Source organism: Vigna umbellata, chromosome 4, assembly GCF_029865625.1.
Source record: "Vigna umbellata cultivar VRB3 chromosome 4, Vumbellata_1.0, whole genome shotgun sequence".
Taxonomy (NCBI): domain Eukaryota; kingdom Viridiplantae; phylum Streptophyta; class Magnoliopsida; order Fabales; family Fabaceae; genus Vigna; species Vigna umbellata.
The window spans coordinates 31,713,403-31,782,705 of record NC_142168.1 but is presented as its reverse complement, the minus strand read 5'-3'; the positions used below and the strand labels follow the sequence as shown (position 1 = coordinate 31,782,705).

General features: G+C 30.5%; 7 protein-coding genes across 7 annotated transcripts; 5 read left to right on the top strand and 2 right to left on the bottom strand.

The window, feature by feature from the left end:
* Positions 1-8,839: 8,839 nt before the first annotated feature.
* Positions 8,840-13,712, top strand: LOC124841591 (aldehyde dehydrogenase family 2 member C4-like). Its single transcript, XM_047317887.2, has 9 exons — positions 8,840-9,023; positions 9,873-10,015; positions 11,548-11,931; positions 12,014-12,103; positions 12,339-12,512; positions 12,595-12,732; positions 12,815-12,952; positions 13,048-13,109; positions 13,227-13,712. Exons 1-9 carry the CDS (start codon positions 8,921-8,923, stop codon positions 13,498-13,500), a joined length of 1,506 nt encoding a protein of 501 aa, XP_047173843.2. The 5' UTR covers positions 8,840-8,920; the 3' UTR covers positions 13,501-13,712.
* Positions 13,713-16,876: 3,164 nt separating this feature from the next.
* Positions 16,877-17,643, bottom strand: MBF1C (multiprotein bridging factor 1C). The gene has a single exon (XM_047317886.2). It carries the CDS (start codon positions 17,492-17,494, stop codon positions 17,057-17,059), a length of 438 nt encoding a protein of 145 aa, XP_047173842.1. The 5' UTR covers positions 17,495-17,643; the 3' UTR covers positions 16,877-17,056.
* Positions 17,644-19,238: 1,595 nt separating this feature from the next.
* Positions 19,239-28,009, top strand: MSH7 (MUTS homolog 7). Its single transcript, XM_088111397.1, has 17 exons — positions 19,239-19,541; positions 20,085-20,622; positions 20,744-20,839; positions 20,928-20,983; positions 21,169-21,235; positions 21,637-21,732; positions 21,815-21,946; positions 22,065-22,098; positions 22,383-22,430; positions 23,519-23,715; positions 23,820-23,946; positions 24,043-24,320; positions 24,804-24,998; positions 25,981-26,385; positions 26,643-26,739; positions 26,955-27,082; positions 27,440-28,009. Exons 1-17 carry the CDS (start codon positions 19,276-19,278, stop codon positions 27,920-27,922), a joined length of 3,243 nt encoding a protein of 1,080 aa, XP_087967523.1. The 5' UTR covers positions 19,239-19,275; the 3' UTR covers positions 27,923-28,009.
* A 1,875-nt stretch (positions 28,010-29,884) lies between these two features.
* Positions 29,885-34,864, top strand: GNL2 (GNOM-like 2). Its single transcript, XM_047305368.2, has 3 exons — positions 29,885-30,460; positions 30,958-31,439; positions 31,798-34,864. Exons 1-3 carry the CDS (start codon positions 29,885-29,887, stop codon positions 34,862-34,864), a joined length of 4,125 nt encoding a protein of 1,374 aa, XP_047161324.2.
* Positions 34,865-37,437: 2,573 nt separating this feature from the next.
* LOC124831397 (Alcohol dehydrogenase transcription factor Myb/SANT-like family protein) lies at positions 37,438-40,630 on the bottom strand. Its single transcript, XM_047305398.2, is given in 3 exon segments — positions 37,438-37,702; positions 39,398-40,167; positions 40,169-40,630. Coding segments are annotated over 2 exon segments (1,050 nt in total). The 5' UTR covers positions 40,450-40,630; the 3' UTR covers positions 37,438-37,702; position 39,398.
* A 6,721-nt stretch (positions 40,631-47,351) lies between these two features.
* On the top strand, positions 47,352-48,228 carry LOC124822220 (uncharacterized). The gene has a single exon (XM_088112025.1). The coding sequence runs from the start codon at positions 47,411-47,413 to the stop codon at positions 47,903-47,905; it is 495 nt and encodes a 164-aa protein (XP_087968151.1). The 5' UTR covers positions 47,352-47,410; the 3' UTR covers positions 47,906-48,228.
* Positions 48,229-62,386: 14,158 nt separating this feature from the next.
* Positions 62,387-67,599, top strand: SULTR3;5 (sulfate transporter 3;5). Its single transcript, XM_047315360.2, has 12 exons — positions 62,387-63,155; positions 63,803-64,010; positions 64,091-64,262; positions 64,651-64,716; positions 64,999-65,112; positions 65,221-65,337; positions 65,427-65,553; positions 65,773-66,059; positions 66,197-66,384; positions 66,467-66,540; positions 66,644-66,720; positions 67,280-67,599. Exons 1-12 carry the CDS (start codon positions 62,795-62,797, stop codon positions 67,448-67,450), a joined length of 1,962 nt encoding a protein of 653 aa, XP_047171316.2. The 5' UTR covers positions 62,387-62,794; the 3' UTR covers positions 67,451-67,599.
* Positions 67,600-69,303: the final 1,704 nt, after the last annotated feature.

Genomic DNA, 69,303 nt, shown 5'->3' with positions numbered 1-69,303 from the left:
ATATTATGCACCATTTGTAACATGAAATTTTTAATCTATCAATAATTTATTTTTTCTTCAAAAATCTTTGAAGGATATGAGTATGAAGAAGACGTTGAAGGAAAGTGACAACTCCAAATAAAAACAAAAGCAATGCCAAATCATGTTTTGTTCCATCTTGCTACTTATTGTATTTGGAACAAACACAATCACTACCTTACATCTCTAACTTTTTTTTTTACTTTATTAGAAATGGACCACTTTGTTGGACTTTTGAATTAAGCAAAGAAAACAGATAAAAACTTTCCTAGCATTCAATTTTTTTTCTGTTTAACTCAATATCTAACATTCGAAAAATGATACTTTAATATACAAATCTTTTACAATTATTTGGTACTATCATTTTTTTTACTCTCTTTTTTCTTAAAAAAATCTAAAAAATTATTTTTTAATAACTATTTTAATTTTATATAGTTTCAAATGAATATAAAAATATATTATCTTATTATTATTCATAATAAAATAATTGGAATGCAATGCACATGTGTAAAAAGAGAGCAACTTTATTCTCTAAAAGTTATATATATTTATATATATATATATATATATATATATATATATATATATATATATATATATATTTTGTTGGGATCGATACCGATAATATCTGAGCCAACTATATAAGAGATCAACATCACTCTTTACTTAAAAATCTTAAGGCAATAAGTTAACGAGTCTTTCATCTTTATATAGTGTATATAGTGTTTTACTTTTTCATTTTTATTCAATGTGAGACTTAGACTCACTTGTATTCCCAACACACACACATATATATATATATATAATTAGAATATAATAATATGAGATCATAAAATATAAAAAAATAACATAATTATTAGACAAATGAGTATTTAGGATTATAGACATTTCTACAAACAAATTTCAGAAATACCAATCTTAAACAATACAAATTGATAAAAGTTCGTGACATGTAGAAAACTTAAAGATGTATTATTTTTATTATCTCTTTCCAACTCTGTTTTTTAAATGAAATTTGGGTTCTTTCTAATTGCTTCCAGCTACTGCTGCGTCTTTTTGTTTATTGTTTTTGAGACAATCCATTATCCTCTTACATTTCGTTTGTCATGTACCTAAGAATAAGACCTATTAATAATTTTTGGAATGTTTTGATGTGAAAAATTAATTAAACATAAACTTGATGATAATCCAAACTCGTGTGAAAATAAAAATGACGTACAGATTAGAATATATAGTTTCTTATTATTGAGATAAAAGGAAGTTTGTATAATTATAAGGACTAAATGAGTAAAGAAAACAAAAAATACTAAAAATAGTTCAAAATTTGTGAAAAACTAAAATTTCAACTGATATTTTAATGCTTTCGTAATTAAATTTTTATTTTATTAATTTTAAATCTTAATAGCACTATATGCTAATCTTCTTGACATTTTATTAACCATTAAATGTAGAAGTGAATGTTTATGAATTTAATTCATACTGGCGATGGATACCATTTTTTGGCGCAATAACTTCAATAAAATGTTATCTTATTATCACAACATATAAATGAATAAAATATTATCTTATTACCACAGCATATAAATGAATAGAACAACATAGAAAAATAATTAAACTTTATAATATATTTGTTTTCAAAAATAAATTAAAACACTTGTAAAATTAATTTAATGGAGTTAAACTTATATTCGTATAACTAGTGAGTTAGCTATACACTAAAAATGATTAAACTCATATGTGATTAATAAAATCATTTAAAAAAACTTAAGAGAAAGATGTAGTTCATATTCGAATGAATCAATATAAAATTGATGTGTTTTATTACTTTTATTATTTAAAGTTTTCCATTAAAGGCTGTCTTATAAAAATTGTTTAACGTAAAACAGTACGACCTTTGTAAAAAGAATTAAACATGAATTTGGAAAATGTTTAAAAGTCTATTCAAACTCTTAGAGTTTTTTGTGTGTGTTTCAGATGCATTGGAGTTGTGATAAGAATAATAACATTTTTAAGTATTTCTTTTAATTCCTTAATTATTATCTTGATTTTTTAAAATATACGGATAAGTTTGGTATGAATAAGACAATATTTATATTGATGTTATATTATTGCTTTAAACAATTATAAATAATTGAAATCAATAATGTTAGAAATTTCATATTACATAAAATGAAACCATGATTCGTGAGATGGATAATCTTTCAATGTCCTTTCGTGTCGGCAACGCTAAAAAAATTGGAATGCAATAATTCTTAAATTTGAATAGTTGTCTTTTACCTTTTTTTTTTAAGAAAAGTTGTCCGTCTTTTAGCTATTTACAACAATTCAATTTGAGTTTTGGTTAATAACTTCTTCAAACTTCTTTAAAAGAGCATTATTTACAATAATTCAATTTGACTTTTGGTTAATTACTTCTTTAAACTTCCTTAAGAAAGGGTTGCCAAACAAATTATTGGAAATCCTCTAAGTTTTATATTCAGTAAAAAGAAATTAGAAAGTTAAACAATCATAACTTTATTTATTTAGCGTTTTAAGTTAATAATGGTGTTAACTTTTTATATATAAATTGTACTCGTGTTTTTATCATTATGGTCTCTTTTCAATGATTCTTTCCAAAAAAATAATAAATAATATTAGAGATGATGATTAATGTTAACGGCTGTATATAAAATCTTCTTGATGGAAGAACAATAAAAAATAATATTTAAAAGAAATTGATAAAAATGAATGAAAATATCACATAGAAATCTTAAACATTATAAAAAATCGAAAAACTAAAATTATTATTTAAACAAAAGTAAATTTTCAAATTCATTTAAATTTTTAATTAAGTTCTTATTAGAAAACTTCTTTTTACTAAGTATTAATTATTTTTTATTTTATTTTTCCATTAATGCCGTTTTTTTATTTTCAATATAAAAATATTAAAACAAAAACAATGCAAATAGCAATCATGTTGGTTCCCTTGGTGGTAAAATCAAATAACAAAATCTCACTTAAAATTATAAAAATTTTAAACCCTCAATAAAATGAACTGTTTAACAGAAACTCAATTAAAAGTATACAAATACAAATCAAAGATTAATTAAAAAAAACAAATCAAAACGAGATCGTTTGATAAAATAAATCGAAAAGAATAATATATAGAAAAATTTAGTCAAAAAGAGAAGGTACGTAATGATGAAAAGCAAAGGACTAAACAATGTTTTAGCATGTTTACCGATTCATTGTATTTCATATTCAAATACTTATAATTATCAGATGTAAAGAGAAACATCTTTCTTGATACATTAATGTTAATGTTAGGTAGGATAATTTTTAAGTAAACTTTGATTTTGTTTCTCCTTTTCGTCTCTCTTCAAAAATTAACCCTAAAGTAATACCTTTGACGCCATTGAAAAGGCTATTAAGCAACTTGAGAAGAACGGCACTCATAGGCTATGTTTTTTTTTTCTTCAAAGGTTATTTTATTTTTCTCAAAAATTATTTATGTTGAATAAAGGATTGGTTGAATCCGATTGAACTTTGGTATGTGAAACTTGTATTAAACAATTCATTCTAAAAAATCTATCAAACTGAAAAAAAAAAGTGTGTTTTTTTTAAGTTATCTAAACTAAAACAACATATAAAAAATTCGAAAGTCAAACATCTCAATAAAAAATTAATGTCATCTACAAAAATATATGGATAATGATAATTTCATAACATTTTAACATCTACGTGTCTTCTATGTTGATCCAAAATTACTCCATAATTAATAATAATAATCATAAACACCAACATGGACCAATTAGAATAACACATATATGACGTTAAAATATTGTTAAAGTCAAAAATATATTTATCTAGTACGGTTCACATATTAAATTTTTTAAGTTATTGTTTTCATCAACCACACTCAATTTTTCTGATAATTATAAACACTTCCTAAAATCAAATTCTGGAAAGTTAATGGATCATCACTTTTTCAAATACGTCCACCCAACCCTAGTCTTGCATTTATTGTGAAGTACTTGAAAGGAAATTGTTATTCAATGGAAACATGCATATACCTGAAAATGTGGGTTGGTTTCTGGGTTATTTTGTTTGTATATAGTTGTCAAAACACTGTATTTTATATTTTTATTTTATAAACAATGAGTCAGAAGAGTTGAAAGATGAAAAAGACTCCCTCTTAATTTTAAAATATTCATTGTATTTTTTTCCCCCTTCTTACTATAATAAAAATAGTAAAACATGTTATAAAAGAAAAAAAAAAAAAGAATAAGAGATAATGGAAACTTATTTTCTGTATATTATTCTTTTGAGAAAAAATTCTATTTGTATAATTCAGATGATACAACTCAATGGTTACACATAGCTAATATAAATAGTTAAGCCAATTATATGAGTTGTTGTAACAAATTAATCATTCATATGAATAATTGTAATTCTAACAAAATACTAGATAATTATTTATTAATAATTTTTCTTTTTGGGTTTCTATTGATAAGAGAATATCTCTCTTTAAAATTTTAATATAAAAAATTCTTTAGGATATATTAGTGAAAAAAAACGAATCGATGACAAATATAATTAATTTGTTATAATAAATTGACGGATGATATTTTTATAATACCAGTTATTATAACATGAATTAAAAAAATACAAACTTAATATGAAAAGCATAATGAATCTATTAGAAGAAGTGAAACACATAATGTAAATATAATTATGGATAATGATACTTTAACAATATTTTTTGACAATATTTTAACATCATTTACGTGTCATTCTGTGATCGGTCCATGTTAGTGTTTATGATTATTATTATTGATTGTGGAGTAATTTTGGACCCATCACAGAATAACACGTAGATGATATTAAAATATTGTCAAAATATCATTATCTTATAATTATAGTAAAAAGTTGTGATGACGGCTAAGGGTGTGTTCACTTGGGGTTGATTGGGGGAGATGTTTTAGGGGAGAGTGATTGAATGGATTTGAGGGTAATTTTTGTGTGTGTTTATTTGAGTGGATTTGAAGGTGATTGAGAGTGAATTTAGGAGTAAAGTTTGTGAGAATTAGTGTAGAATTTGATTGATGTGACAGTTTTAAAAAATTTGTTTAATTGATAAAAATTTAAGATTACCAAAATGCCCCTAGGTATTTAGGTGATATAAAATGATATTTGTTTATGTTATATTAATTTGTAAAAATGTTTATTAATAGAAAAAAATTTAAAATAATTATTAAAAATAATTTATAAAAATTAATTCAATTATAATTTAGTAAAATAAATTATTATTAAAATTAGGCAAATTAGGCCTTTGAGTTTAGTCGCGTGACTGCACAGTGCCTTGCACCTTCCAAATATTATATAAAACATAGGTTACAGTAGCTTCGAACTTGCAAATATTATATTAAACATTACCTTCCCATGCAACAGTTGAGTTGGAAATTTTTTAAATGTGGGGGCAGACGAGTAATTACGCTTAGGATTCCTTCAAATCTTCTCAAGTATGCAGGTGACAAAAAACATCTACATCCCGCAATTCAATCCGATTTCTCACTTGCAAATTCCATGAAGTGAACACAACTTTCTCGGCAATCCATCGCCCGCTAACACACGTAAACAGTGAATTACGTCCAAGTGAACACACCCTAAAAGATCTTCATGTGAATGAAGAGGACAACCTTATTATCACATGTACAGAGGATCTAATAAATTTGAATATTATTTCATTTATTTTTAGTTTTTGTTCCTCTAATATAAGGTACTCGCGTTCTCTCTTCAGCTAATGTCTTTTTGAATTTAGAAGAAAAATTCATCAAAATTATTTTTAATACACTTTAATCCATTACTCTAAAATTTTTTAAAAAGATAATATAAGAGATATTGTGGGTAGCATGCTTCTCTTTAAGGAACCAAGTATCATTTTCAATTTTTTGTACATATGTTAATCTTTTGCATATTTTGTTTTATAGTTCCATTATTTCCCACTGTCTTTTGTTACAGAAAAAAAACAAACAAAACAGAGCACCACTTATTTTAAAGGTCCAAAGCACCCTCGCATTGAGTAGTTGTACGTAGTTCCAAAAACTTATTCTTAAAAAAAGCATACATGATTAAAAACTACACGCTGTGTATAATAAAATTATTTAAATTGACAATAATTTACATAAGTCGTAAAGTAATAAGTAGCGTCTTTGTCTCTCTTTTAAGTCAATATAGATCGAAGTAATATTCTATTGAATAAAGGCTGCTAAAGCTATTATATGGTTATGTTAATTAATAAATTATAATGATATTCATTATACCAGGATTTAATTTACACATAAAATGAAAAATTGTAAATTAATATAATAAGTTATATGGAAGTGAGACGTAAAAAAATGTAAATTGACATAAATGAGTCAATTATACGTTTTATAACAAAAGAATAATTGATAAAATAATTTATATTAATTCATAAATATTCAAAAATATTTATTTATTTATTTATTTAAAAAGGAAAATTATTTAAAAAAAAACAAAATAACCGTTTATTCCAGTTTCTTTTATCTTGAAAAAAATCTGGTTTCGTACAGTGACCGGACAGGTTGCTGTGTCAATTTTTAGTTGGATCATTTTAATTCGCCCATGGTCCACTTTCCAAATGATGAATATAATAATTTTTAGAAAATGTGTTTTTATTATTATCTAATTTCTAGTTACTTAAAAAATTATTACTATTTTTAAATATTTAATGCTATTATTTAAATTTTATTGACGTTAGTCCATTAAATTTTTTGTATATTTATAAATGTACAGTAAAATTGCTTAAAAAACAAATAATACTAACAGTTCATTTTACTTAAAACAAATTAAAATTCATTTATTGGATATTAATGATATTAAATGTGTTTATTTAGCATCGTAAATATTAATAATAATCTAACAAATGTTTAACTCACATAATAAATAGTTTGAATTTCTAACCCCTTCCATATTAATATCAATTAACGAATGTATTTACTAGTATTACATCCATAAAAGCGTCATAAGTTTTATTTTAATAACATTATAATTTTATTTATATTCATATTATTTGCGTTGTCATCTTATTATAATTTTTATTTACTTCTTCCGTTTTGTTCTTCTTATTGTATTCTCATTCTTTTATAATACAAACCTAATACCATCAAACTTATATTTATTTTTTTATTTATTAGCAATCACAATTTCTACTTTTTCTTCTTTATCTTTTTTAAAATTTATTTATCTGTTTTACAGAACTGTCTAGTTATATGATGCATTAATTATTTTTAAAGTGCCCCTGATATTCTTAGTATATTTTATATTAATGTTAGCTTGTTACATATTTTATTGATATTAACAAATAAGGACAATATTAAATTAATAAATATATACTTATAATATTTATTCAACATGATAAGATAAATTAGTATGTAACTACTGGAAATTACTGATATTAAATATATTTATGGAAACCCATAAATACTAATTAATAAGTTCACAAATATTTACTAATTATTGTTAAAAATTATATAATGATATTTAATTCGTAATTGAAACTTAGAAACATAAAAGTTTGTGTCTGTATTAAATAAAATCTTAATTATAAGTGTCACATAAATATCCATCATTAAATAAAATTAACTTTCCTAAAATATACATATCCGGCCATATAAAAACTCTAGAGGATTCCTGGATGGTTTGAATGTGAAATGGAAAAGCAAAAGTTAAACACGTTATGTAAAATAAAATAATAAAATCAAAAGAAAAAGTTATGCAATATAAAACAGTGTCAAACTTGAAAGCCTGACCTGTTGAAGGCTTTCAATAAAATAATTTATTTCATTGATTAATTCAATGATTAGTGTACAGTGAAAATATATAATCCTATTTATATTATTTATTTAGTAACCATTTTTATATAAATAAATAAATAAATTTGTGGCTATAAATAAATAAATAAAGTAGTGGCTGATTCGAATGCGACGTGTCTATAATGGTTATGAAAAACGAGGGTATCTACTTGTAAAATATATGGTGGATATTTCTTAATTTATATGCTGAGGTATAATTTATTTAAATTTTATAGAAATAATAAATTTATTTGATTGAATATTTTATTACGCATATATTTTAAGGTTAAATTTATTGTAAAGAGTTTGAACACTATAATCAAACATCATTTAACCCGTTAACAAAATTTATCCTTGTTAAAAAATATCTTATTTTTAAGTTTAATTTAATTTTACTAAATCGATTTACAAAATAAAATTTATATATACTTAGATATTCTAAAATGATTTTATCTTAACATTTTTCAAATATATATATATATATATATATATATATATATATATATATATATATATATATATATATATATATATATATATATGACAATACATTAATAAAGGGTTTAATAATAGGTGTAGTATTTTCAACCAACAACAAATCTCTTTAATAAATTTTAACAATGATTTTCATAGTTACATAGAAAAATAAACTTTAAATCTAATTCATATTTATCATGAAAAATATTACATTTACTTATATACTTTAAACTAATATTATCTCTTACCATTTATGCTTAGTTAAATTTGGAAGATTATTCATATTCATCTTTTAAATCTAAAGAAAAAACTTTCCAAATTACATTTGGAACATTAATTATATCGATTTCAGATAAATTTTAAAATAGAAATATATTTAATTTATTTTTTAAAATTATACGTAAATAATGTTATTGATAATGAGTTGGAAGTCCTTTTCGCATCCTATAATTGTCATAAAGCCTGCGTTGTGTATAAAATAGGTACCTTTCCGTTCTTTCCTCTTATATTAGATTAGATGCGTAAAAACATTGCCTTGTGATTATCTTCCCTCTGCTTCTGTACACACAAACATGGCTGCTCTCTCTAATGGCAACCAAGCTTCTTCCTTCAAAATTCCTCCCATCAAGTTCACCAAACTCTTCATCAATGGACAATTTGTTGATTCCCTTTCAGGTTCTTTACTTAAATCTCTTTCCTTTCACTTTTCTCTCTGCATTTCTTTCATCTGTGGAAAAGCTCAACCGAAAACCCTATAATGAAAAATGTTTACTGTTACTGGTTTGAGTAATGGAAAATGAAGTGAGAGAAGGCAAAAAGGCATAAATTAAGCGAAACACTGAACTTAGCTTATTGCAAGCAGATTTTAAAGTTATATATCTGCAAGTATTTTTATGAGTTTTCATACAAAATTCTCTGTTTTAATGTATTTCTCTCTGTTTTTTGCTGTGTTTCATGTGAAAACGGAAAGAAATACAGTATACAAATTCCAGAGATAGATGAGATGAAATGAAAACTCTTTGTGTTGACAAGAATTAATATATATTTTTTTTAATTTATAGAACGATTTATTTAATGGTTTGTGTAAAGAAATGAATAAACATAATTGACTTATATCAATTAAATAATAAGAAAAAATTATAAGAAGTATATACTTTATATATGATAAAAGAAAAACCAGAATCAAGGCATGTAGATATAAAAAAACTGATACTGAAAGTAAACCAGAATAAATCTGACTGATTTAATATTGTTTAACTAAAACTTCGAGTTAACTAATTGAATTAGTTTGAAATTGTACATCCTTGTTTGTGAGTGTGTTTTATCGAGTTTTATGTTAAATTGAAATTAATTTAAAAATTATAACAAATTTTCCATCTCTAATTAAACTTAATTTTCTGACTAAAATTCAAAAACATGTATCACAACAACTTCAATGGGTGAGAGAAATTGGAAGAATTTGATGAATGAAGATTCCAGAAAATATTTTTATTTTTATTTATAAAATTGAAAAAATAATTTCAGGAAAAGAGTTTGAGACAATAGACCCAAGGACAGGGGAATTGATTACGAAGATCGCAGAGGGAGGAAAAGAAGACATTGACGTTGCTGTGAAAGCGGCACGTGTCGCTTTCGACCATGGTCCATGGCCTCGTATGCCCGGTGTGGTATGTTATCATTTCTCTTCTTCTTCTTCGTTCTACAAGAAGTGCTACATTATCACCATAGATTTGTGGGTCTCATTTATTTTATCACGTGTGCTGTTTGATATAAGTAAAATATTTAATTTACATTCATAAAAAATATTACAAATTTCCAGTTTATCAATGTAAAAGTCATACAAAAAATATTTAGGTTTTTTTTATTACAAAAAAACCTAAATATTAAAGAATGTCGTCTAATCACTTGATTTAACAGCTTTGGGTGCATTCAAAATGTATTCGATGACCTTATAAATAAAATTTATATACATTAACCTGTTAACTAATAACTAATCATTGACTTTGTTTCATAATTAATTTTCTTGAACTGAGTTCATAGGGTTTGTTTGGCTGATTCTTGCGTGCCTTTAATGTTTTTGACTTTTTTTCTTCTGTGAACTTGTCCGATGCATTAAATATCAGTTTTTGTTTTTGATGTTCATGATCTCACCTTCTGTCACGGGCCATCTCATCTTATATCTTTGTTTGACATATATATAATTAAAGTTTATTACGATTTAACGTGACAATAACACGTCATAATCAGTAAAGTTTGTATAAATTCTGTAAAATTTTATTAATTAACAAGAAACACATTATACGTAAGCGCCTAATTAATTAGTACAAATAATTGACTTCTATTAATTAATTGTTTTGATCCATTTGGTGATAGGGGATGAAACAAAGGAAAAACAATGTAGCAATATTAAAACTATGCTCACTAATGTTAAAATTGAATAACAGGTAACATCTAAATAATTATGTATTTTTTAAGGAATTATTCAATCCTCGAAACATGAATCGATTGGGATTTGGAATTGGATTCTTCTGAATATAATATAAGCTTTGTCTGTACTCGTGAGGTATTCGATTGGACCGATCGATCAAGTCATGTTTTGGTTTTCATATTTTAAATTTTATTTATTTATGTCTTTGTCGTTGAGTTTATTCAAATCATTGAAGTCTCTTCAAGAATTTAGATGCGTAAAAAAATAAAATAAAAAATCAAACATTGTTGATGTTAAGTCTGCATAATTTATCTAAGTATGTAAAGTTTGGCAGAAAGAGAGTAGAAGCATGTGGATTGAAACCGTCCACGACATCAACGTTGAACAAAGACAGTGTTTTTGAGTTCAAGAAACACGAGTCTCCAACGTGTAATGCTTTTTTTTGTTTGACTTCAAACAAATAGTGTAATACTTGTTAAAACACGACACATGATATTCTCTTTTGCAAGTTGATCAGCTCCACCGAGTTATGGGTGTTATCTTGTTAAAAGTAGCTAGCCAATATTGACAAAACTGTATACTGTCTAGATAAATGTTTACTGTAGAAGTGTTTGCCGATGAACTGTTTGTAAAAAGATATTAAGTTATATTCAAATAAGTTGGTAGCTTCTGTAATTAGTAACAAAGTTCTTCACCGGCATGGTTCTTTTACTTTCTGATAGCATTGACATGACATAAGTGTTCATCACTTTGAGATGGTTTTGAAATCAGGAAAGAGCCAGAATTATGATGAAATGGGCAGACTTAATTTTGCAAAACATAGACGAACTAGCAGCATTGGAGGCCATCGATGCTGGGAAGTTGTACCACTTTTGTAAGGTTGCTGACATTCCTGCAGCAGCAGCTACAATACGTTATTATGCTGGTGCAGCAGATAAAATCCACGGGGAGGTCTTGAAAGCTTCCGGGGAGTTTCATGCATATACTTTACTAGAACCAATTGGTGTTGTGGGACACATTATTCCCTGGAACTTCCCTACCACCATGTTTTTTGCCAAGGTTAGTCCTTCCTTGGCTGCCGGTTGCACAATGATCCTCAAGCCTGCTGAACAAACACCTCTCACAGCCTTGTATTATGCTCATCTAGCTAAATTGGTATGCGTCTTTTACAAATGGCATTGACAAGTTGATCACTGAAGGTTGAGTTATTGATTTTCCTTACTTTTATGTTTTGAAGGCTGGAATTCCAGATGGAGTACTTAATGTAGTACCTGGATTTGGTCCAACTGCAGGAGCTGCAATAAGCTCACACATGGACATTGATATGGTAATTACTTAAATCTAAAATATGTGGACATTATGAGTCTCAGGTCAAGTAGAATAAAAAGGTTAGAGTGTTATTGCTTTGGTTGACTGATGAGACTATAAATAGACTAAATTAAGGTGCAATATACAAAATACTAATAGGTGATCACGAATAATAATAACAGAGTAACATAGTTTAAGTACAGTAAAACCAATATGATTGGCTTGATTGTGATTTGTGATTTGTGCATGTGTAGGTAAGCTTCACAGGTTCAACAGAAGTGGGGCGTGAAATAATGCGTGCTGCAGCTAGTAGTAATTTGAAACCAGTTTCACTTGAATTAGGAGGCAAGTCACCCATCATAATTTTTGATGATGCTGATGTAAATAAAGCTGCCGAGCTTGCTCTCTTGGGCATCGTATTCAATAAGGTGGTTTTCCTTCATCAAACTTAATTCCTTTTACAAATATCAGTTTGAAAATATTCTAACTTTTTTTTTACTGGGATTTCAGGGAGAAATCTGTGTTGCAGGTTCTCGTGTGCTCGTTCAAGAAGGAATTTATGATGAATTTGAGAAGAAATTGGTGGAGAAAGCAAAAGCCTGGGTGGTTGGTGATCCTTTTGATCCTAAAGCTCAACAAGGGCCTCAGGTTTATACCGAATATGTCTTCTAGTAACTCTGATCGTTGAAACAAAAATGAGAGTAATTGGCTAATTGTTTTCTTGTTGCAGGTTGACAAGAAGCAATTTGAAAAGATCCTTTCCTATATTGAGATTGGAAAGAAAGAAGGGGCCACCCTTTTGACAGGCGGCAAAAGAGTGGGAAACAAGGGTTACTACATTGAACCTACAATTTTCTCCAATGTTAAGGTGATTTTTAACTTCTCCCAAGTATGAAACGAGGTTGTTTTGGAATAAATAGATAACTAACCATCACAGTGTCTTTCTCATGATATCTTGTTTAGGAGGACATGCGTATAGTACAGGAGGAGATATTTGGTCCTGTGATGGCCTTGAGGAAGTTTAAGTAAGTCAATGTAGTTTTATTTACTTGTTACTATAAATGATTGAATGTATTCATAGTAGTGTCTATGAATTTATTCATGAATACTGAATTCAAAAGTAATACATGAATGAATAACAGGACTATTGAGGATGCAATTAAGATTGCCAACAGTACTAAGTATGGTCTAGCATCAGGCATTGTGACCAAGAGTTTGGACACAGCCAACACTGTGTCAAGGTCCATTCGTGCAGGCATTGTTTGGATCAATTGCTACTTTGCCTTCGGGAATGACATTCCTTACGGAGGGTACAAAATGAGTGGATTTGGAAGAGATTTTGGACTGGATGCCCTACACAAGTATCTACAAGTTAAATCTGTTGTAACTCCCATTTACAACTCTCCTTGGCTTTGAACATCTCCTTTCTGCTTTCAGTTTAAACAGTACAGTAGATTTAATATATGTACTCTATCAGAGTAATAAAATTGGGTCATGTTACTTTACATAATACATGCTTAAGTACGTTTAGTCTAAGTTTTACACATAGTTTGTGTGTTGATAAATTCAAAATTATGTGAAGTATGATTTTTATAATGATTTCTGTGAAAGTAAAACTTTCTTTATTCTATCTGTGCCTCACTTTCTTAAGTTGTCACTGAATGTATACACTGTTAAATTTGAAACAAACTATTATCTATGTATGGCTTTCTTTAGTACTAATGCACATAGCCGATTTCATTTAGTTATAGTAAATTTTACTGTGAGATGAGTTCACTGATAAGGCTCTGTTGATGCTGTTGAAATTCCTGGATAAATTGGCACATAAAAAACAAAGAAAGTCACAAATTTTTCATTATTATTTCCCACAAATGCAAGCAGCTCCATCCTCTGACCTCAAATTCCTTCATCGTTATTCATCATGAAAGAAGAAAGATGGATTATTTATTTACATGCATGCTTATAAACTCTTATCATTAACTACATCCAACTACTTATTAGCCCTACCACGCCATACATACTCCCCGTGATGCAACCGGCACCGGAATGACCCCGGATGCTGCGACGTCGAGCACACGCATCGCTTCGCAGAACCACTCTCGCCGGAGCTGCCACCACCATCATGAGCCTGCCGTGCCACCGCCGACAAAAGCCATCTTCTACGCAGCATGAAGGCTTCTCTGTTGAGAAAAGGAAGTCCAGGGTGACACATTGATTCTTCTTTGTGCTTTCAACCGTTTTGTTAGCAGTGGCTACAACACATTATATATATTATGTGGCTCACTTTTGAAGTTTAGAGTTAAAAAAGAAAAGAATCTGAGAGGGGGAATATGATTGTGGAAGAAGGAAAGAAAGGGGAAGGGAATTGGCATCGTAAGAAGGTGGAAGTTTTAAGGATGTTCGTGTGCGACCAAATTCCATGTTGCGTTGGACAAAGATACCACTACATCAACTTACGTCGGAAACTATGTGGCATCTGTCTTTACTGCTTCCACGTGGCTCTATTTAGTGCCACTGACTCAGTAACAAATCCTGCGTGGCGTCTGCCTCTTGTATGATATCTGATAAATTATTATACGATTTTTACAAGCTTTAATACCTATTTTTATAAGGTTTAATATTTTGCAAAAACGGTTTATTTTAGTTTTTTTCTTACGATATTAAAAAAGTTAATAATAGACTTGTTCCCTAACAAAAACATGATGAATTGTATTGTTATTATTGACGTGATAATGTGAGTTCATTTGTAATATTAATTACATTTAGAGTTAAAATGACGAGAAAAATCTAAAACACCTTTTAGGTCGCCGTGAGACACCATCAACACCATCTTCTTTCTTAAGATTTAGATACAACAAAATTTAAAAAATTTTCAATTTCTGAACTCTCAAATTGCATAACAGAGCAACCCAATCGAGCCGCTGCCATTAACCCTAGTTCGTGAGCGTCGCTGCCATGAACCCTAGCTTACGAGCGCTGCCGTGATAGAACTCCATTGGGAGAGTCAGAAAAATGACTTCAGAAATCCCTGCTCAACGCAAGAAGTCAAAAAATGATTCCTGCCTCAAGCCGCTCGGGGGAAGTCATAAAAATGACTTCAGAAATTTCCGCTCAATGCAGGAAGTCAGAAAAATGACTCCCGCTTCAAGCTGCTCGGGGAAGTCAGAAAAATGACTTCAGAAATTCCCACTCAACGTAGGAAGTCAAAAAAATGACTCCTGCTTCAAGCCGCTCGGGGGAAGTCAGAAAAATGGCTTCAGAAATCCCCGCTCAACGCAGGAAGTCAGAAAAATGACTCCTGCCTCAGGACCGCTCGGGGAAAGTCAAAAAAATGGCTTCAAAAATCCTCGCTCAACGTAGGAAGTCGAAAAAATGACTCCTTCCTCAAGCCGCTCGGCGGAAGTCAGAAAAAGAGCTTCAGAAATCCTTGCTCAACGCAGAAAGGTCAAAAAATGACTCATGCCTCAAGCCGCTCGGGGGAAGTCAGAAAAATGGCTTCAGAAATCCCCACTCAACGTACAGAAAAATGACTTCTGCCTCAAGTCGCTTGAGGGAGGTCTAAAAAATGGCTTCAGAATTCCCGTTCAACGTAGGAAGTCAGAAAAATAACTCCTGCCTCAAGCTACTCGGGGAAAGTCAGAAAAATGACTTCAGAAATCCCTCCTCAACGCAGGAAGTTCGAAAAAGAACTCTTATCAGTCAACTACTCAACAGGTTCAACTTTGTCAGGTTCCAATACCTTCTCATTATAAAAATAAATATTAAAGCTTTTACTTTGTTTAAAAGATATTATTTAGAGTGAAAATCTATTGCAGAGAAAAAAGTTTCAAAAAAAACTCTTAGCATTTTCAGTTTAATGAACAGATCCAAAGAGAACTCCTACCGTTCGCCGCTTGGTACATAGAGCAATAAAAACTTAAAACATCAAAGATAAACTCCCTAAATACAACGTGAACGACCTCTTTCAACTCTTTTAATAAATAGTTTGTTTGGACTTAGAAGACTTATGTACTATATTAAATATACCGATCAAAATTGATTGCATTAAATAGCTGCGACTCTACAAACCTTATAAATAGACAACTGATATGCAAGTTCCATCGTTTTTTTCTTTCTTAATAAAATATAAATCTCTTTCTAAAAATGTTAACGTGATCATAAGAGTGTCTTCTGTAAATGAATAATCCATTCTGCAAATGAATAATCATTAAAGTGATAGCATTCTCAGATAAGATTGAATATAAAAGAAAGCAGAACAAAGAACGACATCCTCGGACCAATTCAATCGCTCGGCTGAAGTCAGAAAAATGACTTCAGAAATCCCCGCTCAACGCAGGAAATAAAAAAAATGACTCATGCCTCAAGCCGATTGGAGAAAGTCAGAAAAATGACTTCAGAAATCCCCACTTAACGTAGGAAGTCAGAAAAATGACTCATGCCTCCCGCCGATTGGAGAAAGTCAGAAAAATGACTTCAGAAATCTTCGCTCAACGCAGGACGTTAGAAAAATGACTTCTGTCTCAAGCCACTCGGGAGAGATCAGAAAAATAGCTTCAGAAATCTCCGGAGCGTAGGGAAGTCAAGAAAATGACTTCTGCCTCAAGTCGCTCGGGGGAAGTCAGAAAAATGGCTTCAGAAATCCCTACTCAACACAGGAAGTTCGAAAAAAAGCTCTTATCAGTCAACTACTCAATAGATTCAACTTTGTTAGGTTCCAATGCCTTTTCATTATAAAAACAAATATTGAAGCGTATAAAAGAACTCCTATAATTCGCTGTTTGATATATGACAATTATACATTTCATTTTTTACACAAATGTTTCATTAGAGTGATCCTATTCCTCTAGTAATTCTTTCACTCCTTAAAATCTTTGAACTCTCACAAAATTCCAATCATGCATATGTTCAAAGAAACGCAGAAATAAATCCTGAATATAGATGATGGTGATGGATAACACGGAGAGTTAAAATCTCACTTTCCGATTTTACCCCTGAGTTTGACACCGAGAACCCTCTCCATCTTGGCCAGCACGGCCTGGTTAGGCACTGCCTTGCCGTTTTCGTACTCCTGCACCACCTGCGTTCGCTCGTTGATCTGCTTCGCCAGCTCCGCCTGGCTCATCCTCTTCTCCAAACGCGCCTTCTGGATCGCGTGCCGGACCTCCCCCGCCACGCGCTCCAACGCTGCTGGCTCCGTCCCCTCCTCCAGCTTCCTCGGGTTCACAGCCGGACCGCCGGCCTTCCGGTTCGAACCGGCGTCGAACTTCTTGACAGTAAGCACCTCCGCGCCGGATCGGAGCGCCTGGTTCACGGCCTTGGGGTTGCGGAGGTCCTGCGCCTTGGGCTTGGCCTTGTGCAGAACGATGGGGTCCCAGTCTTGGGTTATGACTCCCATTGATCGACTCGGCATCGTGCAAGAAACCTGATTCCTGTAATTGATTACTTACTAGTTGAAGAAATGAAGGGCGAGTTATGAAAACAGGGAAGAGTAATGAGAGTTTTATAAGGGTGGCGAAATGAGTCTCTGGAACGTTCCATTATCGTTTGCATGTTCGTGATGGTAGCGTAAATGGAATTTGACCTTCTGCACTTATCTCGAAAGTTCGACGGATATGGACGAATGTATTTAATTTAGTATTTAGTATAAAAAATACAACTCATTACCTCCTTTTATTTTCGTGGTGGATTTTAATACGGTAAATCCTATTGGAGGAAAAAATATATTTACAAGATTTAGTAATTAAAGAACTATTGAGTAGTTTTTCATGCAAATAAAAACAATAAACACTTTTAGTTTTGGATAAAACTTAACTGTCTAAACTGCAATTTTCCAAAATTTGAATGTTATCGTTAAATTTAAGGATGGAACAAATCGTTCACCTATAAAAGATATTTTGATATCAAGATTGGTTTAATGTTGATGATTAATAATTAATAGCATAAGAAATTATTTATCTATTTATTTTAAATTTTTATTTATAAGTTTTAGATTGAATTTTTAATTAATATTAACTTAATTATATATTATCATACTATATTTTTAAGTTGATAAACATTAATATTAATGTGTTTTTGATTTATAATGGACTTATTTGTTTGGTAATTGACCAAGTTTAATAATTTAATATGTTATTTACTAGACCATGATACTGTGATATACTTTTATTTTAAATATGCTTTTATATGATTTTTAATAAGCAAAAATTGGAGTGTTTCTTTTTCACCACCTCACATATCTTCATGTATCTACATTATAAAAATAATTTTCTTTAACATATTTTAAAATTTATTAAAATTATTGAAAAGTTCATATCAAAATTGGTTAAAGTTTTTTCAAAACTTCAACAAATTTTTCAAAATTTATTAAAAGATTTTTTCTTCAACAAATTTTATAATTTGTTGAAAAAGAGAAATGAGACGTAGAATTTTTTAAAATGTAAGGAATAGTTTTAAAATTTAAAAAAACATGAGAATGCATGAAAAAAATGTGAGAAGGTACACGAAGAAACACTTCAAAAACTGTCCAACCCAGTATGTATAGGTTTTGATCCATCTAACAACAGGTCGGTCCATTAAAAAACGGGCTAAAAGATTAATCCATCCTCGCAACAATAACAAAACAAATTATATTACTTTTTAATACATTAAAATCTTTAAAACATTACAAAGTAAAAGACTTCAATATAAATTTTTAATGTGGTTTTTTCTAAACATAAGTATATTATAATTAAAAACTCTTGTTGAATATTTTTATCATATAGTTGTATTTTAATTTGATGATAGACAATTTATACTACGATATAGTATTATTTTTAACTATGAATACTTTTTTTTTAAATTTTAAATTTTATTTAAATAAAAAATATACTAGAAAATAGGAGGAGAAACTTCCCAAAAATCTCGGCAAGTAAAATGTATAAAAAAATGATTAAAAACATTTTTTTACAAAAAAAAAAAATTAGCACATTTTATTGAGTATATTTTATTAAATAGCTATCATAAGTATATTTATTTAAACTTTTTTCTTTCCCTAGAAAATGTAACTAAAGATTTCCCTCCAAAAAGGGCTAGAAAGAAGCGCTCATGTATAAAAGTTCTGGAAACTATAAAAGCCTCTTCCACCATTTCTACTCTGTAGTACTCCAAGGGTTAAGCTCTCAAGAATATTTTGGCGCCAAAAATTTCCACATTATGCATAGATATTTTCAGCGTATTAACGTTGAGCGACCTCCCACCGCTCCGACGGTTGACAAATTCGACCGCCACGGTACTGCTGCCGCTAGTCAACCGCCGCCGACCGACGATGTCAGAGGAACCGATACTCCGCCGGAGAAGGTGCCTCGTCGCGTTTTGCCGGCGAATTTCCCGCCAAAAGAGAACAACTCTGGCTCCTCCTTGTTTGAGAGCATCATGCACAAATTCGTCAAGGTCGACGACAACGAAAGAATCGCTAAGAGGTACGCTTAGTTCTTTTCCTTCTCCGAGTCGTTAGCTTAGAGTTTTATGGAAGCGCGAGAAAGCAGAAATGCGTTTCGATCGTTCTTCGCTATATTTTGATGCCTCCTTTATGCTTTTATGGTATTCGTTTGCGTTAAAGGTGAAGCACTGGTGCATTTTGTTTCATTAGTTTATTTCGTAATGATGTTGGTGGAATGTCGTTGAACTATTCAAGTGAAATTGATAAGACATTGTAAGTTGAATCGTAACACTATTCGGCATTTTGTTAATTTGAAATGCACAAACGTAATTTCAGTTTCCTTAGAAATTTAGAGATTACTGAGCGGAAGACACTGTTGAAATTGAAGCAGTTTCGGCTTCGTAAAGGAAATGGCTGTTTAATGGATGCTACGGATGTTTAAAATCACAATCTCAGTTGCAGTTTCATTGTGGTCGTTGATGTTATTGCAAATCCAGGGCAAGCATGTTGGCACTTGTGGTGGGTCAAATTTTTTTGATGTTGCGACTAAAATCATGGGCAACTTACGTGCATTTTTTTACAGGAGCTGTCCATTGAATGGTAGTTTGTCTAAATCTTCTCAACCAGTGGGAATACGTGCTGATACTGATCGTGAAGGGGTGCACAAGGAAGCAGTTTTTCAACCTCTGGTGAAAGCAAAAGATGATGCTGGGAGTTTCAAGGAAAATGCTAATCAGCAAAACATGACACTGATTGTAACCGATGACGATGTTGCTGGACCAGAAACCCCAGGGATGCAGCCTCTTCCTTCACAGGTAAAGCGTAGTCGTGATGCTGGATCCAAGTTTGGTTCCTTGCTAAATTCTGGCAAACGAGTCAGGTTTCTCGATGATTCAATGGCATTGGACACGACTAAGAAGGAAGTAGAAATGGCCAGCAAGTTTGAGTGGCTTGATCCTTCTCGAATCAGGGATGCTAATGGAAGAAGGCCGAATAATCCTTTGTATGACAGGACGACTCTTTATATTCCACCAGAAGTTTTGTCAAAACTGTCAGCATCACAGAAACAGTATTGGAGTGTCAAATGTAAATATATGGATGTTGTGCTATTTTTTAAAGTGGTTAGTTTATCAAGCTCTTTGAATATTGGTTTCTTAATTCCTCTGGATCCTGTAGTTTATTTGGTATTTTATGCATAACCGTTGGGTAATAATAGTATGCCGCAATTAATGGTCAATGTAGGGAAAATTTTATGAGCTTTATGAAATGGATGCTGACATTGGTCATAAGGAGCTTGATTGGAAAATAACTTTAAGTGGTGTTGGAAAATGTCGACAGGTGATTCCAAATTTATATTTTGGCTGGTGCTTGACATGCTTTTCTGTTAGTTGATGTCTTCCAGTGACTGTTTTACTTATTGGTTCAGGTTGGTATATCTGAAAGTGGAATTGATGATGCCATTCAAAAGCTGGTTGCACGTGGGTAAGGAACCATGAATTTGATGTGATAGTTGATAGGGATACCGTATTTATTATGCTCAATGTGGATTTTGAATTTTGTGCACCTTAAGATCATTATAGCTAATTCTGCTTAGAATGGACGGTGTTAATTCTCAGCAATTCCTAGTTAACTTTTTGTGGACTTAGTATGCTGCTTTCATTGTGAAGGTATAAGGTTGGACGAGTGGAGCAGTTAGAGACATCTGAAGCAGCAAAAGCTAGGGGGGCTAACTCTGTAAGTTTTCCTGTCCTTGCAGTTGTATGGCTATATAGCTTCAGAAGTTTTATGTAAACGTGTTCAATATTTGGCTTTGCGTGATGAGTTACGCTTCAACAAGTCTAATACTCACACACACTCTCACATTCTCTAGGTTACTGTAACTATATGAGGGAGTAGTCCGAATCTCTATTTCTTCAGTTAATGTTCTGAATCTCTCGTGTTTTAGCTTTACTTTATCAAATATAATAACGCAAGAAACTTTTGCGAAGTTTCTAATTGATGTTGGGGACTGTAAACTGGACACGACACAGCTGTCACTTGACTTCATAAGTCTATGTATGATATCATCCAGTATCTGTTATGCTTTTTAATTGACTTTTTTTTTGCATGGTATGACCTTCACTGCTGGATTTCAGGTTATTCGGAGAAAGTTAGTTCAGGTAGTCACTCCATCAACCAATGTTGATGCTAACATTGGTCCTGATGCTGTTCACCTCCTCGCAATAAAAGAGGTTCTTATTTCTCACTGTTAGTTGTTCATTTTTTGTTTGCTATTATTGTTATGTATGATGGTGAATTAAATGTTTTCTATAGGAAAGCAATGACTTGGATAATGGTTCCGTTGTGTATGGATTTGCTTTTGTTGATTGTGCTCGGCTCAGATTTTGGGTTGGCTCCATAGAGGACGATACGTCCTGTTCAGCTTTAGGGGCCTTATTGATTCAAGTATGCTCACAATACCCCCTTTGTTTTTTTTATTCTTGATTTTGTATTTACTTTATGTGAATGATCGTTCCATTTTGCCAAATTGTTAGCTAATTTGATTCTGGGATTTGGGTTGTAGGTATCACCCAAGGAAGTTATATATGACAGCAGAGGTGAATGCCATGAATTATCAGTTTGCCTTTAAATTGAACAAAAATGCTGACACTTATTTTTTCTGACATAAAATTAATGGGTGAATTTTTTGTGAATTCATTTGAATATTTGTGCTGCTCTGCCCACTTTTTATTTAATGGGTCTCTCATAAAATTCACCCAATTATGAAATAAATGTGTTGGAAAGATTTTACTAAGGAGTGCTGGCACGATTCCTTTTGACTTGAATGCACATCACTTCTAATTTTTATATCTTAACGTTAAAATATGATGTTGTTTTGCAGGGTTGTCCAAAGAAGCTCAGAAAGCACTTAGAAAATTCTCATTAATTGGTAAGATGTGATCCTTCCTTGTGGTTTATGAGAAATTATTAGGTAGTCCTGGATCACTTTCTGTTCATGGTTGTAACAAATCTTTATGTGATTTGTAGTTAATATTATTATTTGTTATCTTAAATATAAAAACTAAAATGTATCACTTAAAGATTAATTGGAACCATAGAATGGGCAGTAGTGGAAGACTACCTAATAATTTCTCATGGTTTAGACTGAGAATATTCTAGGCGTTTCTGCCACTTTTTTTTATTATGCTTGGAAGCTGTATGTGAAGAGAAATGTTAACAATGCATTTTCTTACACATTCGTTTTGAACACTTTATATTGGAGTTAAAATTCATTGTAAAAATCACCAGTTTTTGTGTCTCAGTTTCTTTTTATGGATTTTTCATTTCATTTTTGTAGTTTTCAATAAATTTTAACCAATACTTGATATGTATTAGAATGAGTTTGTTGTTAGAACAAATTGTTCGTGAGCTACAAACCCTTGCTGGAAAATAATTATTTTGCACAATAAAAATTTAAAGCAAATATCTGGTGGTGGCAATTATTGTGAACAAAGTTATTCCTCGGGGAATCTAGTTTTTCTTTGACTTAAGGACAAGCGTTGATTTAACATTCACGCTGTCAGTTGTACTTTATAAATGACCTACACAGTCTATACTGTATCTCTATGATATCTATAAATATATATAGATAAATCAAGCTACCTATTCTCTTTTGGAATTAAGTTGGTATGGATATTACCTTTGTGTTACAGCAAGCGGTTCTATTAGGACGTTTCATATCACGTTTTATATGCTGAGTTTCTCATAATTCTTTTGAGGTACCAAAAGATCACGCTCTTAATATACAATCCTGTGTGTTTATGACAGTGTGAATAATTTGATGTATGTTGCATTAGGAATAATTTGGAGTTTGCAAATTTTGCATATTTTTGCAGTTAGATATTTTAGCATAACATCGACCTTTTAAATCATGAACTTTTCAAATAATGTTTTTAGTTGTTCTAAGCTGAATTCATTCATTTTAAAATTTGGAAAGCATCCTGGAATCTCAGTATTGATTTTCTTTCCGTATTGCAGGTTCGGCTGCACTACAGTTCACTTCAGTTCAGTCAATCACTGACTTGGTGAACTCTGAAATTAGGGATTTAATTCACTCAAAGGGATACTTCAAAGGATCATCTCATTCACTGGACCATGTGCTGAACAATGTGATTCATCGTGAAATCACCTTGTCTGCTCTGGGTGGATTGATTGGTCATCTTGATAGATTGATGGTACAATTTTATACAATACAATGATGCCTCTCTTGAGGGGGTTAGCACTAAATGTATGTGTGCTTGTTGTTTAAGTTAATTAATTTGTTACACTTTTTATATAGTTAGATGATGTCCTACAGAGTGGGGATTTGTATCCATACCAAGTTTACAGGGGTTGCGTGAAAATGGATGGTCCAACAATGATGAATCTAGAACTCTTTGTTAATAATGAGGATGGTAGCAAATCAGGCTAGTACTTGTCCTATTTCAGCACTCTCAAAATTTCCAATATAATTTTCATTGGAAATTTCTGTGAAATCATGACATATTCTGCTCGAGTTTCAGGTTCCTTGTATAATTGTCTGGATAAGTGTGTAACTTCATCTGGAAAGCGACTCCTTAGAAACTGGATCTGCTGTCCGTTGGTAGATGCCGAAATAATTAACAACAGGCTTGATGTAGTGGATGATCTAATGGCTAACCCAGAGATTATATCACACATTGCTCAACATCTTCGCAAGCTTCCAGACTTGGAACATTTGCTTGGCCGAATTAAGTCCAGCCTTCAATTATCAGGCCCTCTCTTACTGCCCTTGTTAGGAAAGAAAATATTGAAGCAGAGGGTGAGTTCCTGCTACTGCTTTTATGCCAATTTGTAATGGATATACTTAATGTTTGTTAGTGTGATGTCTGATCAATTTTTCTTCACTCATTTAGGAGCTAAATACTCATTTTAGTGTGCCAAAAGACTTGCTGGCAACATCTCATTTCAATATCAATATACTTGTGTCTGTCATGTCTAAATTACTTAGTCACATATTTCATGCCATGGACATGGGGCGGCTGCACTCCTTAGAAGGAAAACATGTGGCTAATACATAAACAGTGAAATTGGTCCTGGAAAAATTTATCTATACCTATATAAGGAGAAATCTGATCATATTGTTTGTTGTCCAAGCTGGATAACCGATATATACATGTTTTGAGATTTTTGACTAATAGCCATTTTTTATAATATACCCAAGATCTGAACTTAAGGTTATATTGTGATATTTGGTTCACTAATTTTCTGTTATTATGTGCACATAATTTTCAATGTAATACAGGTGAAAGTGTTTGGATCACTAGTGAATGGCCTTCGGACTGCTTTGAGTTTGTTGCTTCTTTTAATGAAAGAGCAGCCTCTAATATCATCTTTGACCAAAGTTTTTAAACTACCAATTCTGACTGGTAGTGAGGGCCTTGATCAATTTCTTATTCAGTTTGAAGCAGCTGTGCACAGTGACTTCCCAAATTACCAGGTACACTTTCTGCCTTACTAGCTTTTCAAATAACGTTAACTTTCCTCCACATTTTCTTCGCTGCCCAGGAACTATGTCTCGGTTCATTTGATTTAAATTGTTATATGGAATACTGAATTTGTTAAAAACTGGGTGTGCTTTTATTTTTATTGTAAATTAGAATATAAATCACACGCTGCTGGTAACAGTTGCTGTTATTTGGAAATTTTAATAGTTGATTAGTTCCTAATGATTTATTTAAAAGTGTTAGATTGAGGTGGATTAATATTCACGGAGAAGCTTTTCTTATTCACCTGTCACTTCTGCTAATGGTAATGGAAGTATTTCTAGTTTGCAAATATTGGATATATGATTGAAATGGAGGTACCTCGCTGTGCATAACAATAAGCAACCAAGTAGGAAATTGTGATTTTGCTCCAGGAAACTTCGAGGCTATAGGCCTAAATGTTGAGGATGCTAAAAATGATAAAGGGAAGTGAATTTAAGTGGAGGCATGACACTTGAATTTGTGGCTTAGGCGTTTGTGTTGGCCTGGCGTTATTCGGGTCATAGTCTAATTTCTGTTAGGGGAGTCAGCCAAACGAAAATTACTAAATCTTTATTTTTCTAAATCAATTAACCCATTTTTTCAGGTTACTTGGACTCATTTATTAAGTTTGAAATTGTTTGATTCATTTGAACACCTTTTGTGATAACACTTTTAGCAATTTTAATATATTATACGGAAGACCTTTCTGAATAAAATTTATATAGTCATCGTAATTATCAAATGCACTTCTGCTAATTTTTTGTTAAGATAAAAACTTAGCAGCACTTTTGATTCTTACTGCATTGCCTTTTACGGTGGACATTTGGTATTTTAGCATTTTTGATGTATGGAAAATGTTTATTTTCACTTTCATCAATTATATGTTAATGTTTGTGAACATATACAGTGACCTATTATCATGGAGTGTATATCTAATGGTATAGTCTGTTCTAGAATCATGACGTCACAGATTCGGATGCTGAAACGCTCACAATTCTTGCTGAATTATTTTTGGAGAAAGCTGTTCAGTGGTTTGAAGTGGTTCATGCCATCAATTGCATTGACGTATTACGATCTTTTGCTGTCACTTCTAGCTTTTCTTGTGGAAATATGTCTCGGCCGGTCATAGTAGCATCAAAAGGAACAAGTGGTGACACCGGAGGAACTGTGCTCAAGATGAAGGGACTATGGCATCCATTTGCCCTTGGAGACAGCGGGTGTTTGCCTGTTCCAAACGACATAATCCTTGGTGAGAGTGAAGATGGATCTCATCCTCGCACTTTGCTGCTTACTGGACCAAACATGGGAGGAAAGTCAACTCTTCTGCGTTCCACCTGCCTGGCTGTTATTATGGCCCAGGTTTTTTCTCTTCACCCCTTTTCACTTGTTTGGTTAAGCTAGAAATGATTGTTACGTAATTACTTCTAAATTAAAATCTCATTGGCTGGCTAAGTATTTAAATGAGGAATGGCTGACTAAGTATTTAAATGAAGAAAAACTACAACACATCCTTTTCCCACTGAAACTTCAAAGAAAGTGCATGTGTTCTACATTGTTTACTCTGTTAGATTGTTCTTCTGATGCGTCTTTTTATAAATATATGATGGTCTTTGCAGTTAGGCTGTTATGTGCCATGTGAAAGTTGTGTTCTCTCGGTTGTGGATATCATCTTCACACGACTTGGAGCCAAAGATAGAATCATGACAGGCGAGAGTAAGTAAACAAAAACAGATGGGCTTTATGGTTTTTTGACATGCTTGAGCATCAAAGAAACTGCATACCTAAGCACTTTGATAACTTCGCTGACATTAGTAGGGTTTTTTCAAAACTTGTAAAATCTAGATTGTGGTCTCAAAATGTCCATGTGTTCAGATACAGTTTAGCTGACTTTATTGATTGCCAATACCAACAAACTTCGTATTTTTTAGGTACCTTCTATATTGAGTGTACAGAAACTGCTTCGGTGCTTCAGAATGCCACTCAAGATTCTCTTGTTATCCTTGATGAATTGGGTCGAGGAACAAGCACTTTTGATGGCTACGCCATTGCATATGCTGTGAGATTCCATCTTTACTATTCTTTGTTGTCTTTTTCTTGGATGAAAACTTTTGGTTTGTAAGTATGGTATTTCTATACTTCACCGACTGGAAGTACTAAAAGATTTAACACTCGAGTGCCATTGGAAAAATGCAAAGAAAGAAAAACAATGATACTATGTTTAGTAGTAACAGGGTTATCCATGAAAGAAAAAGACCTACAACATATGATTCTTAAGATTCTTCTATTATTCTCTAACATTTGGTCCCGAGCATTTTTAAAACCTCTATGTTGGTATTCCTACCACCTTTAGTAATTTATGACTTCGATAATGTTTGGGTATTCTGTCTCTTTAAATAATTGTGGATGTGCACAGGTATTCCGGCATCTGATTGAGAAGGTTAACTGTCGCATGCTATTTGCCACTCATTACCATCCGCTCACGAAAGAGTTTGCCTCTCATCCACGCGTTACAATGCAGCACATGGCTTGTGCTTTCAAGTCAAAATCTGAGACTTATTCCATGCGTGATCAAGAATTAGTTTTCCTATATAAGCTTGCCTCCGGAGCATGTCCAGAGAGCTACGGATTGCAGGTTGCCCTCATGGCTGGAATCCCAGAAAAAACGGTAAACATTGCTTCTAAGGCTAGCCAACGGATGAAAAAATCAATTGGACAAAGTTTTAGGACAAGCGAACAGAGATCAGAGTTCTCAACCCTTCATGAAGAATGGTTGAAAACCTTGGTGTCTATCTCACGAATAGAAGATTGTAACTCGCTGGATGAAGATGTTTTGGATACATTGATCTGTGTGTGGTATGAACTGAAAACTTCATTTTTATCAGGCAAGTGCAGATGATATATGGGGTTCGATAGGTAGGGCAGTAGTCTGTCATGTAAAATTATTCTCATTTTGGAAAATGGAAGGCTTCTTTATTATCGTTCATTGTTTGGGATACATTTGGATAACAGAAAATATGCCACGTAAAAAGTTTTAGATTGAATTTATTATTTTTTGGTACCGATCTTTTTTACATTCACTTAATGGGTATGAAATGTGAGGAAGATTGAGTTAGAAAGACGAAAAAAATGGAGAAACTGAAAAGACAGTATTGAAGTTTTTAACTATAAAAACAAGATAAAAGCTTAGAAGTTATAAGGGCGCCAATTTCGTTTCACTTTAGTTTTATAATTCATTCCTGACAATTTAATTTTACGAAAATATCAAATCTATACCTGAAAAGAATGAGCAATTTAGAATAACCGACTCCTGTGATAACTGAAAAAGTAAAATCGTTATTTATCACTTAATTAACCAAAATAATTGACTTAAAATTTATATATTTAATATTGTCATTAATACAAAATATATAATTTAATAAGTTTTTTTATTTTAAATATTTGATATGAATTTATTTTAAATAAGTTTTTTTAATTTCATCTTTTTTATTAATTGAATATTTGATGTTTTGGTAGATCACATTCCATAAAATTAATATGAAATTTCTTGAATATTAATTAGGGGTTTTTTAATTGAACAATTAGTATTTCTTGAATATTAATTAGGGTTTTTTTATTGAACAATTAGTATCATATTTTAAATTAGTTGAAGAAGTTGAATTTGTGAGGTAACTTTTTTTATAAATAAAATTTGGTTTAATATCTTTTTAGTCCTTGTAAAAATAAAATTTGTTCATATCCAAAACTTTCATATATTTTTGATATCTAAACTCTAAAAATGAACGAAGTTAGTCTTTTTAATTTAAATACATTATTATTTTTACGTGTCAAACATTCTTTTATATTAGTATTTGAATTGTTTATTCAATTTGACATATTTTCTCTTTAATATTTATGTTTCATGCTAGTGTTTCAGTTTTATATACTTTGACATGTTGTAACTTCAATATAAGGAAAAACATTTAATAAGTAATTTTTTTTAAAAATACTATCATCATTTATTTTTAAGGTTTGAAAACTAAAATATATAAAAAATATTATACAAAATACTCATAATATAAAAAAAGTAAAAAGAAGTGAATTATAAAAGTAATATATTACTATAAAATAGGATAAGAGAGAATTGTCTATTTTTCTACAAAATCAGCTCAAATGACAACATAATCATAAGTTTGCATTTTAATTTTGTTTCCTCCTAAACAAGAAAGAACATATAAAAGTGGGAGAAATAACAGAAATAATAAGTAACTCAAAAGTCAGAAAAAAAAATCTTAATAATCTTATTTTTTATTATATTTTATTATTTATTAACATCAAACCATGTATTTTATAAAAAAATCACCAAATCTAATTCTTATTATAATAAAAGTTTGGAAATTACACACGACCTCCTGACTCCCATTATGCTGATCTGCAGTTAATTACATTAATATTTAATCAAAGCAGTTATCAAACGATAGTTTTATAGTCTGATGGATTAAACTATTAAATTATGTGTACGAGCAGCACAGAGAAGATAACTGCAACCTTTCTGAATAAACATTACTCCAAAACAAAATGCTGCATCTCCTCATGAAATATCAATTTCTAACCATAGAAAAATTGCACCTATACAATACAAGAAAAAGCAAATTAACTCTACCACTTCTTTACCAAACAATTCGGCAATATTTTTTCCCATCATTCCCTGTGTCCTCTCATTTCCTTCGTACTCGGTCTCTTCCACTCTCACTACAACCTAAGCCAAAACAAAACAAAAAATGTTTGAGTTTCATTATGACTACGTAGAAACAGAGTAAAACTGGAGTACGTCCTTAAGATGAAAGGTTAATTCTTTCAACGACCCTTTTTCATGCATGCTATGGATAACGTACAAGATTTCATGCACGACGTTGTAAACAAGAAGGGCACCACGAAGTCGAGAAGAAGACAACTAGGCCTATCATGCATGCTGAACACCGAAGTTAGCGCAGTTATAGCAGTGGTTCGTCGTCCAGAGTGTATTCCTCTCTACAACCTATCTGCCCCAGATGAAACCTACGACTCTTCCCTCATCAGTTCCTTAAGATCCCTTCGTTCTCTCATTTTCAACCCTCAGCAAGAGTGGCGCACCGTCGACCCTACCATCTACCTTACCCCCTTCCTTGATGTTATCATAAGCGACGACGTTCCGGCGGCCGCCACCGGCGTTGCTCTCTCCGCGGTTCTCAAGATTCTCAAGTTCGAAATCTTCGATGAGAAGACGCCGGGTGCAAGAGAGGGTATTGAGTCTGTTGTGTCTGGGATCACCAGCTGCAGGCTTGAGAAGACCGACCCGGTTTCCGAGGATGCGGTTATGATGAAGATATTGCAGGTTTTAACCGCGATAATGAACCACAGGGCTTCGGATTTGCTCTCCGATCAATCTGTTTGCACCCTCATCAACACTTGCTTTCAGGTCGATCAACATAAAGATACTATCTTCTGTTGTTTTTTCTCATTTGTTACAGATGTATTGTTCCGTTTATGTAAGCTTTTAGTGGTTATTATCGTTGTAGATTCACGTCAAACGATTTTATAGTATATGATGATTTTGTGGGATTGAAAGACAGTATGACAACATCATTGCTGAATGCAATGTCAAGGTTTTTGGAGTCTTTTCTGCTATAATGCAATTTTACAATTGCATTAAGGCAGTGTTTGTGATTTTGTCACGATCTTCAATAGTGTAAGAAATTTTAGACCAAGGCAGCCCAAGTATCTGTAATCATAGTCATTTATGGTCACAAAAATGTCAAATTTCTTCACATAAACCTCAGTTGTTAATGTAGTATCAAAGACAGACAAATAAACCATTTACAGAATGTTCTGTTCCTGTATGTTTTTATTTTTTTTTCCATAAATAACATTCTGGTGTTACTTTCTAACGTAAGAGGGTTTAAATCCTGCTTTCAGGTTGTTCAACAATCCGCGAGTAGAGGAGATTTACTGCAGAGGAATGCGAGGTACACCATGCACGAGCTTATCCAGGCTGTGTTTAAAAGGTTACCAGAGATTGAGGCTAAGGATAGAGAAGGGGACTCAGAATCTGACATGGAGGACGGTGATGAGGGTGGTGGTTTGGAATCTGGCTACGGCATTCGTTGTGCCATTGACATATTTCATTTCTTGTGCTCTTTGTTGAATGTTGTCTCCATAGTTGAGGCAGATGGGTCAACTACTCACACTGCTGATGAAGATGTTCAGATTTTTGCTTTGGTTTTGATAAACTCGGCGGTAGAACTGAGTGGGGATGAGATAGGAAAGCACCCAAAGCTCTTGAGGATGATCCAAGATGACTTGTTTCACCATTTGATCTACTATGGAACATGGTCTAGCTCCTTTGTGCTCTCCATGATTTGCAGCACTGTGTTGAATGCCTTTCACTTTCTCCGCAGGTCAGAGATACTTCATGTAAAGAACTAACAAGCCTCAAGAGAGATTGATTTTACTTAGGGTTAACTATATTCTTTTCCCTAAACTATAACACGATGTTGCCTGGTTCCTATCTCAAACTTTCATCTAGTTTTCATACTAAATGCATGAATGAAGTTCTCCTCCAAATTTGTTAACTGTTTTTTAGCATGATAAAAAGTGAATCATGTTGACATTTATATAAGGATCTCACAAGATCAAAGTTTGAGATAAAAACAAAAAAGTATCAGTTTTTAACTACAAGAGTCAATAAGTTCATCATACATGACAGTCTATGATTCAAGATTTGGTCATTTACCTTTGTTTTTTTTGTGTTTGTAGGTCTATCCGATTCCAACTGGAAGCATTCTTTTCATACGTGCTGTTCAGAGTTGCAAGTTTTGGGAGCACAATTGCGCTTCAAGAAGTAGCAATTGAAGGAATAATAAACTTCTGCAGACAGCCAACATTCATAGTTGAAGCGTATGCAAACTTTGATTGTGATCCAAGTTGTCGGAATGTGTTTGAGGAGATTGGGAGGCTGCTTTGCAAGCACTCATTTGCACTGAATGGGCATGTCACAAGTCTGCACATTCAAGCCTTTGAAGGACTATTGATCATGATTCATAACATTGCAGATAACATTGACAAAGATGGTTCTTCAGGTTCTGTAGGTGCATACTCAATTCAATTGCCTGAGTATAGACCCTTTTGGGAGGAGATGGATAGAGAAAAAGACTTGGAAGCTTGGTTGGAACATGTAAGGCTGAGAAGACTTCAGAAAAAGAAACTGCTAATTGCTGCAAACCATTTCAACCGTGATAACAAAAAGGGTCTTGAGTACTTGAAACATGCCAAGTTAATCTCTGATCCTCCTGATCCAAAGGCTCATGGTCACTTCTTTCGCTACACTCCAGGCATAGACAAGAAAACAATAGGGGAATTTCTTGGAGACCCTGATCCTTTCTACCTCAAAGTTCTCAAAGAATTCACTGACACCTTCTATTTCCAAGGCATGAGTCTTGACACTGCCCTTAGATTTTATCTGGAGAGTTTTTTGCTGCCAGGAGAGTCACAGAAGATTCAACGCATACTTGAGGCATTTGCAGAGAGATTCTATGATCATCAATCCTCAGACATGTTTGCAAGCAAGGACACTGTTCTCATCTTGTGCTACTCTCTCATCATGCTCAACACTGATCAGCACAACCCCCAAGTCAAGAAGAAGATGACAGAAGAGGAATTCATCAAGAACAATAGAGCAATCAATGCAGGACAAGATTTGCCTAGGGAGTACCTTTCTTCGCTTTTTCAATCCATTTCCACCTGTGCATTTTCCCTTTCTCAAACCACAGTGTCACTAGACATGAGTCCAAGTAGGTGGATTCAGCTCATAAACCGATCCAAAGTGGCACAACCTTTCACACCATGTGACTATGACCGCAGAATATGTAGAGACATGTTTGCCTGCATTGCTGGTCCATCAGTGGCTGCTCTTTCATCGTTCTTTGAGCATGCTGATGAAGAGGAGTTACTCCATGAGTGCATTGAAGGGTTATTCTCAGTTGCAAGGATTTGTCAGTATGGACTAGAGGATACCCTTGACGAGCTCATAACATCTTTCTGCAAATTCACAACACTACTAAACCCTTATGCTTCTATAGAAGAGACCATGTTCTCCTTTAGTCATGATATAAAGCCAAGAATGGCAACAGTTGCTGTTTTTACAGTAGCAAACTACTTCAGGGACTCAATTCAAGGAGGTTGGAAGAACATAGTCGATTGCTTGTTAAAACTCAAAAGGCTTAAACTATTAACCCAACCTGTCATTGATTTTGATGTGGTTGCCGCAACAACACCTGAATCAGGAGGTGCCATATCTCCAACAGATGGTAATAAAGTTGGCTACCAGAGAATTGCTAGCATGATCACTCGTTTTTCCAATCTTTCATCAGAGGGCATGGAAGATGGTTTGACCCTTGGTAGTGAATTTGAACAGAATAGCAAAATGATCAAGCTGTGCAAAATCGGTAGCATCTTCAGCAACTGTTCAAACATCCCCAAAGAATGCTTACAAAGCCTTGGGAGATCTTTGATCTTCGCAGCAGCTGGAAAAGGCCAAAAATTTAGCACCCCAGTGGAGGAAGAGGAAACAGTTGAGTTCTGCTGGGATTTGATCGGTGCAATATCAGTAGCCAATGTACACAGATTCCAAGTATTCTGGCCAAGCTTCCATGAATATCTCCTATCAGTTGCCCAATTTCCCATGTTCTCTCCAATCCCATTTGCAGAAAAAGCTATGCTAATACTTCTCAAGGTCTGTCTCAAGCTCTTTTCTGCGCCAAGAGAGGACAAACTAGTTGAGGAATTTATATTCAAGTCCATAACCTTAATGTGGAAGCTTGATAAAGAAATCCTCGACACATGTCACGATGTCATAGCACAAACAATTAGCAAAGTACTCATTGAATACCCTGCAAATGTGCAGACACAAATCGGATGGAAGTCAGTGCTGAATCTGTTATCAGTTGCATGGAGGCATCATGATACATATGATGTGGGAATTGAGGCTCTGATAGCATTATTCTCTGATTACACCTACATATCACGCACAAACTACGCATATTGCATAGACTGTGCCTTTGGTTGTTTCTTAGCCAAGAACAGTCCAATAGACAAAAAGAAAAAGATACTGGACCTGTTGGCTGATTCAGTAACCCTTTTGATTCAATGGCACAGAGGCCAATACTCGGATCCGGGAAGCAATGCCAGTGCATCAAGCTACAATAGCAGTTCCTCCATTGACGAGAATTCAAGAGCTCCTTCTGCTGGAAACTACAACATGAACCTGTTTGTGAAACTTGGAGAGGCATTCAGAAGGACAAGCCTGTCAAGACAGGAGGAGATAAGAAACCATGCAGTTTATTCTCTTCGGAAGAGTTTCAATCTAGCCGAGGATCTTCTTTTCATCTCATCAAACTGCATCAACTACTTCAACCTTGTGATCTTTGCCATGGTTGATGAGCTTCACGAGAAGATGTTGGAGTATTCAAGGAGGGAAAATGCAGAGAGGGAAACAAGGAGCATGGAAGGGACCCTTAAGCTTGCAATGGAGCAATTGTCTGATATGTACTTGCAGTCACTGAAACAGATAACAGAGTCTCCAGCATTTAGAACATTCTGGTTAGGCATATTGAGAAGGATGGACACATGCATGAAGGCTGATTTGGGACAGTATGGTGCATCAACTTTGAGTGAAATAATCCCTGATTTGTTGAGAAAGATCATAACTCAAATGAAGGAAGAGGGAATTTTGGAGCCAAGAGAAGATGATGATATGTGGGAGATTACATATATTCAGATACAGTGGATATGCCCTCCTCTCAAGGATGAATTGTTTCCATTGTAGACTAATTTTTTTACCCTTTTTCTCTGTCATTTTTAACACCATTCACTGGTTTTTGTAGCAGACTTTCTCTGTTCTTCAACTTCTGTTCTGCGGATGTAAAACAGTAGTATCATATACCCTTAACCTTAGTGCACAGTTCTCTCATACATTTCTTACATCCTTGAAGATATTCTAATTTCATTGCAACATCCCTCTTCTTGTATATCTTGGAAAATGTAAACCATGAATGCATTATTTTTTTTTTTCAAGATTTGGTTTCAATCTCATATTATACCATACTTTTACATCACACTCTTATCTTGTCTGTTTTTCAATTTAGATTCTTTGATCAATTTATTTGTATTGCTCTCTTGTTATATTTTTAAAATATACTGCTCAACACTGATTTTCATGTTTTAATATATTTTTAATTAATATATTTACAATGTTAGAAAAACCTTTTTTTTTTCTTGATTATGGGCAATGCAAAGCAATTTCTTCTCGTGAAAATTTGAACTCAAATTATATATGTTTAAAATCAAACTAATCATTAAACGGACAATTCAATAGTTTGAAGTTTAATATAATTTTAACTTGTATGAAATGAATAGGTCTAGATTTGTTTATTTTACAAGAATAGAGAAAATATTTAACTCCTAATTCAATTGTGATTAACTGAAATTGAGAAATAATAAACTATATTTTAACATTATGAATAAAACAATAGAGGTTTTATAAAATGAACCAACATAGAAAATGATATAACATATAAGATATTTATGTAGTAAAATGATTCACAGTTAAATATAATGGCTGTAACAAATAAAAAATTGACCACATTTTAGAAATACGAATATTACAGCCATCTTGATGCATTATCATATAAAACTTTATACTCAACCGTATAAAATCACCTTAAGTGTGACATTTATGGGAGTCATTAACAAATCAATAACCTTCCATACATAACAATTAAATAAAAATATAAAATGTTTTACATTGCTAACACATTTAAATTAAAATTTTAACTTGTAAAAAATAACAAACTATTCATAGACTTTTTAAAATGTTTTAGTAGAAAAAACATAATATAAAATAAGTTTAAATATATAAGATTAAAATAAGTTTTTTTTTTAATTTTAAATCAATTTAGTTTCTCAACTTTAATTATGTAAATTTAATTTTTTCAACTTTAATTATGTAAATTTAATTCTTTTAATCAAATTTTGTTAAATTAAATTATTTTACATTTAAAATGTTAAATAAAATTAACAAAAATTAATTAAAAAAACTAAATTCACGTATTTTTAAAATTGAAAAATTAAATTAATGTTTTAAAGATAAACTAATTATAATTATCACTTAAAATTAAAAAATTAAAAACATATTTAACCTTATAAAATAAAATCTATGTTTTAAAAACTAATTTCTCTACAAAATTTATCCAATTTTTACTCATTTTACTAATTCTCAACAAACTTTTTTACTTTTTACAATTTTCAGAAAGGCTTAAAATGTTTACTTTGTCCCATGTTAAGAGGTGAATTTCTGTTTAGTACCTGGTTTTAAAAATGAAGACATTGGGTCCTTATGTTATGAAAAGTATATGAATAACGTCCACAAAAAAAGAACAAGTTCAACAAAATATCAAAGAAAAAGCTGAATAAGAAAGAGAAAAAACTAGACAGCAGAAGAGAGAAGAGAAAAAGTACGACCACATCAACATGGACTTAACGTCGTTGCTGTCAACTTAACGGATAGGACCTTATTCATACACTTTTTATAACATAGGAACTCAATGTCTTTATTTTTAAAACCGTACAAAAATTTACCTCTTAACATGAGACCGAAGTATGCATTTAAGCCTTTTCAGAAAAGTCTAACTCTTGAAATTCCTATTTAGCAAATATGTTGAAAAAGAAATTAGGACCATCTAGTCCATGAATAGTACACAAGATATTCCATTGCTCAATGGTTGCATTTCCCTCTCACTCTTTCATATTTTTGAGTTCAATTATGATGGGAGAAAAGAATCTAATTCTTCGGGTGCGGTTTAAAAAACCTCTTCCATGTTTTGGTCAAAGTTAGTTTGATTCTATACTATAAAAATAATGGCTGTAATATTCGTATTTATAAAATGTGGTCAATTTTTTTTATCATTGATGGTATAAACGATTGACAAAGGGCCATATCCACCAGTCTTAAAAATATAAAGACAAAATTCAAGGTTTATAGATCACAGGAGATTCAAACCAATTCTTGAATTGTTATCGGTGAATTTGCTACTTAGGTTGTAATCAAAATAAAATATTTAAAAATGCTATAAAGAAAACAAGAATTAGCAGAGCCTTTGCATACTACATTACCAGTGAAAGGATCTTGTATACATTGAAATAACAAAAAAGACAGCCAACAAAACTCTTCCATTGAAATAACAAAGGACAAAAAACCATTGCTAACATTATTTTAAAGCTGATTTATGTTTTTTGATCGGTTGTATAAAATAGACACATTATACAAGAGTAGTGCTCCAGCTCAAGTACCATAACAAAACATTGGAAAGAGTGGCATCAAGATTCTCAATTCAGTGGAGGTGTAGTTAAGTTTACTATTAACATTTAATTTCCATCCAAAGACAGATAAGTTACAGAAATGTGCTACAAATTATTTAATGGTGCACCAAAATTATTGTTAGTTACCCGTACAAAAAATTACCCTTTCTAATCAACTTCCCCATTATCAGGGAACATAAAGGTCAAAAACCTTACTGGGAGGATCTCTTTATCAGCGTGTAGACGATGTTCCCTCCGAAACTGGTGCACTCTATCAAGATATCACCACCCTTTCCAGGATTATCTACTAAAACAGAAAAAAAAGAAAATAAAACATTGCAATATCATTTTCAAATATTTTGGAATAATCAGATACCCTGCACTATTCAAAATAAACAATCAAACGAGTAAACATACAGTTACGAATCCAAACTGACAGTATGAAAGCATACCTCTTATGGATAATGAATCAGTGCAACGCAAACTACCAAAAACTAGATTTCAATGTTACTATATTACACTGTCCAACGTTATAATGAAGTTTGCTGGCATCCTAAAGTATGGATATTTATTGAGCAATCACAGCATTCCAACATATATTCTGATTAAACACCAGCACCAATCACACCTCATTCTGCTATTCGTCAAAACGAATATAATGTTAAATTGACAATACCTGACTCTGTCATCCTTTAGCCCGAAAATGTCACATTATTCTCCAAAAATTTCAAAATTTGGTCTGAATTGTCCTTATGCAAGGGACACACTATACGTTGAAAAGGATAAGTGTGGGCAACATTTGAGATTTCTAGGGACTAATGTCATCATTTTTCCTTCTTGAGGGACAGATGGGCTGCAGTTAAACAGACTCCAATATGACAAACGAAATCCCTATCACTTCTTCACAGCAAGTCAATTAATATGTTTATGTAATCATATGATGACTCAGGTAATAGGAACAGTACAACAAATCAAGCTAATGATTTTTATACGATGTGCACTGGTACGTGAACTATTAAAAAAGTTAAAAGAGTGAGCTTTCTTACCCAAGTTCACTCTGATAACTGTGTCAATCCACCGAAAATGCTAATTACATTGATTACCAATCACCAGATACCATTTGTTCCATGAAAAAGGAAATCATTGACAAAATTGACAGGACTACAGTTTATGAATGCTTGTGACTACAAAAACCCTTAAGAAAATACTAAAATCATGTTCAGGGTTGCCTCCCAAAATCCAAATCAATTAATATCAAGGGAAACCAATATAAACCTTAATCAAGGAATATTTCTATCTGGAACTAAATTCCATGTATTGTTCACAAACGGTGTTTTTGTTAGACATAAGCATTTATTGTAACTTAGGAACTTGATATGACAATAAGTACATTCTTGAACTTATAGGAAAAATTCAAAAAGTTCTTTAATATTTTATTTCATAGCAAACAAATTTGGTCATCACATTCAAGAACAAAAAGGAAACCAAAATATCTGCACAAATTTATGTAATAGATAGCTATTTTATATTTATACTATTAAGAGTATAAATAATTAATAACCACCAAACCCAACTAAAAGCCTATTACAACATTTATATTATAGCAGTTCACCTTATGTAACCAAACATAAATATCAATCACATTACAAAGTAAATATTGTGTACTAACAGAATAAGATATACAAGAAAAATATAATCGGGCGCATGCCGGTAAGCAGCTTAATTATGTATTTATCATGCTAGTGTTTATGTATTAGTTGTTTCTATAATTAAAGTATTAACATGGTTAAACTATTTTCATATAAGCTGTAGCCTATCTCGAGAGCTTAGTGAAATAACCTGAAATATTAAAACATTTACAGAGAAAATCATGTGCTATCTTCATTAGCTTACTCGAACAGTCACAAAAATATTATATCATAATTCCTGATAAAGTATAAATAAGTTCTTCAAACATTCCATACACACCCTTAATCGTTAACCAACCAACCTACCTACCTACATCATTCACTGAGATTCTCCGTGGAAGTGTCGGTTTCCTCCTCATCCCCGTCCTGAATTTTGGCAATCTCAGCCTGCGCCCTCTCGAGAATCTGCTTCTTCTGCAGCTCCAACTCCCTGTTAAAATCCAGCCTCATCTTCTCCAACTCCATCATCTGCTGCCTCTTGCTGTTCTCAATCTTCTCATAAATCTTCCCAAACTTCTGAATCGAATCCGCCAACACACGGAACGATGTCTCATCCTCCTCATCAGCAGCACCGCCACCACCAAACTCCTCTTCTTCCTCATCATCATCACTCTCAGACTCCCCTGGACTATCCCTCATCTCATCAAATCCATTGGACCTGTTCAAGTAAACCCTAGTGTTCATAAACACATACTCCCCAGAATCCACCCCACACGCAAGGCCATACTCTTGCCTTGCAGAGGATGCCATCAACATGTCCATCTTCTTGAAGAAGGGCCATTTGCAAGAGCCCATCCCCATTTCATCCATTTTGGTTTTCTCCTTCTTGTACTTTCTCTTCAGCTTGTCCAGCACGCTCCTACACTGCGTCACGCTTCTCTCTGTCTTCAATTCCTCCGAAACCTTTTCGGCAACCTCGTGCCATTCCTCGGACCTTAAACTGTTCCTCCCGAGCTGGAGGAACTTGTCCCCCCACACCTCCAGTAGCACGAAAGTCTCGTGCTCGCTCCACTCTTCACCGGAAGAACCCGAACCACGCGAACCGTACGACAATTTGAAACGTGGCGCGAATTCGTAGGACCCTGGATGCGACTACCACCTTGCGCTTCTTCGGGATCCGGGGATACCCCACGACGTCGTTTTCGTCGTACCCGTTTTCGCCTTCGTCGTTGTCGTCGTTGAAATCTTCGTGTTCGTTTTCATCATCTTCATCGTCGACTTCCACCATGGGCTGGTCGTAGCGCGTGGGCATTGGGCGGTGGTAAGGGGCGGCGCGTGCGGGGTGTTTATGTCGGTGGGAGGGATTCTGACGGTTGAGGGAGAATGACTTAGGGGGGTACCTTGCGTCGTCTTCCATGTCGTCCATGGGAGTGTGTGATTATTGGGATCGCACAGATTCCACGAATAAAAATCGCGATTTTAAGTGAAGAAATTAAGGAATGATAGGAGAATTTAATCGGTGAAGGGTGAAATTGGGTTAGGGTTTTTGTGTGGTGTCAAATTTGGGGAATGTTTCGATCTTCAGACACTTTTTCTCTTTCCTTATTTTGTGTTTGCGAAGGAATAGTGTTTGGGCTGAAAATAGTGGCCTTTGGGTATGGATCAGAAATTTAAGCGGCCTGATTGAGAGAGTTGCTTCCTTCACCACCATCAACCACTTTCTGCACCATCATATCTAATTTACCTTTCTATAAAATAGATGTTAATATCCGTTTAACTTTAATGGATGTTCACATCTGTTGACATCCGTTTACATATTTTATATTTTAGTTTATAGTTTTTATTTAAAAAAAAAAAACTTTAACGGATGTGGCCACATCGATGTGTCACATCCGTTTAATAGATTTTTAAAAAGTATTTTATTTATTATTTAAATAATAATATATAAATTAAATTAATAGCAATTATTTTATTAAATAAGATAAAATTAATTTATAAATAATTAAGTAATAATTTTAAAAAAACTAAATAATATTTACATATTAATTTAAAATATAAAATATTAAAAAACTAAAAACTAAAAAAAAAAACTAATTCAATGGATCTCGCCACATCCGTTTAGTAGATTTATAACAAAAATTTTAATTATTATTTAAATAGTAATACATAAATTAAAATTAATAATAATTATTTTATTAAATAAAATAAAATAAATTTATAAATAATTAAGTAATAATTTTAAAATAATTAAATAATATTTATATATTAATTTAAAATACAAAAAATTAAAAAACTAAAAACTAAAAAAAAAATTCAACAAATATCGCCACATCCGTTTTAATATATTTATAAAAAATATTTTAATTATTATTTAAATAATAATACATAAATTAAATTAATAATTATTATTTTATTAAATAAAAAAATTAATTTATAAATAATTAAGTAATAATTTTAAAAAATTAAATAATATTTATATATTAATTTAAAATACAATAAATTAAAAAAACTAAAAAAAAAAACTCAACAGATGTGGCACATCCGTTGAACAATATTTTTTTTCAATAGATTAGACATCCGTTGAAGAAAAGAGGTGGGAGTGTAGGATATTTTAAAATATAAAGGATAGTTTTGAAATTTAAAAAAAAAATATGGTGGTGCAGGGAGCAAAGTGGGGTAGTGTAGGGAGTAACCCTCCCTGATTGATATATTACAAATAAATTGATACTACTTGGTAGTAAATTATATTACAAACAAATACTAAGTTTAAAAATAAATTTATTTTACTACATTATAATTTTTATAATTTTTAAAAATTAATTTTAAAAATTATTTATAATTTTTGTCTCTTTATAAACATTTTTACAATTAAATATAACATTAATAAATAACATTTTATATTACTTTAATAAATAGGGACATTTTGATAATCTTTAATTTCTACCAATTAAACTAATTTTTTAAATCTATCACATCAATCAAATCCTACACTAATTCTCAAAAAACTTTACTTCTAAATCCACTATCAATTACCCACAAATCCACTCAAAAAAACAACTACAAAATTACCCTCAAATCCACTCAAAAAAACAACTACAAAATTATCCTCAAATCCACTCAAATCCATTCAAATCATCTCCCCCAAATACACCCAAAAGAACAAAGCCTTAGATTTTTAAAATGTTTAGATTTCCACACATTCCAAAAAGTATTATCTAAAAAGAAAAAATATGATTTTGTTCATAATTACGTAAAATTGAAATTAGTTTTTCGTAGAAACTTTGATAACTTTATTTTTAAAAACATTAGTTTTGGTTCTTATTTTTTCCATGACATTAAAATTTATCCTACATGGTAAATGACATGTCACATGTTATTAATTTTTTTTAAAATTAAAATTATTGTGTCACTCTAACACATGTTTTTCACGATTGATTAGAAAAATTAAAAAGAAGACAAAACATATGGAGAGTAGACAACGAATATAGAGGTGTGTTACTATAGGCTTGTAGTCCACTGATTGGGTGCAATAATCCGCTGGCTTGAAATGATCGAGCGGTCAACGTGCTCGAAGAAGCCTCTCAGCCGCTCGGTCCAAACAGCAATTATATGTAGTTAAAGTGCAATCAATACGGTAACGACTACTGATGACTGGTTAAGACAAGTATTAAATGACCATTAAGAGGTAAATTAATTGATCATATTCCTTTAAACTCTATAAATAAGGGTTTAATTTCAAGGTAAACCACTTTGACTCACTCTTAAATTACTAAAGACCTACAGAGAAAAATTCTGACTTGAGTATCGGAGTGTATTACGTTCGGTATACCGCAGCATCACTAAGGAGGTTATCTTTATCCCAATTCACCCGAAACAAGAGGCAAGAAAAAGGAATAGGCTAAGCCCAACCACTACCTTTCCATAATAAAAAAAAAACTATAAACACTCCATTCATCTTAATCTTCGTGGGAGGTAATCATGGAGGAGCACCTATATGTTTATAAAAAGAAAATCAAATTCCCTTATAGTTTTCCTACTAAGACATATTTATGACATTTGTCTGCCTAGGTTTCCTAAAATTAAGGTGCATTATGCAACACACGTCTTCTAAAACAATAAATAGGGATACAACAGAACCTACCAATGCATAAATATACATTTATTAGACATATATTTTAATATAATTTCTATGTTTAGGTTAATTATAAAATAAATTTGTAATATGTTAGACATAATTTCTTTTTCAATTTAATGCCACATAGATGAGAAAGTGTCAATTATAATTTGGTCAATCCCTTCATCAAACTAAGAATGAAAAATGCAGCATTAATGACACTTTAGCTAATCAAATATCACTTCTTCTTCACCATTATTGATCAGTTTGAAATGGAGTTGAGGTTGACATTTTCAGGTTTTGTTTCTTTCGGTTAGAGTTTCTCTCTTGATCTTCCATTATGATTTAAAGTGCTATGTGTGACATATAGCACAGTTATGATAAATTGTGGCCATTCAGTGGCTTAGTTGCATAATTTAATTTCAATGCTTGTTAAGAATAAGAATAAAATGAAATTCGAAATCAAAATCAAACTATTAATTTTTTCATACCTACAATAATGGCAAGAGTAATTATGAGTGGTCCAACTCATTCATTGTTCTATCAAGCCCTACAAACAAATAATTAATATTATGAGTTGTTAAAAAATAGATTTTAAGCCTAATTCAACCCTACAAAACCAATTTGTTAGATGAAATTTGTATTTACTTATATACTACAAATTGGTCTTATATCTAGTCGACGTGAAACTTCCAACATACGTTTAATTCAATCTTATAAAATTGATATGAAAATGTCTTCCATAAACAATATAACTTGAAAATCATATAAACCAAACATCACCTTATTAAGTATATTAAGAAAAAATGTTATTAAGAAAATACAAGTTTGCATATTAGATGAAACCTAAGTCTAATTATAAGGAATTAATACTATTCTTTATCTAAAATCTTAAAACAATAGGTTAATGATCTTCACGATACTTCACTTTTTCATTTTTATCTTATATGAAACTTAAATTCTCAATACACCTTCCTATAAAAAAACATGAACAAAACTAGAAAGAAAAGAGTAATGATAAAGTACTAAGCATAAACTACCGCATACTACAAATTCTGAACTTGCCGAATTCGGATATAAAAGATCGATTTTATTGTCAGAGCATAACTACATATATGCGACAGTACTAGCAATGTTTTAAACATTATGCAAACTTGAAAGTAAACTACGTACCTAAAGTTTCCAGCACTAAGCCACACAGTAGGTATAACCGTGTCTACGTGAATGTATGTAGATTTATTCGTATCCAGATTTTGTGTCCTTTTCTAGTTTTATCTTCAACTTGAAGGTTTGCTCCACCAGATAGACACGTTACACTGTAGAGAATGCAGACTGGTCCCGTTTACATTTATATGCTTCTTCCTCTCTTTCTATATATATCTATAGATATAATATATAATATACCAAAGTAATTAAGACAACCTTTGTTATTGGAAAAACAGACAACATTAAAAGTGATTAATAATGTTTCGTAGTAAATGATGGTCATAATGAGATAGTTATGAAAAATAGTGGAGTTAAGGTTGCCATCGACATGGTCCATGTTCATTACCCCATCACCATCTACCACCGAGAAACATTGGATGGTAGTGTGGCACCATACCGACAAAATAATTCCAATATACCGCAACAGTGTTACACAATATTGAGGTCACTGTATTCTGCTCTATCTCATGCAAATCAAGTGATGAACCGCTTGTCAGAATAGCTCTCTGCACTTCGTGTATATAGGTACGTCACTGTCGAATTTATGACTGCATAACCACCATGAACTTTTTAAACTGAGTTCTTTATCATTTGGTAAAACAAGAGATTGTTAACACGTTTAAGATAATCTAAAGTTTAAGTCTGAATGTGCAATATATTGAATTAATTACAGAGAATATTTCATTGTTCTAAGTTAATTTATATATCTTACTCAAATATTTGCTTGAAAAGAAAAAAGTTGGGTTAAATTAAGATAATGATACTTTGATAACTTTTGTTTATAACATTTTAACATCATTTACGTATTATTCTGTGATTAGTCTAAAATTAATCCACAATTAATAATAATAATCATAGACACCAACCTAGATCAATCACAGAATGACATATAAATGATGTTAAAATGCTATAAAAAATGTTGTTAAAATATCGTTATATTTGGTGAAAAGATAGAATATTGTAACTCTCATATACGAAAAGGGCAACAAAAAGCAAACGACTTTCATTTACTTTGATATATTATTACATCCAATTGTATGTTAAGAAAGATAAAAAAGGTTGGTGTTGAGATAGGTTGTTCAACGGAGTGGATATTATATGCTTTTATTATGATTTTTAACTGTATGGCTATTTTATTTTTGTATTAGAATTATTATAGGAATGATGTATTTATATTTATTTCATAAAATGGTCATAAAAAAAGTAAATTTTTATTTTATTTTAAAAAGAAAAGAAAATATATAAAAAATAATATAAGATGAATATAAAAAAATTATGTACATATATTTAAAAATCAAACTAAGAATATGTTAAAAAAAAAGTCTTATCTCTAGCTTTGCCTTCTAGAACACAAAAATTGATATCTTGAAATTACATTAACCTTTGATTTTAATACATTAACCACGTGTATTAAAATCTCACCATAGAAAAGATACAGGCTATAAAAGATAAATTTTGTCTCTAGTTTTTTACATACTTCATAATACTTGAAAACAAACCCTTGCGACAGAAAGAAAACAGTTCTCCTTTTGAGGATTCTTTATCCCAAAATATATAAATAACTATACTTATTTTCATATGTAATTGTTATATTTGTTTTTTTTTTTTGAAGATTTTAAATGTAAATTCAAAAGTCTTACATTGACTAAAGAAAATAAAAAGAAAATTTTAAACGAGTAATGCAAATCCAATTTTAATAGTAAATTTGGAATCATTTCTTATTGTTAGTGTCATTTTTTGTTCGACATTAATTGTTTATTTTTCGTAGTGACTCATTATTTGAGATATCGAATTCACGTATTTTAGTTGGTGTCATGTGTAAAAATATTGTACAAGTAGATAACTTATGGATAAAAACACTTTTAAAGTGTTGAGAGAAAATTTACAATGTATGAGTCATGTTTACTTAAAACAAATACTTTAATTATACTAATTTAAGAGATTAATAATGTAAAATAATGGAATTTAATGTTTTCATTTAAAAATAAATAAAACTTTAATAATTTCGTGAATGGATGATAATTAATAACATAATCATAATTGAATCGAATAATGAGTAATAATTCCACGCTACGAAATTAAGTGCAACTATAAATTCTAATTATTCAATTTATATTAGCCGTACTTCATAATTGTTTGATTATTTTTACATTTAGTTGCTTTAATTATTCAAATCAAAAAGGTGTCTAAAATTATACTTTTTTCATTTATCCTGTTAAAATACATATGAATATAAATTTATACATAAAACCCAATTTAACAAATCTAGAACCAAATTGAAAATGTAGTAAATTGTATTTTAATAAATTTCCGAATGATAATGTTTGGACACTCATAAATTAACATCTAACACTAATCGTATAACTTTTTTGTATCCCTAATTGAAAAAATTAGTTTAATCTTGACATCACCACATATCTATTATCTCAATTAGTACTTACAAAACACAACACATCACGAAGATTCCCGAGGATTAAATCCAGGTTTGATTGATGATTTCTTATCTTTTCTATTTTTTTTATGGTGTAGAAAGATTTGTATAAGAAATATTTTCTTGTTTTAATAAATTTTAAAAAATATTATTAAGAATTATATTTAATCTTAATTCAATCGATTTTATCTTTAATTCACGAGAGAATTACTCATTCATGGTTCTAAATAATAGAATAAGGTGAAGTTTGTATGTGTGTGTTTGTGTGTGTGTATATATCTGTAAATTATTATTGATGGAGTGTATAATAAGTTAGTAATATAATTTGTGGTTGGAGAAAAAAATATAAGTGTGGGGATGAGTGGCAAATCATGAATGCGAATGGAACTTCACGTCACTGGCATGTGGTAGAGCTGGGATATTACTTTCATGGAAGGTAACTTGTGAGGTTGCAATAAACAACATTTTCCTAACCCTCCAACTGCACATTAAATTCTATTCGTCTTTTCATTTTCTGCAATAATGATTATCATTCATTCACATGCAAGCGAGAACTATATAAATGCATGCATAGCTATACGGTGGAGTGAGTGAGCTGTGTACACTGTTACTTGCCACGTAGTAAAACATCATAAGATGGTGATGGAGAGGAAGTTCGTTTCGGTTATTGTTCTGGGGATCTGTCTGGTGCTGGGAATGTCCCAGTATGTTGAAGCAAGGAACTTGGAGGAAAAATCAAAGGAAGAGGTGAAGAAACCAGAGTCATGCATAGATGGAGGGTCCGGTGGTGGTTTGGGTGGAGGAAGTGGTGGTTTAGGAGGAGGGTACGGAGGTGGTAGTGGTTTAGGTGGTGGATTTGGAGGAGACGGTGGAGGTGGTAGTGGTCTAGGTGTTGGAATTGGTGGACTTGGAGGAGTTGGAGGTGGTGGACTTGGAGGAGTTGGAGGTGGTGGACTTGGAGGAGTTGGAGGTGGTGCCGGTGCCGGTGCCGGTGCTGGTATAGTTGGTGGAATTGGTGGAGGCATTTACAAGGGAATTGGAATTGGAGGTGTTGGAGGTGGTGTAGGTGCCATAGGTGGAATCGGCGGTGTCATTGGTGGTTTCGAACATGTTGATGACAATAAGCCTTGAAACATCAGAAGGAGTTACTTACCTTAAAATAATTGCAGACTCGTGACGATATAGTTCTATCATTAGTGTTTCATTTTCACTTGCTATTTTATTTTGTTTTCATTTTGTATCCACAAATAAGTTCACGTACGTATGCATGCATGCTAAATTTTCCGTTCATGTTATGTAAAAGATTCCAAGAATATATACTTGTCGTACAACATTGCATGTCTTATATATATATATATATATATGTCTTTGCATTACGAGGATGCGGAGTTGCTGTTATGGTAATTTTGAAAACATATATAAAGTACTGAACTTGTTTTCTGTTTGTTGTTCCATTTTTGTTTCTATATCGCCTTATATTTCTCATTTCCGTCTCTCTTGTTCAGCACTGAACATTTTTCTTATATAACTGCATGATCAAAATGTCTGACAGAAAAGAGATAATGTTGAGGAAGAAGTTTCGTATCACTATGACTTGATTTAAGCTGCACAGGCATTACAACTTTGAACACAGACAATGGTTACAAGAGGTGCAACTAATTGTAGCAGTACCAGCTAATTAATTTTGTAACTATGTACTATTAAAAGCTGACCAAACTACAAGAACAAGGACATGATCACCGCTTGAATCACGTGGCTTTTGTATGGCCTGCATGAATAATTTCATTGAAGTTTTGGTGTCACTGTCACCTAAGCTTTGTTACCAAAATAGACAAAAATGAATCATATACTACGAGAATAGGCAAATTCAATTCAAATTATCAAAATGGAGAAGTCGTGGGGTCCAAAACGACTTCAAATGAAGAAGTCGTGTCCCCCTACACGACTTCACACTGTTCATTTGACCAGTGGTGAAGTCGTGAACCCCAAAAACGACTTCTGAGTCCTGTAATCGATTACAAGATCCTGTAATCGATTACACAATGTTGAAATCGTGACCTTCCTGCACGACTTCAATGTAGTAGGCAAAAATGATACTGATAATCGATTACGACACTTCTGTAATCGATTACAACAAGCTTGTAATCGCTTACCAGGGTGATTTTTGCACACTTAAAACACTGGTAATCGATTACAGAAGTGTAGTAATCGATTACCAGTATCATTTTTGCCTGCTACACTGAACTCGTGCAGGGGGTCACAATTTCAACATTGTGTAATTGATTACAGGATCTTGTAATCGATTACAGGATCTAGAAGTCATTTTTGGGGTTCATGACTTCACCACTGGTCAAATGAACAGTGTGAAGTCGTGCAGGATGGGCACGACTTCTTCATTTGAAATCGTTTTGGCCCCCACAACTTCATATTTGATCAAAAATTGCCCATTTACGTAATATGCTAGGCAAATATGCCTAGTTTGGTGCAAAAGCCGTCCCCTAAAGATAAGGCATGATGGCTTTAGAACTTTCTCTCTGCTATATTCATTTCTATTCCTAATACTCTCTAAGAAATACAATTGTTTTAATTACATCCGTCATAATACAAAGATTATTTATCTGATTTAGTCACTAAGAAAAATCTAAGACAAACCTTTGACTTTGAAAGCATGTGTGGATTGTATGAGAAAGAATTCGTCAGATAGATACATATGGATCTATTTTCGCACAACATATTGAAACTATCTTCAATCCAAAACACAATGTATGTATATGATTTTTTTCTCTCGTATAAGATATCCAACATTCGTCAGACTTGAACAAAAACTTACCTGTAATAATATCCATTAGCAGAAAGTAAATATGCATAATTTTAATGATTAGATCCAATTAATCTGCACATCCAATCACATTTACCATAAAAATAATTATAATTAAACATATTTTCAATCCCGAATTTATAAAATTAAAATTCGTCGGTCATCCAAACTTTTTGATATATAATATCACTAACATGGCCATGGCACATGTGTCTGAGTCAGATATGATGATAAAATGAAAATTTAAGACCTTTAGCACTCAACCAACCCATGGAATGGAACTTAATTGAATTCAAATCAATTTTTAAATTTCAAAAGAAGAGTTATGATTCAGTTTAAGAGGTCGAGGTTAAGTTTACTTCTCAACACTGTTTTCAAATTTCAAGTTCGGATCAAGGTTCTTTTTCCACTTCACGTTGGTTACTATTGAGTCGAGCTAGAGTGCTATCTATAAAAAGACATTCTGATGCTAAAATCAATGAATATCCAATAGTGTTAACAATAAATATGCAATTAATGTAACCAATTACACTACAAACCTGTATTTATAAATTTTCGAAATAGACTTCTTATTAGTGTTGAGGTAATCAAAACCTAAATGGTAATTATATAACTTATAATTAATATAACTATCTTTAAAACTCTCTCTTTTTAGTGTGTGTTGGAAGTTTCACATCGACTAAAGATAAGATAAAATTATAATATATAAGTGAGGTGCAAACCTCACCTTACAAGCCGATTTTATGAGAATGAGTTAAGCTTAAAACTCACTTTTTAATATATCAGACTCATAGTTAAAGTTTATCCTAGCGATATTTCTTTACTATACAAGTTATAAAAAGTTATATATATTATTTCTCATTTACCATAATAAAAACCAGACAAGGGCATGTCAAAAGGTTGAAAGAATAAATGGACAAAAGCCCAAATGACCAAACATAAAATTCAAAGAAAAAACTATTACTTAGTCAAAAAGTAAGTCTGATGGATAAAAAGTGAATAGTTTCTCTCGTTAACTTCATCATAAGAAGATAACAGAATAAAGTAAAAAAGAATTGTTATTTGCGTAAGTAATTAAGTAAACGGAGTTCGGCAGGTGCATTGCACTGTAACAGGGTCAAAAGTGGCCCTCGAAATGAAGAAAACTAGACATGCATGGTTTAATTTCTGGTACGGATCACTCATATCATCGTAGAAAGGAATAAAGTAGTGGGTTCTGGGTCAAACTTGGAAAAGGAATCAATTTCTAAATCATGTCTACACCAACTTCCACATAATTTTTTTTTCAATAAATATGAAAAAAAAGTTACGCATAAATTAAAAATACGAATTTTAAAAAATTATATGGCAGACTTCAAAAATTAATGTTCATTTTAAAAAATAAAATTTATTAATATATAAAGAAATTTATATGAGTGGTTGAGGTGAAAGAATAGGCGTTATGTTCCCTTGCTACCGCGATTTTCAAACCTTCTTTTTCATGCTACATTTCTTGCTTCCTAGTGTTGGGTAAGAGTAGCTAAAGAGTAATAGTTAATTTAGTTGATCTATGCTCTCCTCTCTGAATTATTCTATCATAAATAATTAATTAGTACTAATTTATGCATTTGTTCGTATAAAAAGAGGACTCTCACAATTATTTATTAAAATTAACAGTTGAAAATATTATTTATACAATCACACACATATGGAATCTAAAATTCATCAACTTCGATTTTAATATTCTAATTCTATTTAATTTTCCAAGGTATATATACTTTAAAAAGTAGTCAAATAATATATTATTTATTATGTCAGAACAATAAGGATACGCCTATGTTTTAAATTTATGAATCAAAATTATGATTAATTTAAAATCAATTGTAAATATATATGTGTATATACACACACACGTATATAAGCTATATTTTTCAACAATGCATGCCTTTATAGTTTTTTTTACATAAGAAGAAAAAAAAACGTGTTCTTATCTCTTCATATAAAAGAAATACGCTCGTAATCATTTTAGGTTTTAAATTTCTACCCTTAATCAATATTTAATTACTTTCCTTTCCTTCTTTAACAACGAGTGCCACTTTCTTCTTTCTATATTTTTCAAGTGATCGTGCTCTTGGACTTCTGAACAAAATAAGCTTGGAAAAGGCCATTATTGATAATAAAATATCATTATTTACCAAAATGTTTCAAACTTTCTGTGTTTTGCTTTTTTTCATTTAAGTATATGTAAATGGCATAATTAAGTCAAAAAAAAATTATAAAGGTGGGGGAAATGGTTCACTTTATGCCCCATTTTGAATTTATTTATTTATTTATTTGTGTTGGTGGTCATACGTGTGTTGGAAGAACTTAGTTGAAAATCACTGGTGAATAAGGTGTCATTCCCATCCAAAGTAGAAAACATGAAGCCTTGAGATTTTTTTGTCAAAAGGGCAATTAAAATATAATTTTAATGCTAATTATGATTATGTGCACTTTCAATTCTTAATTTCTGGATTTTAAAGGAAAAATCTTTGCTGCAAGTGAGTACCTTCTATTTAGAAAATAAAATAAAATAATAATATCTGTCAAGTAATTTTGAGTGGGGCATGGTTTATCCAGTGAATCCTAAAACATGAGACAAACACGACCCTAACCATGTCACTAAGTGACGTTTGAAAGCAAAAAGGAAGAATTGGAATTGAATAAAAAAAAAAGGAAAAAAGACAAGACATGTATACGTCGTTATGTTTTTGTTTTATGCATGAAAGAGAGAGTTTAGTCAAGAAATGCTGGCTAAGATACAAACCATGCGAAAGAAAAAAAAAAAAAAGGGTCGTTCAGTTTCGTAGTTTAGCCCAATTCTTTATCTAGAGATGTGCTGTAATTATTATTCTAGACGATAATACGGTACTCAACTATCAAGAAATTAAGCAAATATATTAGAATCATTCTAGTTAGCATATGGATGATGTACATTCATAGGTTCATATTATATATATATCAAAAGGAAAATTCATTACAAACTTTAAAGGTGCAAGACGAGATTAAATCAATGTGAATTTGGGTTATATTTTTTTAAAATAAAATTTGCACTCATTTATATATTTTTAATTAAAATTATTTTTAGTTGACGTGAGAGTTTCAATATATACTCTCACAGTGAGAAATATACATCTCAAGTCTATAATTAAACATGAATAGTATTTCGATAGTAGATAAAACTATAAACCCAACAAACAACAAAATTTGCTAAATAAACCCTAACATATACATCCTAAACTTGATATTAATAAGTGGTCTAATAATTGTTCAATAGTAAGTGAAAAAATAAACTTAATAAATAATAAATTTCGTTATATAGACTTTAACTCATTATTGATACCCTATTAAAAATTGAATTTTAAACTTAACATAATTTTATTAAACTAATTAATTTGAAAAATAAAATTTACACTTATATATTATATTTTCTATGAACTTTCAATAAATAAGAATAATGAATCTTAAGTTGTCGTTACTAATCTTTTTAACTACTCACTGAAAGGATTTTGGCGTGGTTCGTGTAAGGGTTATATAAAACTAGGTTTTATGGATTTTGAAGGTGTTATAAGGTGTTTTGGAAGGTCAAAAGATGGAGAAAGTTATATATTTTATCAAGTTGTTTTTATGACGTGCGAGGTCACATACAATATTTTTTACTACAATTTATGATAATTCAATGCAGTGACATTACTTATCACTTAACAACCAAATCTACGTCTATAATATAGACATAACCTGTTTCTATTGCAAACAAACTCATTTCACATAGAATACGAATGTTGAAATGGACAATGATACTTTGACAATATTTTTTTGACAATATTTTAATACTATCTACGTGTCATTCTGTGATTGGTCCAAAATTATTATACAATCAATAATAATAATCATAAACACCAATATAAATCAATCACAGAATGATACGTAGATAGTGTTAAAATGTTGTCAAAAAAATATTGTCAAAATATCATTATCCATGTTGAAATAGCCCTACATTTGTATCCTCATATTCCATTTGCAGCAAGTAGTGGTGACTGGTGAAGAGTCAGAATTTGAGGTAAACTTGTATTCAACTTTGACCTTTAGGTGCTGCCAAGAGTCAAAAGTCACATAAGGTTGCGTTTGTGTAAAAGACGTCCACCAAAGGTTGGCTTTGCATGGACTCTCTAGAGCTAGGGCATCAATTTTTGGGATAAAATTTACTCTAGAATGAAGAAGATACAACAACATTACACATATCTATCTTATAAATTGACTTTTTCATCATAAAAGAACCGTTTTTTCTGCAAATAAGTTGAATAACTCAATTCTTTGTGTTTCTATTTTACATTAGAAGAAGAGAGACAAATCTTACTTTGCATGTCATCATTCCATATTTGGATCGTGCAATCTACTTGGCAATGGAAAATGTCTGTTAATTCCGTGTTTTATTTTATTTTTTGGATTGATCTTGAGAAATAAATAATGAAAGAAAGTTGAGAAATGTCTTCTATGTAGTCCACACAATTCCATTAACGTAAGACATGTGCCATTTCCCACTTCCCATTTACGCACAATGCAGGGGATGGCGACTGAATTATTTGGATTTGGAGGTGGAATTAAAATTAATTTAAAATAAATGTTTGTAATGGATACACAGTGAAAAAATAGGAAATACAAGAGTGTTGGAAATATTTATATCAATGAAAAAAAATTAAATAGTATATAGAAATATTAAAATTCATAAATTTATTATCTTAATATTTTAAATTAAAAGTAGTAATTTTTTTCACCTTATTTTCCTTGTGAACAGTATTCACCTGAACCAAACGTAGTTTTGTGGTTAAAGATAATCAATGAAATAAAAATTATATTTATTGTTTTATCGCTTTCAAATCTTCCTTAATTAGAAAATCAAATAATGACATCGACATCTCTATTTCCTATCCCAAAAATATAAATTTGTTTTTGTTTTTGTTAAAAAAGAATACTAGTTACATAAAATAGTAAAATTGAATAATCATTTATTTTGAATAAACTTTCCTCGATATTCATCGTGCATGAAAGCGTACAAGATGTCAGATACAATATCATGTATGTGGGACAATAAATATCTTAACTACTAAAAATAATATATCAAAACTTGAAGAATTCATTTTTACTATCTTCTTGTCCAGTTTAATTTGATCCAGATTGCGAGATTCCACCCAATATATATTATTGACGATGACGTGTTATAAGGAATTTCTAAAAATAGTAATGAATTGACAATAACATAATATGAAAATGATATATATATATATATATATATATATATATATATATATATATATATATATATATATAATCTTTAAGATAATATAACGTTTTTAAGAGAATATACAAATTAGTTATATAGAAAATAAAAATGTATTGTGCAAAATCATGAATATTATTTACAATATTATATATTTTCGCATGAAATAGAAATATAGTAGTTTACATAAATGTACTAAAAAAATGAGCTAATTTTAAAAAAGCATCGTATATAACAAAATATGCATATTATATGCAAATATTAATCAAATTACACTGTGAACATAGTGCACACGATGAATAAAATTAAAACTCAGTCGTTTTAAATAAAGATGTAGAAATTTTCAATTGAAACAGTGCAGTCTGTCACACTCAATTACTTTTAAAAGAATTATTTCTGCAAATAATATCAATTATCTATGAATTAAATCATAATTGAATTATATAGTATGAGTTCTATACTTTTGAGTATAATTTTTTTTGTCCCGACTATAAGCTATAATTTTTTAACATAGTGGTAAGTGTTTGATTGAATTATTGATATAAGGGTCAAACTAAACATTAAATAATACAAATATTGAAAGACACTGTTATAAATTGCATCAAAGATTTTGTGATGAAAGTCAAATAGATTAAAATACAATAGAAAAATTTAACTTATAGTGAGATGAATTATCCTACAACAAATATCAAATTATAATTTAATTTATAATGAGATCAATAACCTTATGAGAAAAATCAAGTGAATATTTACTTCTTAATTTTTTTGTTTAAACTTAATAAGAGAAAATTAAAGACATAATTTTTTAATAAAATAAAGAATGAAGCAAAATAACATATTTATAAATTTAGTATTTTTATCTATTTAAAATTTTATATCTATATTAAATATCGAATCTTACAAACAATATATATATTTTTCTCGTTTTCTTTCTTTCATAGGATTGAAACACATAAACATAGGATTAATGTTGGAGGCAACATGAATGATATGTAATAGATTTAATAATCTCCTATTTACTGTTTTATTTGATGATTGAGGATATATATGGAAATATGTGAAAAGCTATATATTAATATTGAAGATGTATGTTGTTCAACTGAGGGAGGCTTATTTGGTAGTAGTTTCAAGACACACTCAAATCTCCTCATTTTGGATATCATTTTCCATCCTTTTGCCATTATCAAAAGTGACAATCTCATTTCCACAATAAAATAAGAACCATCCAATCAAATTCATTCTCTAAGTTAGGCGTGTTAGAATATAACTTCAATCAACTGACAACAATTATAATTAATTGATTATAAAATAAATTTTAGCTATAAACTCTTTTGCTATAATATTTAATTTATGGTTTACACTGTAAACTCTTTTGCTATAATTTTTCGAAACTAAGTCTCGCGTTCAATAAAAATAAAAAATTAAATATTTTATAAGGATAAAAACTCATAAATTTATTATTTTAAAAACTCATAAAAAGGTTGTTTTTACCAAAAAAGTTAGTTTGTTGGCATCAGTCACATGCATGCACTATCTTTGTCTGGGTTTTGTCTCAATACACCATTGTCTTCCTAGGTCTTCATGTATATATATATATATGGTAAAAGATTATCAGAAATTATAAGAGTATATAATCTATTAATGATATGTGTTGCAGAGAAGCACTTCAATTGACAGTCCCGACTGAGGGAGGCTTATTTATTAGTCACATCCTGCTCAATCACTGTTTCAAACAACTTAATCAATCTGTAAATTTTACTACCAATTATCACATTATTTGTATTATTTGTTATTTATTTTATTCTTTTCAATTTTTTCTAAAAATTATAATTTTCTATTCTTTATTAGATGGTTTTATTCATTTGGTCTTTCACATTGTTTGTTTTTAATTTCTTAGGCACTTTATTTAACTCTAAATTCTCAATTTCTTGCTTAATTTTCAAAGTTCAATGAGAGTAATAATGAAAATTAATCCCAATCTTTTTTTATATTTATATAAATAAATATATATTTTTAATTATGTGTGATTTCATTTAAATAGTATATTATAAAAAAATATTATAATTTGGAAAAGAAAAATAAATAGACATTTGAAATATTATAAATTTGAAATTTTATGTTTTACATGATTTTTTAAAATTATATTTTAACTTTATCAACTTTGTTTAATATTTTTAAAAATTAATGGTTATTTTGGTTGTTATAAATTTTAGTTATGTATAATTGGATAATATTTTAGTTTTATTAACACTAAATCCAAATCAAATTAACTTACTTCACTTAAAATTGATTTAAAAATTATCAAACTTAAATCCTCGATAAACAAAACATAACTACTCTTTAAAGCATTTTACTCTTGCTTCTACAAAATATTTTATATCTTCTTTCTATTAAAACTATCAGTGTTAAGATAAAATTTCTTTTAAGAAATTTCAGAATATTTAAAATAAAATAAAAAATGTTAGAATGTATGTGTACAACTCCAACACAAAACGTGATACTAAAAAATCAACTCATCTCGTAGAAAGGAGAAATGGAATAAGAAGCAGACGACGAATATGAAACAAAACGTAGTCGTTTACCTCATTTCAAATACATGTCAAAACGCGCTTTTTATCACGTTTCTATATGCGTATGTATTATTATGATGACCAAACAAAAACATGAAACTCGTTCAAATTATCAAAATCATCTCTTGAATTTTCATTCATAAAAACACGGACAATGATATTTTAATAATTTTTTTTAATAATTTTTTGACAACAAATTATGTGTTAAAATAGTTCGTATATTTGAAATGGACCAATCACAAACTATCACGTAAGTTGTTATAAAAAAATTGTCAAAAAAAAATTATTAAAAAATATTTTCCTAAAAACACAATATAAAATGAAAGTAAATGCAAACTCCATTCCTAACTCTTCCTAGTGTAGTCTTCTACAAGCTAAAGCAACTTATAAATCACTTTAAAAAAAATCTCTCCTACCTTATATTTATAATAAAAATTTCTAAATAGAGAAAGTGAAGTAAAAAAAAAACCTCCAACAACTTTTGGAAAGAATATCTCTATTATAAAGTTACTTTTTAAAGCTACATTATTCTTTTTCTTTTTCGCTTTGACTGAATTTAGGAAGTTGAAAGAGGATTGTTTATATATTGAGGAATGACTTTCAACCATAAAGATGTTATCATTTTTACTACTAAGAAATATTTAATAATCAATTACGTAATTTAACATGTTGTTTGGTGATAAAAAAATTGTGGTGGAGTAAAGAATGACTGATATTAGGTTTTTTAAGTGTCAATTTGCTTTCAAAAATATTAATTTAGGTTTTATTAAAAAAAAATTACAGACTACGTCGTGTTAAATAAATATGACTTTGTTTTAAAGTTGTCATGTCTATAAACAACTTTGAACTATAAAAGTGAAGTAGTTAACATACATCACGACTTTTGTGTAAATTAAAGCATGTATAATGAATATAATTAACACTAATTACCCTTAATAAGAAAACGATTTTTAGTTAAAAATTTATGAACTTTAAAGTAAAGTCGTTGTTATGTAACAATTTCAATATAATTAAATTTGAACTAAAATCATTATTTTTATGATGATTTCAGTATAATTGATTTCAAAAGAACGAAAACTTTAGTTATAAAACAATTACACTTAAATTGTGAAAAAAAATATAATTTTATATCAAAGTCAAGTATACTAAAATTGTCACTTGAAAATAATTACTTTAATTCAAAATTCAATTACTCGATAAATTTGAATTGTACAGTAAAAACACTATAAGAATAATGATGAAGATGCCATATTAATAGAAGAATTATTGTTGATGACGACTTCCTCCACTTATCAATTAATAACAAAAATCAGAGGAAAAGGAAAACGCCAATTATACCTATTTTTTTATATGAAAAAGGAGCGTAATAAAAATATTTTCTTAATAGTTATTTTTCGTGAAACTCGTGTAAAATGCAATGATTACGAAGTGAAATTCAATGAAATTCGCTTTAGTTATAATATGCCCCACTTATATATAGAGAGAGATGATTGCACTATATAATTTCTTATGCTTACAAGTAATTATTTATGTATAATTAATTATATAATTTAAATTGTTTTTAAAATATTACTTAAGAGATAATAAACTATCATTTAAAACAATTAATTAATTTGTTTGTAATGGGTATTCATATCCGTTTAAGAAAAACAATTCTTTAATGTCATTAATAATAGATTAACATTGTTTTTTCAAAGAAAATATATAATTTTCTTCTCAATTAAAAAATTATTGATCTTATATTTCTTAAAGAAAAACTTCTTCATCTTTTTTATAATTTTTTAATTAAATCGATAAAAAAAAAGTATTTTTAAACCAAGTCATCTACAAATTCTATAGAAAAATTTTCTTCTTATTTTTTGATCTTTTAAAAATCAATCACATTATGCGATTATATTTCATTCTTGTAAGTGTCCATGAAAATTCATATTATTGACTATATTGCATATACCTTGTGGTATAGTATATGTAATTTTGTTTAATTTATAATAATGATGAAATAATTATAGATGTTGAAATAATATTTTTCGACCTTTTTTTGACACTTAAAAACTATCTAGATTGTTTCTAAATTTTATCGTAAATCCAAAAATTATTATTAAGAAGTTTTTAGAATCAGTTCACCAGTTTTGTTCTACCTCTTAATTCTTCCAATATTCTAAGTATTTGGAAAATTAAAAAAAAATAAAAGTTCTTGATGTATGTAAACTTAGTTGATGTACATAAATAATAAATAAATATAATTTCAGCCATAGCTTTTAAATTAGTGTTTGTATATATAGTCATTGTTAAAATAAATATGTAAAAAATTACTTATAAAGCTATTTATATAATTGATTAATATAAGAAGCTCAAGAAAGACTAATTTATCAATCGAAGCAACCCATTCAGTATTCTAATAACTGAAATTTATACTTAATAACGTTGTTCGTGTTGCGGCATAATTATTTATTAAAATATAAGAATGAAAGGAACTTGATCGGTTATGCTTTCTCTCCAATTTCATTACTTCAATATTTTTTATTAGTTTACTCAATTAAAATACAACAATTCGTTTAATTTGGAATTTGTACTTACTTTAATGTGTAGATTAATCACAACTTGTAATTTGTAGGCATAATAATAATAATTTAATCTATATGTGTGTAATATTAATATCACTGATTTGTTCTAAATATTTTTATTTAAAGAAGTTGTATCTACTTGTCAATATCATTTTTACATTGTTTTTATAAACTATACGAACATCAACTATTAAATCTAGAGAAAGTGATAAATAATAATAATAATTGTTTGCAACAAATAGACAATTAAAAAATTATGTTTAAAAAAATTGAAATACTAGAAAGTGATTTGTTTTAATTAATTGTAAGAATGACATTATTTAAACCACAACTCGAGAAGAAAAATTATTAAAAACATCAAATCAAGATTTAAATCAAATAAATATTTTTTTTTCTCAAAATTTGTCTTTGTATCTCTTTCCAATTTGGAGGCCATTGTCACACACTAACCTAAATACATTTCGACTTGCTAAAAATATCTCATTTTGTAAACTTAGAAAGACATTATATATATAAATAAATAATAGACATATATATATATATATATACACACACACACACTTGAGAGTTTCAGTAGGTATATTTTAATTTACATTAGATATTCCAAACTAAAATCTACATGCTTGTTGGTTATATATCTTGATTAAATATTTAAGAATAAATTTTTTCATAATTTTTTTTTATCAAATCACTTGAACTTTTTTAATAGTGAGGTATTTCTTTATATATAAAACTCTTTGAAAAACTGCATAGAAAAGATTCGTGTTCCTAACACACTCATATAGCCTCTCGTATTTGCAAACAAGAATGCTAATAATAGCTCAAAAGGCAATCATGCTTAAATTATATTCAAGCATAAAATTAACTTTATTGAATTAAATTTAAAAGGTTGACTCTAAAATTATTAAATTATTATCTTTCTCAATCAATCCAAAAATACCTTAAAACAATATATGTGTACGCATCGATGAAGAAGCACAACATAATAAAATAGCTTATAAACAAACAACAACCAATATCACTTGAATAACAAACATATGAGTATAATATTATAATAAATAAATTTACTTCTCGATTCGCCGCAACGAAAAGACTATAGTACTTCGTAAATTTTTAATTCTTTAATATCAACCAAAATCGATCTCAAAACGATGCATTATTAGAATTGGGCAAATTCATCTCCCAACAACAACAATAATAATAAGACAATAATAATTTCTGCCAAATAAAACACATTTATATGGATGCTTATGTTTACTCTTTGAGTATTCTAAAAAAATTAACTATTTTAAATAGAGAATATTATTTGCACGTGAGATATATTTTTTGCACTATGTTACTAACTCAAAATGTCGTTACATGACAATAGAAAGAGGAGAAAGAAATGAATAATTAATCAGAAATAAAATAAAAAAATTCAAAATGTATAATGAGTTGAATGTAGCAATATATTTTAGGAAATAAAGTCCATTTTTACGGAAATAAAAAGATTTTTTACCGTTTTGCATGGGAATAGAAAAAGGAAAAATACGTGTGATATATATTTCTGAAAATAAGTTACGTGTGGATGTATGTTTATATAATTCACATGCTAATGTTTCACTTTCTTACTTACAATTCCCAAAGTGTTTTTTTTATAAAACTTGAAACAAATACACTTTAAGATTGTCGTTTTTTTTACAATATACTTTCTCTTAAAATAATAACTTTTGTTATTGATTGACAAAAAAAATCGAAAAAACATATATGAAATAATGCAAGATTCTCACGTTTTAATTTTTCTTAAACAAACCAAGACCAGATATTAATATTGAGGGAAATTTTATTTTCCATAATTAATGTTTCTGGATATCGAGTCTGTAATTGAAATAAATTAACGAAGCATTAATATCATTTTATACTCTAAATTAACATTTTTAAATATATACCTGTTTAGGTTTTCTTATCTGTCTTTCAAATTGTATCCTTCAATAAATACAAAAAAAAAATATTGATTCTACAACATAGTTACGAGATTTTCTATTTTATTTATTTCTACTTCACAATAAAGATAAAAATTAATTAAAATTTATGTATATAATTAATAAAAGAGTAGTTTATATATTATTTTTAGATTTAATAATTATATAAATACATTCAGAAAAGCTAGCAATTTAAAGAAGTCAAAGAAATATTGTGAAAATATTAATTAACCATAATGACAGACGTTGTAACGTAATATAACTTACCAAGACAGAATTTCATTGACGTTGTAAATTGGTCGAGTTCCTGTAGATATAATATAACAGTGTGTTAACAGAGAGGATATATATATATATACACACAGAAGAGAAGTTGAAGATTGGTAATAATTCATGGAAGGATGCAGAAGAGACAGCACAATAACTGTTTTCTGCAGAACATTTAACGTTTCTGCAGAACTTCAAAGTCTGTCAAAAACCATATCCAACAATTCCTGAGAATTCTCTCAGTTATCCAAACAATAGATATACGAAAAAAAACACACACCTAGGATATCTTTATATGTTCATTGTCAACCTCATCAAGACTTAATCCACTGTTCTGTCATCCAATTACCATTTACCCTAAATAGTTTCCACTGCAAAAGGCCTATATATACTCTCAAAGCCACCACGCGTCTCTCACACAAGCACCCTTGAGCAGTTACTATTTATCAGCCACCCTCTTCTTTATTTCTCTTTTCTTCTGTGAACACACATACACATACACATAAAAATACATTCTTTGGAACTATTGTTCTTGTTTGTTACTATGGGTACGCTTGGTAACACGGAAGTTTACAATCACGACCATGAAGATAATGATCCTGAAGAGTATCTTCATGGGGTGAATTTCTCGATCCAGAGAGGATTCAAGGCGAAACTGAAGGCGAGTTTGAAGGAAGCTTTGTTTCCTGATGATCCCTTCAGGCAGTTCAAGAACGAGGAGAAACGGACGAGGAGGGTGCTGAAGGGGGTGCAATACTTCATCCCTATCTTTGAGTGGCTACCGACGTATAATTGGCGTCTCTTTTGCTCTGACTTGATCGCAGGTTTAACCATATCAAGCCTTGCCATCCCTCAAGGCATTAGCTATGCCAAACTTGCAGACCTTCCTCCTCTCATTGGCCTTTGTAAGAATCAAATTTCATTTTCTTCCTTCACCCATTATATATTTTTCACTTTGATTCCACGTCTTTCAATGATTATCTGCTTTTAATCCGTGTTTGGCAGCATTTAATAACGTCTCTCGTCACAACATATGCAATATTGATCTCCACGTTTGCTCTCTTTTTAAACCATTGATTTTCTTCATCTTATACAATTCTGTGATAAACACCGCCAAACACTGAATGAATGGTCATGATGATGTTTATAATTAGAATCAAATCAGAATTGTCTGATACTGAAGGAAAGATTCCCTTCTTCCTTCGTATATTTACAAACTCATGGTGCATGAATTGAACTTGCGTGATTTTTATCAGCAAAAGAAAGCTCTGTGGTTTGGAAACTAAGATAAAGAAATTCTGATGATCATCACTTTGTGTGTGGTTTGATTAAATCCATTATGTGGGTGCGTGTGGACAGTTAGTTATAGGCTTAATTATAGTTACGTGAGTGACTTCCTTTGACAGTTTTAATCCCCTTGTGTGTGATGTGAAGAACCTGGTGATTGATTCGATTTGTTAAGGTTGTGTTTAGGATGAAGCCATGAAGAATTTAAGGAAATAGGTTGTGTGTTGATTTGACGTATTTGGAATCATTGTTGTAATTTTATCAGATTCAAGCTTTGTCCCACCTCTGGTGTATGCTATTTTTGGGAGTTCAAGGCACATGGCTGTGGGGACGATAGCAGCAGCATCATTGCTTATTGGTCAAACCATACAAACTGTGGCAGACCCAAACGAGGATCCAACCTTGTATCTTCATTTAATTTTCACAACCACCTTTGTCACTGGTGTTTTCCAAGCTGCTTTGGGATTTTTCAGGTAACTCATCATTTTCAACACTCTCACATGCAAAGGTTGTATTTGAGACAAAGTATCATGTTTTCCAAAACTTGTTGCAGGCTGGGGATATTGGTGGACTTTTTCTCTCATTCCACCATCAATGGCTTCATGGGAGGGACAGCAGTGATTCTCATCCTCCAACAGCTAAAGGGCGTGTTTGGAATGATACATTTTTCACAGAAAACCAACTTGGTGGCGGTGGTAAAAAGCATCGTTAACAATAGACACGAGGTTAGCATAGAACAAGTTTAAATTATACTTAGTGCTTTTTTGACCGACCAAAATATAAAAGGTTGCGATACGAAATCAAATTATTACATATGAGGACAGTTCCCTCTAGAATGATAATGATATCCCAACTCAATTTTAGCCTCTTTTCAACACATGCATCAGGTTCCACAATCTCACTCACCTACACATTACAAAGACCTTAAAAATATACAGTGTGCTTGTGGTTGCAAATTACAATTTAAAACCTTAGTTTCTTTATATGTTCACTTGTTTGTTTCATTAGTCTCATCAAAAATAGCTTTTAAGAAAAGAAAATTGTTATTTTTATCTATATTTTGGAGATAAATAACGTAAGTGGGGTTGTCTTTTTCATATATTTAATTAACAGATTAGGTGGGAACCTACAGTTCTTGGAGTGGTCTTGCTTGCTTTCTTGCAATTTACCAAGCACTTGGTGAGTACCATTTTCTATAGCCATTCTCATCTTAGCTTTCTCTTTTGCATATAATTTATTTGTGTGAATAAAAAACAAGAAGTGGCAGGACAAGACATTTAGTGCGCCACTCAACTTGTTGGACCTTAAGAATATCGAATGAATATAATTATGGCAAACCAATACTAATAGTAAAGTCAAGTTAGACTCAGAAAATGAAGCAATATTAATATTTCACAAAGGCCATATATGTTAATTAAGTGATAATTCTAATGGATTTCACTTTTTGGTGTAATCTTTCAGAGGAACAAGAAACCAAAACTCTTTTGGGTACAGGCTATAGGTCCAATGGTGACTGTAGTGGTTGCTGGTGTTTTCACCTACCTCGTCAAGGGCCAAAAGCATGGAATTCAAATTGTAAGTACTAAGATATAATAATAATTGTTTACAGTTTCTAAAATCATCTTAAAAACATCCCCAGATTTTGTTTTTTGTTCTTATGTGAATTGAATTATGTACATGTAGGTGGGACATTTAGACAAAGGATTAAATCCATTGTCCATCCACTATTTGAACTTTAATGGTAAATACTTATCAGCAGTTCTGCAAGCTGGAATTATCACAGGGGTGTTATCATTAGCAGTAAGAAACTAAAATCTCTTCCAATCATCATATACACTTCAACAATTTCTTTTATCAGTTTTATTTACTTATTCATTTGATTTTCTTAGGAAGGAATAGCAATAGGAAGAAGCTTTGCTGTTACTGATAACACACCTCATGATGGGAACAAAGAAATGATCGCTTTTGGCCTCATGAACTTGTTCGGATCTTTTACTTCATGCTACTTGACTAGTGGTGAGTTTTCATTCACACATGCTCATCTCACAAAACCAACCATATCAGTAATTAATACTTTTTAATACTTTTTATGTAATGTTATGTTACATGTCGTAAATTTCATTTCAACCATTCTGCTATTATACTGATAACAAATGTGTCTGTCATAACAAAAACAATTTGGCTTAGTTTTGCATAGAAATGTTACATGTTGATTCTAAAATCTATGTTCTACAGGACCATTTTCGAAGACTGCAGTGAATTACAATGCAGGGTGTAAGACTGCAATGGCAAATGTGATACAGGCAGTAATAATGGCACTGACACTGCAATTTTTGGCACCATTATTTGGCTACACCCCTCTTGTTGCTCTCTCAGTCATTATCATATCTGCCATGCTTGGACTCATTCATTACGAAGAAGTCGTTCATCTCTTCAAAGTTGACAAATTTGATTTTGTCATTTGCATGGCTGCTTTCCTCGGAGTTATCCTCATAAGCATGGATGTCGGTCTCATGATTTCTGTCAGTATTTCCATTCTTCATTTGAAGAACTTCTTTTCATGTAAATTTTCAATGTCATGTTAGGGCTACCACGTTATCTATGTCATGCATGGTTCAAACTGAGTTTGACTTTGTTGATGATTCTATCTGCAATGAAGGTTGGACTAGGGGTTTTGAGAGCACTGTTATATGTGGCTAGACCAGCGCCATGCAAGCTTGGAAAGTTAGCAGAAGTTGGTTTATACAGAGACACAGAGCAATATAAAGTTTCAACATTTGCCGGGGTTCTTATTATTCAACTCGGTTCTCCCGTTTACTTTGCAAATTCTAATTACGTCAAAGAAAGGTAAGTTAATAATCAACAGCTAATATGCTTGATTATGCAACGTAATCATCAAAATTATTCTAATTAATTTGATTTGCATTAGGATTATGAGGTATATTCGAAGTGAACAAGCTTCTACCGGAGAGAATGTTGAACACATCGTACTTGATTTGTCAGGTGAAGATAGAAAATTTGTTTGCAATTAATGTTTAGAGTCCTCTTTGATCATGGAGTTTGTGGGAAAAATGTTTATCTTTGCTATTGATTGCTTAATTCACAGGAGTAACATCCATTGACACAACTGCTATCAAAGCATTGGATGAGATGGTTAAAGTGTTGACAAAGAATGCAATTAAGGTAATTAATGGTTGGCATGTTAGTTTTATGATTACAAATAAACTAGTTGGTATATGATTTTACCTCTCTAGAACACCTTAGGTTTTCTCTGATGGAAATAGAGAGAAAGGAATATGAATGAATTTTGTATTCACATATGAAAACCATGATCCTTTAACCTTTGATAATTACTTTTTTTTTAGTTTTAATAATTATAATTTCACTCCTTCAACAAATTAAAATTATTATTAGTCTCTACATAATATATTTTTTATGACATATATATCTTTAGTCATATTTATTTAATTATATCACTTTCTAAAGTTGGTTAGTAAAATGATCATAAATTGTTAACATGGAATGGAAGTGTGAGAATAAGTTTTATATTAAATAGAAATGAAAAATCCTATAAACTCATTGTTTTAAGGTTTTGGATTGAATGTAATATTAATATCTTATGTATGAATTAAACTCAAGTTTCATTGGTATGGTATTTTTCCAATAATTCTCGTTAAAAAGAGTTATCAGTGAATGTGTTTGACTGATTAATTATGTCTTTTTTTTTCATCGTATTGCATAGATTTTGTTCGTAAATCCGAGGGTGGAGGTGTTGGAGAAGCTAATGTTATCAAAGTTTGTTGACAAAATTGGGAAGGAAGCGTTCTATCTAACATTGGATGAGGCAGTGATGGCAAGTCAATATTCACTTCGTTCATCAAAGGAAAATCATGGCGAAGGGGGCATGGTTTAAGAAATTATTTTCATGTACTAGTTTATTGACCAGCTTTTCGATGCTCCCAAATCAATGTTAGCTAGTGTTGTTTAGTATAATAAGTATAATAATAATAATTATTATTATTATACAACTATTAATGGATTTTATAAAGTTTTAGCTAGTAATCATTTCTCCTATGCAGCGTGGGATACAGAGCAACCCATAACATAACTAAAAGGCTCAAGATTAATTTAAACTTACCAATAACCATATCATCAATGAAAAAATAAATCAACTTTCCAATTACATTTAAAATTCAAATTTATTTCAATTAGTTAAATGAAAATAATTTCACATGAATTAATCAGCCTAAAAAGAAAAGCAAAGCTTATAATCGAAATAAAGGTTAAAGAGGAAGACAAGAGAAAGATGAGTAGAAGGAAGAGCAACAGTCACCTAACAATCAAAAGGAAAATGAATTTTTTAAAATAGAAAATAAAAAAATTAACGATGATTTATGATAATGGACTATGATACTAAATTATTTATGTTAAAATAATGAAACTAAATGAACATAGACAAGAACATAGGAATAAGCAATGGCAACCGAGCACATGAAAGTGTCGTGCTTTATTGGAATTTTCCATTTCTTCGTAGTTTGATTATTCTTGTTGCTGAAGCTTATAACAACTTAATGAAATTAGCATATCTTTAACAGATTTTTCGTTATTAAGCTCATGTCAATAACTAATGTCTTGTTAGCCACAACTAATAAGACTTCTGAACGTCTACACATATATATATATATATATATATATATATATATATATATATATATATATATATATATATATATAAATTTGGCAAGTTTTTTTATAGATATTTAGAAACGAAACCTTGTAACAAAAACATTCACTTGTTATTTTTTAAAATATTTGTTATATAAATTTATTTAAAAAATATTTACAAATATTTTAAAATTCATATTTTAAAATTCGAATATATAAATAGGTATCCATAAATATCTATAAAAATATTTTATATAAGTATAATTACAAAAAATATAAAATATAATATAAATTAAATTAAATATAAATATAAATTAAATTTTAATTAAATTTAACTTAATGAAATATAAATTAATTTTAATTTTAATTAAATTTAACTTAATAAAATATAAATTAATTTTAATTTTAATTAAATATAATTTAATAAAATATAAATTAAATTTTAATTTTAATTTTTTTATATGATATATATTCATAAATATGAATAGTATAATACTCATATTTATTTATAAATGAGTATTAAAATATCATTTATCTATTAATAAAAATGTTTTTGTCGTTCCAAAATTTCTATATAATCAATCCACTTGTTCAGTTTGGCAATCTACTATTTTTTTTTTCTTTTAAACGAGTAATTTTTCTTATTTCATTTTAAATTTAATATAAGCATTTTTACAAAGAAGCTAAATTATAAATAACAAACTTTCTGAATATATACGCTGAAGATTAACTAGATTTATTCTTTGTTGTCGTAGTGGTTTTTAGAGGATTTAATTTGAAGAAGTTGATTTTGTAAATGTTTCAAATAAATTCGTATTAAATATAACTATGTATACAAATTGACATCTTAACTAATATTTAAAAATTTATTAATCGTATTTTAAAATTTAAAAAAAAATGTTAATTAGTTTCTCTGTTAAATCCTCGTAAGAAAATAAAACATTCATTATGAAATTTAAAATTACAAATAAGAATGAATTAAAACTTGAACATACTTTTAACAAATAAATATATTGATTATTTTTCTAATATCTGTATATTAACTAACAGATAAATAATTTTTATTTTATTATTAAATGATTCAAACTATTTGCCTCTTTT

What these genes read in the sequence shown, in the direction of transcription:
- LOC124841591 (XM_047317887.2), top strand. Translation starts at nt 8,921, where the DNA reads ATGGCTGCTCTCTCTAATGGCAACCAAGCTTCTTCCTTCAAAATTCCT. An exon ending in ATTTGTTGATTCCCTTTCAG is followed by an intron (nt 9,024 to 9,872) that starts GTTCTTTACTTA and finishes AAATAATTTCAG; the next exon opens with GAAAAGAGTTTGAGACAATA. An exon ending in ATGGCCTTGAGGAAGTTTAA is followed by an intron (nt 13,110 to 13,226) that starts GTAAGTCAATGT and finishes AATGAATAACAG; the next exon opens with GACTATTGAGGATGCAATTA.
- MBF1C (XM_047317886.2), bottom strand. Translation starts at nt 17,494, where the DNA reads ATGCCGAGTCGATCAATGGGAGTCATAACCCAAGACTGGGACCCCATC.
- MSH7 (XM_088111397.1), top strand. Translation starts at nt 19,276, where the DNA reads ATGCATAGATATTTTCAGCGTATTAACGTTGAGCGACCTCCCACCGCT. An exon ending in AAGCTAGGGGGGCTAACTCT is followed by an intron (nt 21,236 to 21,636) that starts GTAAGTTTTCCT and finishes GCTGGATTTCAG; the next exon opens with GTTATTCGGAGAAAGTTAGT. An exon ending in GTGACTTCCCAAATTACCAG is followed by an intron (nt 24,999 to 25,980) that starts GTACACTTTCTG and finishes AGTCTGTTCTAG; the next exon opens with AATCATGACGTCACAGATTC.
- GNL2 (XM_047305368.2), top strand. Translation starts at nt 29,885, where the DNA reads ATGGATAACGTACAAGATTTCATGCACGACGTTGTAAACAAGAAGGGC. An exon ending in TCATCAACACTTGCTTTCAG is followed by an intron (nt 30,461 to 30,957) that starts GTCGATCAACAT and finishes TCCTGCTTTCAG; the next exon opens with GTTGTTCAACAATCCGCGAG. An exon ending in GCCTTTCACTTTCTCCGCAG is followed by an intron (nt 31,440 to 31,797) that starts GTCAGAGATACT and finishes TTGTGTTTGTAG; the next exon opens with GTCTATCCGATTCCAACTGG.
- LOC124822220 (XM_088112025.1), top strand. Translation starts at nt 47,411, where the DNA reads ATGGTGATGGAGAGGAAGTTCGTTTCGGTTATTGTTCTGGGGATCTGT.